At 43.1% G+C, this 72,089-nt stretch overlaps 1 protein-coding gene, 1 long non-coding RNA gene and 1 pseudogene across 3 annotated transcripts in view; 1 reads left to right on the top strand and 2 right to left on the bottom strand.

The window, feature by feature from the left end:
- Positions 1-3,501: 3,501 nt before the first annotated feature.
- LOC112235243 (interleukin-12 subunit beta-like) lies at positions 3,502-12,389 on the bottom strand. 2 transcript variants are annotated; one of them, XR_006083985.1, is made up of 9 exons: positions 12,299-12,389; positions 11,978-12,092; positions 9,921-10,241; positions 9,703-9,805; positions 7,565-7,812; positions 4,837-5,006; positions 4,453-4,562; positions 3,746-4,039; positions 3,502-3,705 (listed from the first exon to the last, which is right to left on the bottom strand). XR_006083985.1 is itself a non-coding variant. In XM_042326270.1 (8 exons), exons 1-8 carry the CDS (start codon positions 12,317-12,319, stop codon positions 3,961-3,963), a joined length of 1,167 nt encoding a protein of 388 aa, XP_042182204.1. In that variant the 5' UTR covers positions 12,320-12,389; the 3' UTR covers positions 3,502-3,960. The 2 variants fall into 2 exon arrangements, 1 of the variants encoding a protein (XP_042182204.1); XM_042326270.1 differs by having other exon boundaries at positions 3,502-4,039.
- A 20,117-nt stretch (positions 12,390-32,506) lies between these two features.
- Positions 32,507-67,575, bottom strand: LOC121847031 (annotated as a pseudogene).
- A 3,391-nt stretch (positions 67,576-70,966) lies between these two features.
- Positions 70,967-72,089, top strand: part of LOC121846937 — a 19,448-nt gene continuing 18,325 nt past the window's right edge. The window contains exon 1 of the long non-coding RNA XR_006083936.1: positions 70,967-70,977. This is a non-coding gene — a long non-coding RNA (uncharacterized LOC121846937). The remainder of the gene's footprint in view (positions 70,978-72,089) is intronic.

Raw genomic sequence — 72,089 nt, 5'->3', positions numbered from 1 at the left:
GTGTCCCAGATAAAGCTAAATATTTTTGCTCATATGATTTGAAAAACAAGTCCTCAGGAGTAGGCAGCGCCATAAGTAAGTGAGTAAACTGAGATATATAAACTTTAAATAGACAGGTATTTACCTCTGCATGGTTGCAGGATCTTGTCTATTTTTACAAGTTTCCTATTGAAATTCATTGTGGAGAGCTTATTTTTATATTTTGTGATATGAATACCGAGTATGTCTACTTCACCATCAGCCCATTTTATAGCTAAACTGCAGGGTAGGGTAAAAGTTGTATTTTTTAAGTATCCAATACGTAATATTGTACACTTATCATAATTAGGTTTTAGTCCAGAGAGTCCAGAAAAGTTATCTAGATGTTTAATGAGACATTGCAGGGATCTAGCTTGCGGACTTAATATAAAACTTCAGTCATCGGCATACATGGACACCATTGTTTTTAAGCCTTGGATTTCTATTCCTCTAATGTAATTATTGGATCTGATTTTAATAGTTAGTATTTCGATGGCCGGAACGCATAGATATGGTGACAGTGGACACCCTTTATTAACTCCTCTTTACAATTCAAAACTCTGAGAAGTAGCCATTATTTACTATTTTACATCTGGGGTTACTGTACATTATTTTTACCCTTAAGAGAATTACTGAAATTTAAAAAATCTAGGCATTTATAAATAAAATCCAGACTTACTTTATCAAATGCCCTTTCAAAATCCACTATAAATACCAGGCCTGGCCTCTTAGATGTTTCTTGATGTTCTATTATTTCTAGTAGTTGTCGTATATTATCTCCAATGTATCGTCCATGTAAAAAAAACTGTCTGATTAGGATGAACAATACCTGGTAAAACCCTTATAATTCTGAGTGTTATGGATTTCGCTAGTATTTTTGCATCACAACATGTGTAAGGGGCCTCCAGTATTTTAGATAGACTGGGTCTTTATATTTGCCATCTGGGTCTTGTTTTAATAATAGAGAAATCAGACATTCCTGCTGAGTACCTGACAGACTATCATTTCTATAGGAGTAGTTAAAACAATCTAACAATGGAGCTTTTAGGATATCAAAAAAGGCTTGATATGCCTCTACTTGTAGGCCATCAAGCCCTGGGGTTTTTCCAGAGTGAAAGGATTTAAAAGCCTCAAGACGTTTTTCCTTTGTAATTTGACCTTCACACTGATGTTTCTGTGCGTTTGTTCATTTTGTATTTTTTATACTGTAGTATTTGGAAATAATTCCTTACCGTAATCTTCATTCAGTCGGAGAGGATGAGACGGAAAAGAGAACATCTGCCTAAAATAATTACCTTCCTCTTTTAAAATGTCATTCAGAGAATCATAGATGACTCCGAGTTTCTGCAAATTGTTTTTGTTAGTATTCCCGTATTGGAGATTCAGGAAGAATTTTGTGCATTTTTCTCCATATTCCATCCAGTTTGCTTTATTTTTGTAATAGATTACATTAGATCATTCTTGAATAAGTTCCTCAAGTTATTTTTGTTTTTTCCTCTTAACTTATTTTTGTATCTCTGTAGTATCGTTTTTATTGCCATCTACCTGTACTAATAGTTCATGGATTTCCCTTGTTAATCTTGTCTCTAGCCAGAAACATTGTTTTATTATTGATGAATATTGAACTGAATGACCTCTGAAGGTACATTTTAAGGTCTCCCGGACAATAAGGGGATTTGCTGAATCTATATTATTACTGGAATAATTCAGTTATAAATTATTTTGTTTCAGTTAAAAATAAATTGTCCTCCAGTAAACTGTGATTACATTTCCAATATCCCCGTCCACATGGAAATCTATAAGTTATGTGAATGCCAATTAGATGATGATCTGATCGCATTGTCTCCTATTCAAACTTTTAAAATCTTTGATGCAAGAGAGAAAGAGACAAGAAAGTAGGCAAGACAACTAGCTTGATTAAGTCTCCTCCATGTATATCTCACTAGGTCGGGGTTTTTTAGTCTCCAAATATCCACTATTTCTAACTTGTCCATAATATTTGTGATTTCCTTAAGGGCATGGTGATGATAGTTTGTAGAGTGATTTCCTTAAGGACGCAGGGATGATAGTTTGTAGAGTGATTTCCTTAAGGACACAGGGATGATAGTTTGTAGAGTGATTTCCTTAAGGACACAGGGATGATAGCTGTAGAGTGATTTCCTTAAGGACACAGGGATGATAGTTTGTAGAGTGATTTCCTTAAGGACACAGGGATGATAGTTTGTAGATTGATTTCCTTAAGGACGCAAGGATGATAGCTGTAGAGTGATTTCCTTAAGGACACAGGGATGATAGTTTGTAGAGTGATTTCCTTAAGGACACAGGGATGATAGTTTGTAGAGTGATTTCCTTAAGGGCACGGGGATGATAGTTTGTAGAGTGATTTCCTTAAGGGCACGGTGATGATAGTTTGTAGAGTGATTTCCTTAAGGGCACGGGGATGATAGTTTATAGAGTGATTTCCTTAAGGGCACGGGGATGATAGTTTGTAGAGTGATTTCCTTAAGGGCACAGGGATGATAGTTTGTAGAGTGATTTCCTTAAGGGCACGGGGATGATAGTTTGTAGAGTGATTTCCTTAAGGGCACGGTGATGATAGTTTGTAGAGTGATTTTCTTAAGGGCACGGTGATGAAAGTTTGTAGAGTGATTTCCTTAAGGGCACGGGATGATAGTTTGTAGAGTGATTTCCTTAAGGGCACAGGGATGATAGTTTGTAGAGTGATTTCCTTAAGGGCACAGGGATGATAGTTTGTAGAGTGATTTCCTTAAGGGCACAGGGATGATAGTTTGTAGAGTGATTTCCTTAAGGGCACAGGGATGATAGTTTGTAGAGTGATTTCCTTAAGGGCACGGGGATGATAGTTTGTAGAGTGATTTCCTTAAGGGCACAGGGATGATAGTTTGTAGAGTGATTTCCTTAAGGGCACGGGGATGATAGTTTGTAGAGTGATTTCCTTAAGGGCACAGGGATGATAGTTTGTAGAGTGATTTCCTAACGGTCCATTGATGTACTTAACACTGTGTTATAGTCTCCTGCCATAATGATTTAATCATTTGTTGCCTGTAAATTCAATACATTGGTCTAAATGTTTTCAAAGAAGTATGGACCATATAGATTAATGAGTCAGTGCACCTCATGCAGTCTTGCAAAATAACTTCCATCCCTGCAACCTCACAACCCTAAGTTGGATAAATAGAGAGAAAAGCAACAGTCACCGTGATCGAGAACCCTCAAGTGTCACGCCATTGGTCTAAGCCTTCCAACCAGTTTCCTGGACATCCTGTTGTGGTTTGTCAGAGACAAAGGAAGTGTATTAGCGTAGGTATTTATATTGCATTTAACAATGAGATTAGTCCTACATTACTTCCTTTTCATTGATGCTTGATTTCACGTTGTTATTTTTTTATCCTGAAAGTCATTAAAGATTGTGAGCACAGAGTAGTGGAAAGAACTCTAACACATCTACTGTAAGTGCAGGTCTGTACGTTTATTTTGATTTATAGTATTAAAGTCACAAAAATATCATTTCAGTTTATGTTAGTGCATGTCATGTCATACTCTATGAGATAAAAAGCAACATTAATAAATAAATAATCATACATATTACTAAATACATTTCATAACAAGTATAAAAATTGTAAAAGTGAAGTTTGTGTCAGTAAATGATCTTGGCAACAAAGTCACCTTTGTCATAATGGATGTTTTAGAGTGTAAATGAAGTCACCTTTGTCATAATGGATGTTTTAGAGTGTAAATGAAGTCACCTTTGTCATAATGGATGTTTTAGAGTGTAAATGAAGTCACCTTTGTCATAATGGATGTTTTAGAGTGTCAAATAAGTCACCTTTGTCATAGTGGATGTTTTAGAGTGTAAATGCCTACAAACTAGAGTGAATTAATAGGTTAATATTTGATGGCCATCAGTATGGTAAAGATCTACTATTGAGACACATTCTTCTTCTTCTTCTTCTTCTTCTTCTGCTTTTCCTGCCTCCCCCTCTTGTTTCCCTTGTTGTGTCTGAAAAATCACATCATATTGTAAAACGTGTTGTTCTACAACGTCTTCTCAGAAATTACATTCTTGAATTGATAAACAAAGGCACATTTTCCAATTTCAATCCACTTACTGAATGTACTGAATGGAAAATCAAATTGAACCTAACCCTGGTAGTGTAGATGTAGCTCAATGTCTCCGTAATGAAACAATAGACTACAGCAGGGTTTTTAACCCTCTACTCGGGGAGCTGTTTCACTATTTTGTTGTAGCCCTGAACTAGCACATCTGATTCAGTACTATTCAAGGGCTTGATGATTGGTTGACAGATTGAATCAGGTGTGTTAACTCTTCAATAGTTCAACTACATGGAACAGCTGGGGGTCCTCGAGGAGAGGTTCTGCTGAATACAGTAGACTAGAGAGTGTGGTACTGACCTGTACTCTGTCCAGTCGCTCCAGGGGGAGTCACAGAGGGCATCCTGGGCCCTGACACACACCGTCACCTTGGCCTTGACTGACCACTGGCTGCTCTCTGTGGTGTGAACCTGGGGGAACTCAAAGGTTTAATTCATTAAGCACCAAATGGAGGAAAATGGCCTGACGCAGGGACTACATGAACTTGTCCAATAAGAAATGCTCCTTTTGGTTGCAAAACGTTTTGCTCTAATGAATTGAACTAGGGACCAGAGTGACCACCTCTATTAGTTGAAGAGTATGAGCCTATTAGTACATGGTCTGGATCTCTTGGTGTAATGGCCCTCAAAAAGCTCCGGAGACAAGGGTTAGTAGGACGTAAAGTATGTAGACAGTAGTCCTCACCTCTGTGTAGGGAGAATCACACGTGCACCCATTCTTGCACTTTCTGCCTTTGATCTCTTTGACCTGGAAGGAGAGGGGGAAGTAGGAGATAGGTCTGTTCCAGGAGACAGGATAGCTCCACTCTATAGTACTGCTGTTCACCTCCTTAATGTATACATTGTCTGGCTTCACTGGAGAGAGGGAGAGAGAGCATGTGCGTGCGAGAGAGAGAGAAAGAGAGAGAGAGATTGAGAGAGAGAGAGAGAGAGAGAGAGAGAGAGAGAGGGAGGGTGGGTGAGGGAAGGAGAGGGAGAGAGGTGGGATAGATAATATTACCCTAACTTCTACTAACACTGCACTATCAAACTAACTTTCAGTAGCACTTAAACCAACAAACTCTCAGCATATAATCTTCTGATAGGCCTACGTATATGTGCAATATATTTGTATACTGATCAAAAATATGAACGCAACATGCAACAATTTCTAAGATTTTGCTGAGTAACAATTCATATAAGGAAATCAGTCAATTGAATTAAATGTATTAGGCCCTAATCACAACCCAGGCCCATCCACGTGGTCTGCAGTTGTGAGGTAGGTTTGACGTACTGCCAAATTCTCTACTACGACAGTGGAGGCAGCTTATGCTAGACAAATGAACATTCAATTTTCTGGCAACAGCTCTTGTGGACATTCCGGCTGGCAGCATGCCAATTGCACACTTCCTCAAAACCTGAGACATCTGTGGCGTTGTGTTGTGTGAAAAAACAGCATATTTTAGAGTGGCCTTTTATTGTCCCCCAGCACAAGGTGCACCTGTGTAATGCCCATGCTGTTTAATAAGCTTCCTGATATGCCACACCTGTCAGGTGGATGGATTATTTTGGCGAAGGACAAATGCTCACCAGTAGGGATGTAAACAAATTTGTGAACAGAATTTGAGAGAAATACGTTTTTTGTGCATCTGGAAAATTTCAGGGATTTTTACACTTCACATGTTGCGTTTATATTTTTATTCAGTGTATATAGAGGCGGTGACGAAGACTTTAGTAGTGCGTCTCTGCACTAGTGCTCTACAAACTCCTGCCATTTTAGAGAGCTTTGTTTCTGCATTCTAAATGTTTGCTACGGGATAGACAGGTTTACCAGCTCCAAAGCTTTTTATTTTCAGAGACAACTTACATTGTGAAGTTTGTAAATATAATTGTTTAATTAGTTGGTAAATATAGTGAAGTGCACACCTAGACCATTATTGTCACCTTTAAGTAGCCTAAAATCACAACTTGTGCACCTGACCCTGCCAGCCTCTTGCAGCATGTCTGCCCTTATGACTGCAACAAGGTCCCCTTTTAACACTCACCTATCTCTGATAAGTAGAAGTGTTGTGTGTGTGTGTGTCTCTCTCTCTGTGTGTGTGTCCTCACCTATGTCTGATAAGTAGAAGTGTTGTGTGTGTGTGTGTCTCTCTCTCTGTGTGTGTGTGTCCTCACCTATCTCTGATAAGTAGAAGTGTTGTGTGTGTGTGTGTCTCTCTCTCTGTGTGTGTGTCCTCACCTATGTCTGATAAGTAGAAGTGTTGTGTGTGTGTGTCTCTGTGTGTGTGTGTCTCTGTGTGTGTGTGTGTCTCTGTGTGTGTGTGTCCTCACCTATGTCTGATAAGTAGAAGTGTTGTGTGTGTGTGTGTGTGTCTCTGTGTGTGTGTGTCCTCACCTATGTCTGATAAGTAGAAGTGTTGTGTGTGTGTGTGTGTGTGTGTCTCTGTGTGTGTGTGTCCTCACCTATGTCTGATACGTAGAAGTGTTGTGTGTGTGTGTGTGTGTGTCCTCACCTATGTCTGATAAGTAGAAGTGTTGTGTGTGTGTGTGTGTGTCTCTGTGTGTGTGTGTCCTCACCTATGTCTGATACGTAGAAGTGTTGTGTGTGTGTGTGTGTGTCTCTGTGTGTGTGTGTCCTCACCTATGTCTGATACGTAGAAGTGTTGTGTGTGTGTGTGTGTGTCTCTGTGTGTGTGTGTCCTCACCTATGTCTGATACGTAGAAGTGTTGTGTGTGTGTGTGTGTGTGTGTCCTCACCTATGTCTGATACGTAGAAGTGTTGTGTGTGTGTGTGTGTGTGTCTCTGTGTGTGTGTGTCCTCACCTATGTCTGATACGTAGAAGTGTTGTGTGTTGTGTGTGTGTCTCTGTGTGTGTGTGTCCTCACCTATGTCTGATACGTAGAAGTGTTGTGTGTGTGTGTCTCTGTGTGTGTGTGTCCTCACCTATGTCTGATAAGTAGAAGTGTTGTGTGTGTGTCTCTGTGTGTGTGTCTCTGTGTGTGTGTGTCCTCACCTATGTCTGATAAGTAGAAGTGTTGTGTGTGTGTCTCTGTGTGTGTGTCTCTGTGTGTGTGTGTCCTCACCTATGTCTGATAAGTAGAAGTGTTGTGTGTGTGTCTCTGTGTGTGTGTCTCTGTGTGTGTGTGTCCTCACCTATGTCTGATAAGTAGAAGTGTTGTGTGTGTGTCTCTGTGTGTGTGTGTCCTCACCTATGTCTGATAAGTAGAAGTGTTGTGTGTGTGTCTCTGTGTGTGTGTCTCTGTGTGTGTGTGTCCTCACCTATGTCTGATAAGTAGAAGTGTTGTGTGTGTGTGTGTGTGTGTGTGTGTCTCTGTGTGTGTGTGTGTGTGTGTCCTCACCTATGTCTGATACGTAGAAGTGTTGTGTGTGTGTGTGTGTGTGTGTGTCTCTGTGTGTGTGTGTGTGTCCTCACCTATCTCTGATATGTAGAAGCGTTTGGAGTATTCCTCCAGCAGGTAGTTAGTCCTCATGTAGATGGTCAGGGTGATCCGGTCAGTCTCCTCAGCATAGGGACAATACTGTCTGTCCACACAGGACACCCCCAGTCCACTACTGTTCACAGAACACATGATGTCACTCTGGCCAGACAAAGAGGAACATGTCCACTGCTGTCCACTGGCGTCCACAGAACAGCTGATGTTCTCCGCATCGGACAGGCCACTATAGAAAAGACAATAAATGGATGAATAAAAGTAGAGTAACATTGCAGTAGTCCATTCAGTAATATTTGACATTGCAGTAGTCCATTCAGTAATATTTGACATTGCAGTAGTCCATTCAGTCATATTTGACATTGCAGTAGTCCATTCAGTAATATTTGACATTGCAGTAGTCCATTCAGTAATATTTCACTTGAAGTCAAGTCAATACTGTAAGTTATTATGCACATGTTATAGGCTATACAGCACTATAGCACTATACAATAGTCACATGTTATAGGCTATACAGCACTATAGCACTATACAATAGTCACATGTTATAGGCTATACAGCACTATAGCACTATACAATAGTCACATGTTATAGGCTATACAGCACTATAGCACTATACAATAGTCACATGTTATAGGCTATACAGCACTATAGCACTATAGCACTATACAATAGTCACATGTTATAGGCTATACAGCACTATAGCACTATACAACAGTCAGACCCATAGAATGTTTACACTCTTGGAAAAAAGGGTTCCAAACGGGTTCTGTGAGGAGGGAGAGGGTTCTACCAAGAACCACTTCAATCAGAAGAACCCTTTTTGGAAGACAGGACTTCTTTGTAAGACAAAGGGTTCTACCTAGACCATTTAACATCCTAAGAACCATTTTTGTAAGAAAGGATTTCTTGATGATTCTTCAGAAGGCAGGAATGATTCTACATAGAACCATATATAATATTTCCCTGCATGCTCTCTTGCAGGGAGAGAATTATTAATATTTTTTTGTATTGACACCCTTTTCGCCTCAATTTCGATCTTGTCTCATTGCCGCAAGTCCGCAACGGGCTCGGGAGGCGACAGTCAAGTCATGCGTCCTCCGAAACATGAAGCATCAAACCAAGCTTCTTAACAGCCACCCGCTTAACCCGGAAGCTGCACCAATGTGTCGGGGGAAACACAGTTCAACTGGCGACCGAGGTCGGCTTGCAGGCGCCCGGCCCGCCACAAGGAGTCGCTACAATTTAATAATACATTTATAAAGGCCGGTGGAACCATTCATAAAGGGTTCTAGGAAGAACCCTTCATAGATAAAAGGGTTATCGGTAGAACCCATTACAGACGGTTCTTGGCAGAACCCTGTTGGGGAATAATCAGAATTGGCTGGTAACATAGGTAAGAGGTTTTATATTCATCATATGTTTGTAAGTTACTTCTCATCAGAATGTTATTTTTGTATAATACTGTGGCGGGGTTGCAGTATCTGTTCTATGTCAAGACTAAGTTGCTTGGGCCGGAGAGAGGGGAGAGGTCAAGCGTGTATCTCTTGGCTCCACAATGTCTGTGTGCCAGTCAGTGTGTCTCTGTGATCTTGTCAAGATAGGATGGATTTGATATATGCCTGTTGATATGGAGGATTTGTTTATGGTTCTGAGTTTGAGAAAAGAGCATAGTTTAGGAGACAAAGCTGAATGATAAATCATGCCTATGCTGTCTGGCTATGTGTGTCTTTGCTATAAAGGATCTCAGTAACAATGTGTGAGGGACTCTCAGAGAATTCATTGATAGACACTGAATTGATCTGAGAGTCACAGGGTTGTGATAGAGCTCATATAATTAAAGATGGACTTTGTGATAACTAACTCTGACTTGTGTGTGGTTTGCTCTCATGATTTGGTAAATAGAGGAAATTTCCACGAAAACCCTTCAGAGGGTTCTAGGTAGAACCATAGTATATTATACAGGGTGTTCTCTACATAGAGGGTTTTAGATAGAAACCTCTGCAAAGGGTTCTATCCAGAACCAAAAATGGTTCAAATTGAAGAACCCTGCATGGTTCTACTTCTACTTTCTAATAGTGTAGTAGTAATACATAGAAAAGGTTGGTGGTGATAGTACCGTGCCACTTTGACAAACATAACAGTCCCAAAACGTGTAGGGGTGAATTCCCAGGAGCAATGGAACTCTCCTTGGTAGTTCCGTGTTGAACATTTCATAAAGCCTTAGAATAGAAACAAACAAACAGAAGAGAGACAGAAGATGTCATGTTAGAATTGGATAATGAATGGAAAAACAATATTTTACTTGATTTCGGATGAGACAGACATCCTGTATACCTGTTCTGGTGGATCCTTCTAGAATGCGTTTCTCTTCGTCCAAGTGTTTGACCAGCACCGTAGTATTCTTCAGGAGGGTTTTATCCAGGCTGTGACATGTAAAGATCCCCCCTCCAGTTCTCTCTTCCAGGTTGACAAGGAAGCTGTTCCCCTTCTTCTTCTCCTCTCCACCCATCATCCATAGGATCTCCTCATCCTCCTCTCCATCTCTCCGCCACACCCAGTCATTGTCTCTCCTCCAACCCTCCTCCTCTCGGTTGAAGGAACCCAGGCAGGTTAGAGGATGCTGAACCAGTGAGCCGTCTACATTCACCACAACAACTGGTGACAACACACACTTCAATCAACACCAACATATAGAGTCAGGTCAAACATTATTGCCACGCTTGATAAAGATGAGCAAAAAATACTGTTTAAAAATATATAATAAAAATACTGTATAAAATATATCATAAAAATACTGAACTATATTGTATGCTCAAATTCTTTTGAGAATCATATTATTTTATACTAATACAATTGCTCAGAGATCTTGTGTAACAAGCATAATTTTTTTTATTTTTAAGATTGTTAAAAATGATTGGGAACCCTGTTGTCAATAGCTTTCAATACCTCCCCTTTCGAGGATAATGGCACTGAGCCTCTTTCTAAATTGACCACAAAATCAAGACTTTGCAATGGCCTTCTCGGTCATCTGACTTGAACCCCATCAGAAACCTGTGGTTTGAATTGAAGAGGCCAGCCCATAAGAGCAGACAAAGATATCAAGGATCTGGACAGGTTCTGTATGGAGGAATGGAAAGATCTAGTATCCTTTCCAATGTGTTTTCCAATCTCAAAACATTTTAGAAAAAAGCTCAGTGCCCGTTAGTTATCCTGTTAAAAACACGGGGGTCAATAATTTTGATCAATAGCTTTTTGAGAGAAAAAAATCATATTTGTTGAACAAAATCTCTTTCTCTGACTAATTGTATTGGTATAAAATAATATAATTATTTCATCTGTTTGAGCGTACAAGATACAGTAGTTCAGCATTTGTATTATGTATTTTATACATTATTTTTTGCTCATCTTTTTCAAGGGTGCCAATAATTTGGGATCTGACTGTAGCTCATCAACACAAACATATAAAGCACCTCAACTGTATATAGACTTATAATGAACTGACATACACATAGCTTTACACTCAGGACTGGCAAAACCAAAATAGAACTACAGTAAGTGATCTTTATAGACAGAGCCTTCAGAAGTATTAACACCCCTTGACTTTTTCCACATTTTGTCGTGTTACAGTCTGAATTTAAAACGGATTAAATTGAGATTTTGTGTAACTGGCCTACACACAATACCCTATAATATAAAAGTAGAATTTTGTTTTTAGAACATTTTACAACTTAATTAAAATTAAAAAGCTGAAATGTCTTGGGTCAATAAGTATTCAATCCCTTTGTTATGGCAAGCCTAAATAAAGAAACGGAAGTGAGCTAAGCACAGGCAAAATACTAGCGGAAAACCTGATTCATTCTGCTTTTCAAAAGACACTGGGTGACAAATTGACCTTTCAGCAGGAGTTTGCTTACCAAGATTATATTGAATGTTCCTGAGTGGCCTAGTTACAGTTTTGAATTAAATCAGCTTGAAAATCTATGGAAAGATTTGAAAATGGCTGTCTAACAGTGATCAACAACCAACTTGACAGAGCTTGAAGAATTCTTTACGGAATAATGTGCAAATATTGTACAATCCAGGTGTGCAAAACTCTTAGAGACTTACCTAGAAAAACTCACATCTGTAATCCTTTCCAAAGGTGATTATAACAAGTATTGACTCAAGTTGTGAATACTTATGTGTAATATGTGGTATTGTGTGTGGAATCAGTCAAGGGGTATCTATACTTTCTGAAAGCACTATACCAGAGTGGAAACACATATACGTCGCTTAATAATGAGATGACAACATACTGACAAGTGTACAGGCTGACATTATTGTGACAAACTGTACTGATCTAAGAGATGACAGTAATATACATGTACTGATCAGAGATGATGATTTCCTACCATTGGGTAGAAGATTCCAGCTGCTCTGAGTGAACTTGGGGCTTTGGCTTTTTGCCCAGTGTAGGATTAGAATGCCTAGTAAAGTAGGCAGGATGCTTAGTAAAGTAAACCTCATCTACGTGGGAGACAGAGTATGAGGCAGGGAGAGAGTGAGAGAGAGAGAGAGAATCATGTTTAGTCAAATCAATTTAAATATAAAAATCTAAGATTCTACCCATGCAAGTGTTCATAATGAATAGAATATGATGTACAAAATGAATAATCGATCTGCATAATACATTCATAGGCCAACAAGTTAATTTAAACGTAAATTGTTCATACCTTTAGACAGCAATCAAACATCTTCTGATCAACACGTCCTCTGAATAACGCTGAAGTCTCAACAGTGGCTTTTTAATATGTGTCAATGACAATGACATTTACCATCCAATAGAATTCCCCCGTTGAGAAAAGTACAGACAGACAGAACGAGGAACTCAACCACTTTCTAATCGAACATAAATAAGGCATGGTCATAGAGGACTGTTCAGGTATGGCCATAGAGGACTGTTCAGGCATGGCCATAGAGGACTGTTCAGGCATGGTCATAGAGGACTGTTCAGGCATGGCCATAGAGGACTGTTCAGGCATGGCCATAGAGGACTGTTCAGGCATGGCCATAGAGGACTGTTCAGGCATGGCCATAGAGGACTGTTCAGGCATGGTCATAGAGGACTGTTCAGGCATGGCCATAGAGGACTGTTCAGGCATGGTCATAGAGGACTGTTCAGGCATGGCCATAGAGGACTGTTCAGGCATGGCCATAGAGGACTGTTCAGGCATGGTCATAGAGGACTGTTCAGGCATGGTCATAGAGGACTGTTCAGGCATGGCCATAGAGGACTGTTCAGGCATGGTCATAGAGGACTGTTCAGGCATGGCCATAGAGGACTGTTCAGGCATGGTCATAGGGGACTGTTCAGGCATGGCCATGGACTGTTCCATAGAGGACTGTTCAGGCATGGTCATAGAGGACTGTTCAGGCATGGCCATAGAGGACTGTTCAGGCATGGTCATAGAGGACTGTTCAGGCATGGCCATAGAGGACTGTTCAGGCATGGCCATAGAGGACTGTTCAGGCATGGTCATAGAGGACTGTTCAGGCATGGCCATAGAGGACTGTTCAGGCATGGCCATAGAGGACTGTTCAGGCATGGTCATAGAGGACTGTTCAGGCATGGTCATAGAGGACTGTTCAGGCATGGCCATAGAGGACTGTTCAGGCATGGTCATAGAGGACTGTTCAGGCATGGCCATAGAGGACTGTTCAGGCATGGCCATAGAGGACTGTTCAGGCATGGTCATAGAGGACTGTTCAGGCATGGTCATAGAGGACTGTTCAGGCATGGTCATAGAGGACTGTTCAGGCATGGTCATAGAGGACTGTTCAGGCATGGTCATAGAGGACTGTTCAGGCATGGCCATAGAGGACTGTTCAGGCATGGTCATAGAGGACTGTTCAGGCATGGTCATAGAGGACTGTTCAGGCATGGTCATAGAGGACTGTTCAGGCATGGCCATAGAGGACTGTTCAGGCATGGCCATAGAGGACTGTTCAGGCATGGTCATAGAGGACTGTTCAGGCATGGTCATAGAGGACTGTTCAGGCATGGCCATAGAGGACTGTTCAGGCATGGTCATAGAGGACTGTTCAGGCATGGTCATAGAGGACTGTTCAGGCATGGCCATAGAGGACTGTTCAGGCATGGTAATAGAGGACTGTTCAGGCATGGCCATAGAGGACTGTTCAGGCATGGTCATAGAGGACTGTTCAGGCATGGTCATAGAGGACTGTTCAGGCATGGCCATAGAGGACTGTTCAGGCATGGCCATAGAGGACTGTTCAGGCATGGTCATAGAGGACTGTTCAGGCATGGTCATAGAGGACTGTTCAGGCATGGCCATAGAGGACTGTTCAGGCATGGTCATAGAGGACTGTTCAGGCATGGCCATAGAGGACTGTTCAGGCATGGCCATAGAGAACTGTTCAGGCATGGCCATAGAGGACTGTTCAGGCATGGCCATAGAGGACTGTTCAGGCATGGTCATAGAGGACTGTTCAGGCATGGTCATAGAGGACTGTTCAGGCATGGTCATAGAGGACTGTTCAGGCATGGTCATAGAGGACTGTTCAGGCATGGCCATAGAGGACTGTTCAGGCATGGCCATAGAGGACTGTTCAGGCATGGTCATAGAGGACTGTTCAGGCATGGTCATAGAGGACTGTTCAGGCATGGCCATAGAGGACTGTTCAGGCATGGTCATAGAGGACTGTTCAGGCATGGTCATAGAGGACTGTTCAGGCATGCCATAGAGGACTGTTCAGGCATGGTAATAGAGGACTGTTCAGGCATGGCCATAGAGGACTGTTCAGGCATGGTCATAGAGGACTGTTCAGGCATGGTCATAGAGGACTGTTCAGGCATGGCCATAGAGGACTGTTCAGGCATGGCCATAGAGGACTGTTCAGGCATGGTCATAGAGGACTGTTCAGGCATGGTCATAGGACTGTTCAGGCATGGCCATAGAGGACTGTTCAGGCATGGTCATAGAGGACTGTTCAGGCATGGCCATAGAGGACTGTTCAGGCATGGCCATAGAGAACTGTTCAGGCATGGCCATAGAGGACTGTTCAGGCATGGCCATAGAGGACTGTTCAGGCATGGCCATAGAGGACTGTTCAGGCATGGCCATAGAGGACTGTTCAGGCATGGCCATAGAGGACTGTTCAGGCATGGTCATAGAGGACTGTTCAGGCATGGCCATAGAGGACTGTTCAGGCATGGTCATAGAGGACTGTTCAGGCATGGCCATAGATGACTGTTCAGGCATGGTCATAGAGAACTGTTCAGGCATGGTCATAGAGAACTGTTCAGGCATGGTCATAGAGGACTGTTCAGGCATGGCCAAAGAGGACTGTTCAGGCATGGCCATAGAGGACTGTTCAGGCATGGCCATAGATGACTGTTCAGGCATGGTCATAGAGAACTGTTCAGGCATGGCCATAGAGGACTGTTCAGGCATGGCCATAGAGGACTGTTCAGGCATGGCCATAGAGGACTGTTCAGGCATGGCCATAGAGGACTGTTCAGGCATGGCCATAGAGGACGGTTCAGACATGGCCATAGAGGACTGTTCAGGCATGGCCATTGAGGACTGTTCAGGCATGGCCATAGAGGACTGTTCAGGCATGGTCATAGAGGACTGTTCAGGCATGGCCATAGAGGACTGTTCAGGCATGGCCATAGAGGACTGTTCAGGCATGGCCAATAGAGGACTGTTCAGGCATGGCCATAGAGGACTGTTCAGGCATGGTCATAGAGGACTGTTCAGGCATGGTCATAGAGGACTGTTTAGGCATGGTCATAGAGGACTGTTCAGGCATGGCCATAGAGGACTGTTCAGGCATGGTCATAGAGGACTGTTCAGGCATGGCCATAGAGGACTGTTCAGGCATGGCCATAGAGGACTGTTCAGGCATGGTCATAGAGGACTGTTCAGGCATGGTCATAGGGGACTGTTCAGGCATGGCCATAGAGGACTGTTCAGGCATCGTCATAGGGGACTGTTCAGGCATGGCCATAGAGGACTGTTCAGGCATGGTCATAGAGGACTGTTCAGGCATGGTCATAGGGGACTGTTCAGGCATGGCCATAGAGGACTGTTCAGGCATCGTCATAGGGGACTGTTCAGGCATGGTCATAGGGGACTGTTCAGGCATGGCCATAGAGGACTGTTCAGGCATCGTCATAGAGGACTGTTCAGGCATGGTCATAGGGGACTGTTCAGGCATGGCCATAGAGGACTGTTCAGGCATGGTCATAGAGGACTGTTCAGGCATGGTCATAGGGGACTGTTCAGGCATGGTCATAGGGGACTGTTCAGGCATGGCCATAGAGGACTGTTCAGGCATGGCCATAGAGGACTGTTCAGGCATGGCCATAGAGGACTGTTCAGGCATGGTCATAGAGGACTGTTCAGGCATGGCCATAGAGGACTGTTCAGGCATGGCCATAGAGGACTGTTCAGGCATGGCCATAGAGGACTGTTCAGGCATGGCCATAGAGGACTGTTCAGGCATGGCCATAGAGGACTGTTCAGGCATGGCCATAGAGGACTGTTCAGGCATGGCCATAGAGGACTGTTCAGGCATGGTCATAGAGGACTGTTCAGGCATGGTCATAGGGGACTGTTCAGGCATGGTCATAGGGGACTGTTCAGGCATGGCCATAGAGGACTGTTCAGGCATGGCCATAGAGGACTGTTCAGGCATGGCCATAGAGGACTGTTCAGGCATCGTCATAGGGGACTGTTCAGGCATGGCCATAGAGGACTGTTCAGGCATGGCCATAGAGGACTGTTCAGGCATCGTCATAGGGGACTGTTCAGGCATGGCCATAGAGGACTGTTCAGGCATCGTCATAGGGGACTGTTCAGGCATGGTCATAGAGGACTGTTCAGGCATCGTCATAGGGGACTGTTCAGGCATGGCCATAGAGGACTGTTCAGGCATGGCCATAGAGGACTGTTCAGGCATGGTCATAGAGGACTGTTCAGGCATGGTCATAGAGGACTGTTCAGGCATCGTCATAGGGGACTGTTCAGGCATCGTCATAGGGGACTGTTCAGGCATGGCCTAGCTTTATTTTTCTTACTTCCATATGCTGCGTACACATCCCAAGACTTTCATGTATTCTTTGAAAGGTTTTTTATTAGTTGCCAACAGTATTTCTTAATATAATCTGGATCTTGTAGCCTCAACCATCCCCTTTCAAAATCAATCTCTTCACTTTGATTGCAATTATTATCCTTCTTATCCATAACGTTATAAATGTAAACACGGTATGTAATTGCACAGTAAACAGCAGTGAAATGAAAATGGTTTCATACAAGCCTTTACTAGTTTTATGTTACTATTCTGCAATACTTGGGCAATGGGCTACAGATGATGTGATCGAGTAGGGACTGAGGAAACGCAGGTGAGCGAGAAACACGTCTTTTGCTTTCACTTCCTTTGAGACGTGTTTGTCTGTGATGATGGACCTTTGCAGGTATGTGAAAGGTAGTGCGGTAATGAGGTAATGTAGCTAATATTGGAATTCCCTGACAGTGTGCAGAACAGTTTTAGACCTATGAATTAGTCAAGTGAATTACTGTCTTTTCAGTGTAGTGACATAAATGCACAGGTTTTATGGAAAAGACTGGTTAGTTGTCATATACTGTCAACATAGTATGTAATGATCACTCAATTAAAACGCTACTAAATTAGTTAGAATGTAGAATCTGTAAAAGAACACGCATGGTGAACAATTGTGATGTCAGTGTCAGGTACAGCTGAGAAGGACAGCCGTTCTGCAGTGGTCAGTCAGTGTCAGGTAGAGCTGAGTAGGACAGCAGTTCTGCAGTGGTCAGTCAGTGTCAGGTAGAGCTGAGTAGGACAGCAGTTCTGCAGTGGTCAGTCAGTGTCAGGTAGAGCTGAGAAGGACAGCCGTTCTGCAGTAGTCAGTGTCAGGTACAGCTGAGTAGGACAGCAGTTCTGCAGTGGTCAGTCAGTGTCAGGTAGAGCTGAGAAGGACAGCCGTTCTGCAGTGGTCAGTCAGTGTCAGTTAGAGCTGAGTAGGACAGCAGTTCTGCAGTGGTCAGTCAGTGTCAGGTAGAGCTGAGTAGGACAGCAGTTCTGCAGTGGTCAGTCAGTGTCAGGTAGAGCTGAGTAGGACAGCAGTTCTGCAGTGGTCAGTCAGTGTCAGGTAGAGCTGAGTAGGACAGCAGTTCTGCAGTGGTCAGTCAGTGAGCCAAGATGAAGCTAAAGAAAGGAGCTGTTTTACAGTTTTTTTCAGTTGCTACAAAGCATTGGTCAACTGAAGCCACTTTTTCAAAACCCTTCACACAGTCTGCATTACCAACATGCATCTTGGCCAAACAGTTAATCTCACCTCCAAAACTCACTCAAACCACCAAAACAATTCATACATGTTTCAAAATAAGCTTGTTTGACCATAACACAATTCTCACTCAGAAAGCATACATTATCTCTCATAACACACTGACCTATAGGGAACATTACATAAATTATGAACTTTTCACAAATCAGTATTTCATTATAGAAAAATAATAACACCTTTTCACTTTATTGACTGTACTAAAGTATATGTAACAAGAATGAACCAGAACTGCAGCAATTTGCTTCAATAGGCTTTTTTTCCCTATACTTTGCATATAGTAATTTAAATAAAAAGTTGCAACAAAAAGATAATTCCTGAAATTCCAGGGCTACAATAAAAATTACAAAAAAAACATCGACAACATGTATAGTATAACACTCATACTGTACAGTACTGTGAGGGTTCTAGTTCTCATCAACATGTATAGTATAACACTCATACTGTACAGTACTGTGAGGGTTCTAGTTCTCATCAACATGTATAGTATAACACTCATACTGTACAGTACTGTGAGGGTTCTAGTTCTCATCAACATGTATAGTAGAACACTCATACTGTACAGTACTGTGAGGGTTCTAGTTCTCATCAACATGTATAGTAGAACACTCATACTGTACAGTACTGTGAGGGTTCTAGTTCTCATCAACATGTATAGTAGAACACTCATACTGTACAGTACTGTGAGGGTTCTAGTTCTCATAAACATATATAATATAACACTCATACTGTACAGTACTGTGAGGGTTCTAGTTCTCATCAACATGTATAGTAGAACACTCATACTGTACAGTACTGTGAGGGTTCTAGTTCTCATCAACATGTATAATATAACACTCATACTGTACAGTACTGTGAGGGTTCTAGTTCTCATCAACATGTATAGTATAAACACTCATACTGTACAGTACTGTGAAGGTTCTAATTCTCATCAACATGTATAGTATAAACACTCATACTGTACAGTACTGTGAAGGTTCTAGTTCTCATCAACATGTATAGTAGAACACTCATACTGTACAGTACTGTGAGGGTTCTAGTTCTCATCAACATGTATAATATAACACTCATACTGTACAGTACTGTGAGGGTTCTAGTTCTCATCAACATGTATAGTATAAACACTCATACTGTACAGTACTGTGAAGGTTCTAGTTCTCATCAACATGTATAGTAGAACACTCATACTGTACAGTACTGTGAAGGTTCTAGTTCTCATCAACATGTATAGTAGAACACTCATACTGTACAGTACTGTGAGGGTTCTAGTTCTCATCAACATGTATAATATAACACTCATACTGTACAGTACTGTGAGGGTTCTAGTTCTCATCAACATGTATAGTATAAACACTCATACTGTACAGTACTGTGAAGGTTCTAGTTCTCATCAACATGTATAGTATAAACACTCATACTGTACAGTACTGTGAGGGTTCTAGTTCTCATCAACATGTATAGTAGAACACTCATACTGTACAGTACTGTGAGGGTTCTAGTTCTCATAAACATATATAATATAACACTCATACTGTACAGTACTGTGAGGGTTCTAGTTCTCATCAACATGTATAGTAGAACACTCATACTGTACAGTACTGTGAAGGTTCTAGTTCTCATCAACATGTATAGTAGAACACTCATACTGTACAGTACTGTGAGGGTTCTAGTTCTCATCAACATGTATAATATAACACTCATACTGTACAGTACTGTGAGGGTTCTAGTTCTCATCAACATGTATAATATAACACTCATACTGTACAGTACTGTGAAGGTTCTAGTTCTCATCAACATGTATAGTAGAACACTCATACTGTACAGTACTGTGAGGGTTCTAGTTCTCATCAACATGTATAGTAGAACACTCATACTGTACAGTACTGTGAAGGTTCTAGTTCTCATCAACATGTATAGTAGAACACTCATACTGTACAGTACTGTGAAGGTTCTAGTTCTCATCAACATGTATAGTAGAACACTCATACTGTACAGTACTGTGAAGGTTCTAGTTCTCATCAACATGTATAGTAGAACACTCATACTGTACAGTACTGTGAAGGTTCTAGTTCTCATCAACATGTATAGTATAAACACTCATACTGTACAGTACTGTGAGGGTTCTAGTTCTCATCAACATGTATAGTATAACACTCATACTGTACAGTACTGTGAGGGTTCTAGTTCTCATCAACATGTATAGTATAACACTCATACTGTACAGTACTGTGAGGGTTCTAGTTCTCATCAACATGTCTAGTATAACACTCATACTGTACAGTACTGTGAAGGTTCTAGTTCTCATCAACATGTATAGTAGAACACTCATACTGTACAGTACTGTGAAGGTTCTAGTTTTCATCAACATGTATAGTAGAACACTCATACTGTACAGTACTGTGAGGGTTCTAGTTCTCATCAACATGTATAGTATAACACTCATACTGTACAGTACTGTGAGGGTTCTAGTTCTCATCAACATGTATAATATAACACTCATACTGTACAGTACTGTGAGGGTTCTAGTTCTCATCAACATGTATAGTAGAACACTCATACTGTACAGTACTGTGAGGGTTCTAGTTCTCATAAACATATATAACACTCATACTGTACAGTACTGTGAGGGTTCTAGTTCTCATCAACATGTATAGTAGAACACTCATACTGTACAGTACTGTGAGGGTTCTAGTTCTCATCAACATGTATAGTATAACACTCATACTGTACAGTACTGTGAGGGTTCTAGTTCTCATCAACATGTATAGTAGAACACTCATACTGTACAGTAATGTGAGGGTTCTAGTTCTCATCAACATGTATAGTATAACACTCATACTGTACAGTAATGTGAGGGTTCTAGTTCTCATCAACATGTATAGTAGAACACTCATACTGTACAGTAATGTGAGGGTTCTAGTTCTCATCAACATGTATAGTAGAACACTCATACTGTACAGTACTGTGAGGGTTCTAGTTCTCATCAACATGTATAGTATAACACTCATACTGTACAGTACTGTGGGGGTTCTAGTTCTCATCAACATGTATAATATAACACTCATACTGTACAGTACTGTGAGGGTTCTAGTTCTCATCAACATGTATAGTATAAACACTCATACTGTACAGTACTGTGAGGGTTCTAGTTCTCATCAACATGTATAGTATAAACACTCATACTGTACAGTACTGTGAGGGTTCTAGTTCTCATCAACATGTATAGTATAAACACTCATACTGTACAGTACTGTGAGGGTTCTAGTTCTCATCAACATGTATAGTATAATCACTCACACTGTACAGTACTGTGGGGGTTCTAGTTCTCATCAACATGTATAGTATAAACACTCGTACTGTACAGTACTGTGGGGGTTCTAGTTCTCATCAACATGTATAACACTCATACTGTACAGTACTGTGGGGGTTCTAGTTCTCATCAACATGTATAGTATAAACACTCATACTGTACAGTACTGTGAAGGTTCTAATTCTCATCAACATGTATAGTATAAACACTCATACTGTACAGTACTGTGAAGGTTCTAGTTCTCATCAACATGTATAGTAGAACACTCATACTGTACAGTACTGTGAGGGTTCTAGTTCTCATCAACATGTATAATATAACACTCATACTGTACAGTACTGTGAGGGTTCTAGTTCTCATCAACATGTATAGTATAAACACTCATACTGTACAGTACTGTGAAGGTTCTAGTTCTCATCAACATGTATAGTATAAACACTCATACTGTACAGTACTGTGAAGGTTCTAGTTCTCATCAACATGTATAGTAGAACACTCATACTGTACAGTACTGTGAGGGTTCTAGTTCTCATCAACATGTATAATATAACACTCATACTGTACAGTACTGTGAGGGTTCTAGTTCTCATCAACATGTATAGTATAAACACTCATACTGTACAGTACTGTGAAGGTTCTAGTTCTCATCAACATGTATAGTATAAACACTCATACTGTACAGTACTGTGAAGGTTCTAGTTCTCATCAACATGTATAGTAGAACACTCATACTGTACAGTACTGTGAGGGTTCTAGTTCTCATCAACATGTATAATATAACACTCATACTGTACAGTACTGTGAGGGTTCTAGTTCTCATCAACATGTATAGTAGAACACTCATACTGTACAGTACTGTGAGGGTTCTAGTTCTCATCAACATGTATAACACTCATACTGTACAGTACTGTGAGGGTTCTAGTTCTCATCAACATGTATAATATAACACTCATACTGTACAGTACTGTGAGGGTTCTAGTTCTCATAAACATATATAACACTCATACTGTACAGTACTGTGAGGGTTCTAGTTCTCATCAACATGTATAGTATAACACTCATACTGTACAGTACTGTGAGGGTTCTAGTTCTCATCAACATGTATAGTAGAACACTCATACTGTACAGTACTGTGAAGGTTCTAGTTCTCATCAACATGTATAGTATAACACTCATACTGTACAGTACTGTGAGGGTTCTAGTTCTCATCAACATGTATAGTATAACACTCATACTGTACAGTACTGTGAAGGTTCTAGTTCTCATCAACATGTATAGTAGAACACTCATACTGTACAGTACTGTGAAGGTTCTAGTTCTCATCAACATGTATAGTATAAACACTCATACTGTACAGTACTGTGAGGGTTCTAGTTCTCATCAACATGTATATTATAACACTCATACTGTACAGTACTGTGAGGGTTCTAGTTCTCATCAACATGTATAGTATAACACTCATACTGTACAGTACTGTGAGGGTTCTAGTTCTCATCAACATGTCTAGTATAACACTCATACTGTACAGTACTGTGAAGGTTCTAGTTCTCATCAACATGTATAGTAGAACACTCATACTGTACAGTACTGTGAAGGTTCTAGTTCTCATCAACATGTATAGTAGAACACTCATACTGTACAGTACTGTGACGGTTCTAGTTCTCATCAACATGTATAATATAACACTCATACTGTACAGTACTGTGAGGGTTCTAGTTCTCATCAACATGTATAATATAACACTCATACTGTACAGTACTGTGAGGGTTCTAGTTCTCATCAACATGTATAGTAGAACACTCATACTGTACAGTACTGTGAGGGTTCTAGTTCTCATCAACATGTATAGTAGAACACTCATACTGTACAGTACTGTGAGGGTTCTAGTTCTCATCAACATGTCTAGTATAACACTCATACTGTACAGTAATGTGAGGGTTCTAGTTCTCATCAACATGTATAGTATAAACACTCATACTGTACAGTACTGTGAGGGTTCTAGTTCTCATCAACATGTATAGTAGAACACTCATACTGTACAGTAATGTGAGGGTTCTAGTTCTCATCAACATGTATAGTATAACACTCATACTGTACAGTAATGTGAGGGTTCTAGTTCTCATCAACATGTATAGTAGAACACTCATACTGTACAGTAATGTGAGGGTTCTAGTTCTCATCAACATGTATAGTAGAACACTCATACTGTACAGTACTGTGAGGGTTCTAGTTCTCATCAACATGTATAGTATAACACTCATACTGTACAGTACTGTGAGGGTTCTAGTTCTCATCAACATGTATAGTATAAACACTCATACTGTACAATACTGTGAGGGTTCTAGTTCTCATCAACATGTATAGTATAACACTCATACTGTACAGTAATGTGAGGGTTCTAGTTCTCATCAACATGTATAGTAGAACACTCATACTGTACAGTACTGTGAGGGTTCTAGTCCTCATCAACATGTATAGTATAACACTCATACTGTACAGTACTGTGAGGGTTCTAGTTCTCATCAACATGTATAGTATAACACTCATACTGTACAGTACTGTGAGGGTTCTAGTTCTCATCAACATGTATAGTAGAACACTCATACTGTACAGTACTGTGAGGGTTCTAGTTCTCATCAACATGTATAGTAGAACACTCATACTGTACAGTACTGTGAGGGTTCTAGTTCTCATCAACATGTATAGTAGAACACTCATACTGTACAGTACTGTGAGGGTTCTAGTTCTCATCAACATGTATCCTTTTTTGTCTGTTTGGTAACGAGACTAAAAACAGGACACTTGGGTCGGCTTTCAGCTGTGTTTAGAATGATTCAATATTCTGCTGAGAATTATTTTTGTTTCAATCTGGTTACTGCAGAAATGCACAACATTTGCCATCATTCTGTTTTGAATGTGTTTAACAGTTTTATAAACAGTGTGTTAGCATTTGAAAACGTGCTGCAAAAATATAATTTAGCAGGTGGTGGAGTATGAATGAGAAAAGAGTTTATGGATTTTGGAGAATGTGGTCATTGAATGCATTTTGTGTGAAAGCAATGAAAAATGATTCACAGTTTGGTTCACATACACTGTTTCGCTGACTGTGTGAAGAGTTTTGACAACGTGACTTCAGTTTTGACCAACGCATGTTAGCAATTGGAAACAACTGTAAATGATCTGGACTTTGACAGTGTCTACCATCGTCTCTCCCTGCGCAACGCCTAAATACCGTCAGATTTACTTCAGACTACTGGATGTCCACAACAGGAACACTTTGAATGGTAGATTGTGGATTTATGTCTAAGTATTCCCGAGTTAATTCGTGTACTTAGAAGTGTGTGGGTAATGTGGAGGCAGTAACATGACAAAACAGCATTGGTGAAAAGGTAGATAGGTTTGTCAGTGTATTCATAGACATCCAGGCCGTTTGTGTCCTCCTGTACGTGTCTGGGTGTAGCTCATGTTGGTTTTTAAAACATTTCCCCACAAACTTCATGAAAGATCAGTGTCGGAAGCAGCAAACAGTAGTCTATTTTCCCATGTCTCTTCTTCTTGCAGACATCCAGTTCTACCACTTCATGCACCATGTGACACCATGTGACAGAAGATCATGATGACCTTTGACCTGCTAGACTGGAACGCCAGGGGAGAGATCGGCTCAGTTCTACATGCTGGTCTGCATCCTGCTCTGCAGCGAGTTAGTGTTCCTCTCTCTCTCTCTGTGTGTGTGTGTGTGTGTGTGTGTATATCAGAACCATGCGGTCAGGAGAATAGAGCTTGTATTTCAGAACCGTTCGGTCAAACTGAAGGCCATTATCTGTTAATCTTGTGTATCATGAGAAAACCACTTCTCATATCTGGCTGTTTAACAAAGAGATGAAAACCCCTTGAACACAACCCACTTCCTAATTCATTTTTCATCTCATGAAAACATTGCAGTCATGTTTACAGAGACAACAAAAGGCTTTTCACTGCCATGATTCAAAATTGACCAGAAAACAGAGGTTTCATAGAAATGTAATAAATCATAGCTGGAACAGTAATGAGACATGCACAGGGTAACGTACGTTACAGGACCTTCTGACACGATGTGTCTTATCTTCATGTGTGTGAATGCATCACGTGTGTGTGTGTGTGTGTGTGTGTGTGTATGAATGAGTGTGTGTGTGTGAGTGTGTGTTAATGAGTGTGTGTGTGTGTGTGTGTGTTTGTTTTCAACCTCTTCCAGCACCATGTGGAGAAGAACATCCTCTTCCGTCACTCCAGGCCGGTGTTTGAGTTGTTGGACATGGATGGAGGTCGCACCATCAGCCCCGCCGAGTTCCAGGCCTCTGGCTTCCTGTTCAACCTCAAGGGACACGCCCTCGATAAGATCTTCTACGAGCTCAATGTCTCCTGAGACGAGGTACAATGACTCTCTCTCCCGGGGTTTGAAATGGCACCCTATTTAATATAGTGTATAGTGCACTACCTTTGACAAGGGCCCAGGGATCTTTTTGCCAACAAGATCTTCTAGTTTGATGTCTCTTGTTAGAGACGTCTCCAGAGACAGCAATGTCTCTCCTGTCTAGCTTAAGGTTGGCATCTATGTGTACACTTTCTACATAGTGTACTCTACACCTCTGTCTACCTTAGCACCTGAGCTACAAAGAGTTGAAGATGTTCACTATAGCCTCCATTGGGGATTTTAGCATGTCAATCTTGGTGGGGCAAAAAATAAAAAGTGGGATGCATGCCAGCAAAGCCAATACACATAAAAACATAGTTGATATGGCAGACTTGCTTCAATAAATGGGGTTTCTTCTGGCAATTGATGGCATACGGGGACGACTATAGCATAAGGGGACGTCAAACTATGGCATAAGGGGATGACAAGTGGATAACAGACAATCCATAATTTCGATGAAGTCGTTAATGAACAAGCGATGACGGACGTAGTCAATATAACTATTTGTTCAGTACTTTTGAAATGTACAGCGACAGAATTCAGAACATGGGCCGTTATTACAGTGTTCTCCCTGTACACCAAGTCAGAACCATAGGATAAACAAAGGGGGCATATAAACAGACAATGAAAGCTCTTACAATATTCAATGATTACATTTTCTCTAAAAACAGGTTCTAGGCTATTTGTGCACCACCAAGTTAGAACAGTAGATGAAATTAAGAGGTGAAAATAGACCAAATTATTAGGGTGAGGCACATAGAACAACGTTTGGATCTTTGCGTAAAAAAATAAATACACGTCATATAACACTATTTGACTCATTAAATAAGCTTTTAATTTGACACGTCAAATAACACAATTATATTATAGAATGTTGTGTGTTCTGAATTTGCACGTGCAAGCCAAGCGCCACCACTCTATCAGTAGCACTGTCAAAGCTGTACAAAAAGTAGTCTAACAAGCACATACCAGACCATGAACGATGTATTTACAATACCGCGTTGGTGAAAAGAGACCAAATTATTGGGGTGAGACACATCGGCTACTAGCAGTTTACTAAACAACATACACTTAGCATTACTATATTAGCTACATATTACATCATTTCTGCAGCAGCATACAAGACATTCTTGGACTCACCTTGTGAAGGTGGCGCAGCGGTACTGAGTTGGAACATTTGGTCATCAGACCTTGTCATCAAAGTCTCGTAATCTCTGGATTTTAAAAAACACAGCCACTCCATTGCATAGCAGGCCAACATCATTGGTTTCTTTGCAATGCTTGCAGTTAGCTACTGATTCCTTCCAAACCACCCATTGTTGAATTTAAAACTAGTTGTGTAATCTCTATGTGCAATGGACCAATGAGCACCAATATGTTTTATCTATAATTTCTCTTCATTATTTCTCTTCATATGACAGGGACTGAAAAGGATTTGCCAGTAGATTGTCGACTTGATGTCAACTGATGATGACTGCTAGCTAAGACTTAGGAAGTAAGATGTTGACATGATCAGTCCAATCAAAGCTACTGTAGATATGAGGTGATTTGGTGTCATTCAATCCGTGGCCAATGACCTTGAGCCTTCTTGGATGGGCACTTCTAATATAACTCTATGGCAGAACACAAGGGTCAAACATTTTCGAGCTCTGACCTTGGAATTGGGGATGACGTACTATCCCATGAGTGATGGAAAACTGAGCCAATCCTGACAGAAAACTGAGCCAATGGCTGGCCAATGGCTAGCCCCACCACAGAAAACACTGAGCTAGGCTGAAACACCTGCATTTTGGAGCTACATTACTCAAAAAAAGCAAAAAGGAGACCATGTTTTTATGCAGCTTTTAACTCAATTACTTTCGTTTTTTAATTTTTTTTTTTTTTACATTGTTTGCAAACTGATCTGTGACACATATTAATGCCAAAATAACAAAAAAAGTATGGTGCTCAAAACAGGTGCGGCCCTACCCCACCTGCCCTGAATGACAGACTGCCACCGATCCCCTGTATGGACATGCAGGAGGAGCCCAAGAAGATGCAGAAGTAAGGATTTAGTATGATAAGTCTATCTCTCTTTAATACTTTCTGAAGTCTGAAGTCATGATCTTGCTTGTAACTTATTTATGAATACTTTTCTTAATTTAAAATGTATTTCCTTTCATTGCTTTATGCTTTATGCTTTTAGAAGAACATATTGATATGTTTTAAATAAAGTTGGATGTGTTTTGATCCCAGGTTGCAGATGAGGAGAGTCAGCATCCCCAGACAGGAGAGAGGTGTGACCAATGCAAGGGTCACACACACCACCCGACTGACACAGCTACCACACTGACTGAGAGATAGGGAGAGATGGAGAGAGGGAGAAAGAGGAGAATATAATTGGGAGTGAAGTTGTTTAGGAAGTACTGTGCTTCTTGTTGATACCTGGCAGAGGTGTGTGTGTGTGTGTGTGTGTGTGCATGCAAGTAAGTGTGTGAATGTGTGTGTGTCTGACGAAACGCAACAGCTATACCTACATGAGCCATTGAAACTGGTTGGCCACCACTGCCAAAGAAATGACCAGGTTACAGTACCATGCTATGCAGCTGAATCTACTCCTAATCCTCAAAATGTTTCCCTTTCAGTTCCAGGACTCTCGTTGAGTGATCCTATGAGGTTTATTGCTACCACGAGTCTCTTTCAGGTTCCTATAACTCCTCTGTGCCTCTGACTATGTTGTGGCCAGGTATTTCTGGATGACTCTGGGCAGACAAAAACAAAGTAGCTTCTAAGAAGCTGTAGTCTCACTAACCTTTCAGTCCGATACTCTTGTCAGACTCTCTGGCCCTTCACATACACACCCACTCAGAATGAAGTGTGCTGCCTGACACAGAGGTATGACATTTCCCCACTTTCATCAGACAGAGCAAAAATAACAACTATTATGATGTAATGCAAGTATCTATCTTTGCCCATTGGAGGATCGACAGTTTGATGCACCATAGTGAACGTCTGTCAGGAGCTTTCAAGGGGCAGTCCTGTTATATCTCTTATAAAGTGCATTCGGAAAGTATTCAGTCCCCTTAACCTTTTCCACATTTTGTTACATTACAGCCTTATTCTAAAATGTATATATATATAAAAAAATCCCCAGCAATCTACACACAATAACCCATAATGACAAAGTGAAAACAAGTTAAGAAATGTTTGCAAATGTATGAAAAATAAAAATGAGCAAACATTTATAAAAACCTGCTTTTGCTTTGTCATTATGTGGTATTGTGTGTATATTGATGAGGGGGAAAAAACAAATGAATCAATTTTAGAAAAAGTCTGTAATGTAACAAAACATGGAAAAAGTCCAGGGGTCTGAATACTTCCTGAATGCAGTGTCAACTGGCTCCAGAAACATTACATAGGTTCATAGGGTTGGTTCTGACATAGGACACGATGCCAGACACATCTAAACTTCTAGGACATATTCTGGGCGTTCTGCCAGATGGTCCTAAGGAGGGGGTCATGTTGCAACCCCTCATGTCTTCTCCAAGCACAGGCAGGAACCAAGGATTATTTATGACACTAAAACAAGATTAACATTTTCAAAGCCGTCTCTTCCCGAGATAAAATGTTTCATCACAGGTTATCCCCAGAATCTCACAGTTGTCTGTCTCAGTCTTTCACACCTCCATCTCTCCCTCCCTCCTTATTTAGTTTAAATGCCATGGCCAGTTCATGACCCTTGGGCCCTATAGATCACCCAGAGTTCATCCTGGTGACCTCCCTACCTACCTGTGTGTACCGTACCACTTAGCCAACAAAGCCTTCCTCCACGTAACCTGCTCATTAGTTGAACACTGCCTTATTCTCAGATTGTAGTCATGAGGCACTAGGAGGACAATAGAGGCCCATTGCACAGCTTTGTCACTGTGTCATTTGCATCCCTGTGTGTGTGTCTGTCCTCGGTCTGTCCTTTGCGTGCGGCAGCGTTGCGAGGCTGAGGCTCCTTCCTCTCTGTATTCAGGCGTTCCAGGTTTGACCACCTGCACAGCTGTGACACACAGTTCAGGTTCAGCTGGAAAGACACACTATATATACAAAAGTATGTGGACACCCCTTCAAATTAATAGATTTGTCTATTTCAGCCCCACCCATTGCAGACAGGTGTATAAAATAGAGCACACAGCCATGTAATCTCCATAGACAAACATTGGCAGTAGAATGGCCTTACTGAAGAGCTCAATTACTTTCAATGTGGCACCATCACATTAGCTCCACCTTCCAACAAGTCACTTCGTCAAATTTCTGCCCTGCTAGAACTGCTCAGCTCAACTGTAAGTGGTAGGCCACACAAGCTCACAGAATGGCACCACTGAGTGCTGAAGCGCGTAGCACGTAAAAATCTTCTGTCCTCAGTTGCAACACTCACTACCGAGTTCCAAACTGCCTCTGGAAGCAACGTCAGCACAAGAAATGTTCGCCGGAAGCTTCAAGAAGTGGGTTTCCATGGCCGAGCAGTTGCACACAAGCCTAAGATCACCATGCTCAATGCCAAGCACCGGCTGGAGTAGTAGACTAATCTGGGGTTGACAGAAGCCAGGAGAACGCTACCTGCCCCATTGCATAGTCTCAGCTGTACATTTTGGTGGAGGAGAAATAATGGTCTGGGGCTATTTTTTAATCGTTCGGGGTAGGCCCCTTAGTTCCAGTGAAGGGAAATCTTAACGCTACAGCATACAATTACATTCTTGATGATTCTATGTTTCCAACTTTGTGGCAACAGTTTGGTGAAGGCCCCTTCCTGTTTCAGAATGACAATGCCCCCTTGCACAAAGCGAAGTCCATACAGAAATGGTTTGTCGAGATCGGTGTAGAAGAACTTGACTGGCCTGGGCAGAGCCCTAACCTCAACCCCATCGAGCACCTTTGGGATAATTTGGAACGCCAACTGCGAGCCAGGCCTAATTGCCCAACCTTACTAATGCTCATGTGGCTAGATGGAAGCAGGTCCCCGCAGCAATGTTCCAACATCTAGTAGAAATCCTTCCCAGAAGAGTGGAGGCTGTTACAGAAGCAAGGGGGGGGGGATCAACTCCATATTAATGTCCATGATTTTGGAATGAGATGTTGGACGAGTAGATGTTCACATACACTCCATGACCAGCAGTATCTAAAGAACCCACCTGCTCATGTTTGAAATCAGAGCCCAACACAATCTGAAGATTAAAACGTGTCATAGGGTTGTTTTTGCAGACCAGAGAAAACATGCAGACTGTATCTATCTACCTAGCCTTGCCAGCCATCCTGATCTCACCAGCTTACATGAATGGTTCACTAGTAGCGGTCTGGATGGCTCGTGAGGCTAGCATCTACTTAAATAACAGCGCAGAACCACATCAACATATGAAATGTGGGATCAAAATGACTGGTGATATTGGGCTAGTTATCAGTATCACTCTCCCTCTATACATGACAATTCTGAATGACCAGACAACTCTAAGATCAGCAAAGGGAAGAGCATGTGGATTAGAGGAAAGGAGATGAAGGGCAGGTAAGTGAATGTCACAAAGCATATCTGTGTGAGTAAAAAAAGTGGAAATGAGAGTAGGAGTGAAAGTCTTGGGGATAAACATGTGCAACAGTGAAACTATTACTCCCGTCCCAGTCAGTCTAATCCCTGTCTGACAGGAAGTAACTATTGTGTTAAAAAAAGAAGAAGAGACCCACATCTTCTAATTCCACTTCCCCTTAACGGCTAATAAAACTACAGACCTGTGATTGTGTGTATTTTATGTCACCGTGGCCCCAGATCACACAAAGATGGTGGATAAATTAAGATATCCAGTAAAGGCTGTTTACCATTAAAAAAATGCATCACATTTCCTGTCCGCTTCAGGCAGGAGTGGGCAATTCCAGCCCTCGAGGGCATGATTAGTGCCACAGTTTTGCCCCAGCCCAATCTAACACACCTGACTCCAATAATCACCTAATCATGATGTTCAGTTCAGAACGCAATGTGATTAATCAGCTGTGTTTGCTAGGGATGGAGAAACAGTGTGACACCAATCAGGCCTTCGAGGACTGGAGTTGCGCACCACGGACTTAAGGGGTGGTTTTAACATAGGCACCAATGCGATAGAAACTGGGTCTGGTCTTCTTAGTTTATTGACTATATATGTTCCAGACAAAAGGAACCAATTAAATGCCTCTCTTTCGCTTCCGTCTCTGACATCGGTTCCCCAAGACTGCTCCCGGCAGTTGTGACATAGAGCACCTGCAACACTTATATTTCACCACTAGATGGTGGCAGTAGCTTAGGGATGTTTGAGCAAATATTCTTCACTTTACAGTCTCTGAGTATGTGAAGGTATCAAACAAACTTCGAGCTATTCGGGTATGAGACATTTCAGTGTCCTTATTTAGACCTGGCTTGAAATAGGATTCTTAGTAAACATGTTCAAATAAAGCTTGTGTTGTTCCACAACTCACAAGATAATGGATGTGAAGTTATGTGGAGTTGAAAAGCTTTTAGTATGTGGTCTTGTGGTCCTTCTGAGAGGCCGAAGCTCATGATTGTTGAATTAGTTCTGTACTCCAGTGGCCAGATTGTGAAGCGGGCTCTGTATTCCAGATGCAGTTGGGGGTATATTTACATTTAACATTTTTGTAATTTACTAGACACTTATCCAGAAGATACCTAGGTGGGACAATGGGTGTGAGAAGGGGTCGTCGTGAGGAGAGGTTGCGCGGGGGGGGTGTTAGCTGTGGGATTATTTAAGATACTATTGAAGAGGTAGGGTTTCTGAAGATGCTGTCCTAGCTTCAGGGGGAAGCTGGTTCCACCATTGGGGTGCCAGGCCAGAGAAGAGCTTGGACTGGGCTGAGTGGGAGCTGCTTTCCCATTGGGATGGGGAGGCAAAGAGACCAGAGGTGGCAGAATGGAGTGCTCTGGATGGGGTGTAGTGTTTCAGCATAGTCTGAAAGTAGGGAGGTACAGTTCCTCGTGCTGCTCTGTGGGCAAGCACCATGGTCTTGTAGTGAGTTTTGACTGGAAGCCAGTGGAGTGTGTGGAGGAGCAGGGTGACATGGGAGAAGCTGGGAAGGTTGAACCCAAGGCAGGTTGTAGCATTCTAGATAAATTGCAGGGGTTTGATGGCACAAGTGGGGAGCCCAGCCAACAGCGAATTGCACTTGTCCATACGGGAGATGACAAGTGCCCGGTTAGGACCTGCGCCACTTCCTGTGTGAGGTAGGGTTGTACTCTACGAATGTTGCAGAGCATGAACCTTCAGGAGAGATGCACTGCTTTAATGTTTGCAGAGAAACACAGGGTATTGTCCAGGGTTACGACAAGGTTCTTTGCACTCTGGGAGGGGGACACCATGGAGTTGTCAACTGTCATGGAGAGGTCTTGCAGCAGGCAGGCCTTCCCTGGGAGGCAGAGAGGCTCCATCTTGTCGAGTTTGAGCTTAAAGTGGTGGGCCGACATCCAAGCTGAGATATCTGCCACCTGGGAGTCAGAAGAGAAAAGTAGTTGAGTGTCATCCGCATAGCAATAATAGGGGAGACCATGTGAAGATGTCAACAGTCTTTAGAAATGGTTTAAAATCAAATCAAAATCAAATCAAATTTTATTTGTCACATACACATGGTTAGCAGATGTTAATGCGAGTGTAGCGAAATGCTTGTGCTTCTAGTTCCGACAATGCAGTAATAACCAACAAGTAATCTAACTAACAATTCCAAAACTACTGTCTTATACACAGTGTAAGGGGATACAGAATATGTACATAAGGATATATGAATGAGTGATGGTACAGAGCAGCATAGGCAAGATACAGTAGATGGTATCAAGTACAGTATATACATATGAGATGAGTATGTAAACAAAGTGGCATAGTTAAAGTGGCTAGTGATACATGTATTACATAAGGATACAGTCGATGATATAGAGTACAGTATATACGTATGCATATGAGATGAATAATGTAGGGTAAGTAACATTATATAGGGTAGCATAGTTTAAAGTGGCTAGTGATATATTTACATCATTTCCCATCAATTCCCATTATTAAAGTGGCTGGAGTTGAGTCAGTGTCAGTGTCAGTGTGTTGGCAGCAGCCACTCAATGTTAGTGGTGGCTGTTTAACAGTCTGATGGCCTTGAGATAGAAGCTGTTTTTCAGTCTCTCGGTCCCAGCTTTGATGCACCTGTACTGACCTCGCCTTCTGGATGATAGCGGGGTGAACAGGCAGTGGCTCGGGTGGTTGATGTCCTTGATGATCTTTATGGCCTTCCTGTAACATTGGGTGGTGTAGGTGTCCTGGAGGGCAGGTAGTTTGCCCCGGTGATGCGTTGTGCAGACCTCACTACCCTCTGAGAGCCTTACGGTTGAGGGCGGAGCAGTTGCCGTACCAGGCGGTGATACAGCCCGCCAGGATGCTCTCGATTGTGCATCTGTAGAAGTTTGTGAGTGCTTTTGGTGACAAGCCGAATTTCTTCAGCCTCCTGAGGTTGAAGAGGCGCTGCTGCGCCTTCTTCACGATGCTGTCTGTGTGAGTGGACCAATTCAGTTTGTCTGTGATGTGTATGCCGAGGAACTTAACTTGCTACCCTCTCCACTACTGTTCCATCGATGTGGATAGGGGGGTGTTCCCTCTGCTGTTTCCTGAAGTCCACAATCATCTCCTTATTTTGTTGACGTTGAGTGTGAGGTTATTTTCCTGACACCACACTCCGAGGGCCCTCACCTCCTCCCTGTAGGCCGTCTCGTCGTTGTTGGTAATCAAGCCTACCACTGTTGTGTCGTCCGCAAACTTGATGATTGAGTTGGAGGCGTGCGTGGCCACGCAGTCGTGGGTGAACAGGGAGTACAGGAGAGGGCTCAGAACGCACCCTTGTGGGGCCCCAGTGTTGAGGATCAGTGGGGAGGAGATGTTGCCTACCCTCACCACCTGGGGGCGGCCCGTCAGGAAGTCCAGTACCCAGTTGCACAGGGCGGGGTCGAGACCCAGGGTCTCGAGCTTGATGACGAGCTTGGAGGGTACTATGGTGTTGAATGCCTCGCTGTAGTCGATGAACAGCATTCTCACATAGGTATTCCTCTTGTCCAGATGGGTTAGGGCAGTGTGCAGTGTGGTTGAGATTGCATCGTCTGTGGACCTATTTGGGCGGTAAGCAAATTGGAGTGGGTCTAGGGTGTCAGGTAGGGTGGAGGTGATATGGTCCTTGACTAGTCTCTCAAAGCACTTCATGATGACGGATGTGAGTGCTACGGGGCGGTAGTCGTTTAGCTCAGTTACCTTAGCTTTCTTGGGAACAGGAACAATGGTGGCCCTCTTGAAGCATGTGGGAACAGCAGACTGGTATAGGGATTGATTGAATATGTCCGTAAACACACCGGTCAGCTGGTCTGCGCATGCTCTGACGGCGCGGCTGGGGATGCCGTCTGGGCCTGCAGCCTTGCGAGGGTTAACACGTTTAAATGTCTTACTCACCTCGGCTGCAGTGAAGGAGAGACCTTGCAGGCCGTGTCAGTGGCACTGTATTGTCCTCAAAGCGGGCAAAAAAGTTATTTAGTCTGCCTGGGAGCAAGACATCCTGGTCCGTGACTGGGCTGGATTTCTTCCTATAGTCCGTGATTGACTGTAGACCCTGCCACATGCCTCTTGTGTCTGAGCCGTTGAATTGAGATTCTACTTTGTCTCTGTACTGACGCTTAGCTTGTTTAATAGCCTTGGAGGGAATAGCTGCACTGTTTGTATTCAGTCATGTCACCAGACACCTTGCCCTGATTAAAAGCAGTGGTTCGCGCTTTTAGTTTCACACGAATGCTGCCATCAATCCACGGTTTCTGGTTAGGGAATGTTTTAATCGTTGCTATGGGAACGACATCTTCAACGCACGTTCTAATGAACTCGCTCACCGAATCAGCGTATTCGTCAATGTTGTTGTCTGACGCAATACGAAACATCTCCCAGTCCATGTGATGGAAGCAGTCTTGGAGTGTGGAGTCAGCTTGGTCGGACCAGCGTTGGACAGACCTCAGCGTGGGAGCTTCTTGTTTTAGTTTCTGTCTGTAGGCAGGGATCAACAAAATGGAGTCGTGGTCAGCTTTTCCGAAAGGGGGCGGGGCAGGGCCTTATATGCGTCGCGGAAGTTAGAGTAACAATGATCCAAGGTCTTTCCACCCCTGGTTGCGCAATCGATATGCTGATAAAATTTAGTGAGTCTTGTTTTCAGATTAGCCTTGTTAAAATCCAGCTACAATGAATGCAGCCTCCGGATAAATCGTTTCCAGTTTGCAGAGAGTTAAATAAAGTTCGTTCAGAGCCATCGATGTGTCTGCTTGGGGGGGGATATATACGGCTGTGATTATAATCGAAGAGAATTCTCTTGGTAGATAATGCGGTCTACATTTGATTGTGAGGAATTCTAAATCAGGTGAACAGAAGGATTTGAGTTCCTGTATGTTTCTTTCATCACACCATGTCACGTTAGTCATAAGGCATACGCCCCCGCCCCTCTTCTTACCAGAAAGATGTTTGTCTCTACCGGCGCGATGTGTGGAGAAACCCGTTGGCTGCACCACCTCGGATAGCGTCGTTCCAGTGAGCCATGTTTCCGTGAAGCAGAGAACGTTACAGTCTCTGATGTCCCTCTGGAATGCTATCCTTGCTCGGATTTCATCAACCTTGTTGTCAAGAGACTGAACATTGGCAAGAAGAATGCTAGGGAGTGGTGCACTGTGTGCCCGTCTCCGGAGTCTGACCAGAAGACCGCCTCATTTCCCTCTTTTTCTGAGTTTTTTTTTTTGGGTCGCTGCATGGAATCCACTCCGCTGTCCTGTTTGTAAGGCAGAACACAGGATCCGCGTCGCGAAAAACATATTCTTGGTCGTACTGATGGTGAGTTGACGCTTATCTTATATTCAGTAGTTCTTCTCGACTGTATGTAATGAAACCTAAGATGACCTGGGGTACTAATGTAAGAAATAACACGTAAAAAAACAAAAAACTGCATAGTTTCCTAGGAACGCAAAGCGAGGCGGCCATCTCTGTCAGCCATGTATTCTGATAAATGAGGGAGTAAAACCAGTCTGAATGAGTGGACCCTGACGTGTCACAGAGCTTATTCATGCTCCATCCCGAGAGAGTGTCTTTCTTGTTTACCATTTATATTGACGACGTTATTGTCCGGTTGAAATATTATAGATAATTTAGGCTAAAAACAACCTGAGGATTGAATATAAACATCGTTTGACATGTTTCTATGAACTTTACGGATACAATTTGCATTTTTTTGTCTGCCTGTTTTGACTGCGTTTGAGCCTGTGGATTACTGAAGAAAACACAAACTAAACGGAGGTTTTTGGATATAAAGAGACTTTATCGAACAAAAGGAAGATTTATTGAGTAAATGAATGTGTTCTGAGATCAACCATATGAAGAACATCAAAGGTTTCTTACTTGTGTAACTTTTCTACTTGGCTGGTTACTGTTTGTAATGATTTGTCTGCTGGGCTATATTCTCAAATATTTGCAAGGTATGCTTTCACCGTAAAGCATTTTTTAAATCTGACACCGTTGTTGGATTCACAAGAAGTTCATCTTTAAACCTATGTAAAATATGTTTTGTTTACTGAATTTTTATAATGACTATTTCTGTATTTCTGTATGTGGCGCTCTGCAATCTCACTGGATGTTGGCCACATACCCTAGAGAGGTTAATAAACTATCGTTTTGGCAAGTTGATTACAGACAGATTATTTCACTTATAATTCAATGTATCACAACTTCAATGGGTCAGAAATTTACATACACTAAATTAACTGTGCCTTTAAACAGCTTGGCAAATTCCAGAAAATGATGCCATAGAAGCTTCTGATAGGCTAATTGAAATAATTTGAGTCAATTGGAGGTGTACCTGTGGATGTATTTCAAGGCCTACCTTCAAACTCAATGCCTCTTTGTTTGACATAATGGTTAAATCAAAGGAAATCAGCCAGGAACTAAATGTAAAAATATGGGAAAAAAATGTAGATCTCCACAAGTCTGGTTCATCCTTGGGAGCAACTTCCAAACGACTGAAGGTACCACGTTCATTTGTACAAACAATAGTACGCAAGTATAATCACCATGGGACCAGCAGCCGCCATACCGCTCAGGAAGAAGAGGCGTTCTGTCTCCTAAAGATGAACGTACTTTGGTGCGAAAAGTGCAAATCAATCCCAGAACAGAAAAGGACCTTGTGAAGATGCTGGAGGAAACAGGTACAAACGTATCTAAATCCACAGTAAAACGAGTCCCATATGACATAACCTGAAAGGCCACTCAGAAAGGAAGAAGCCACTGCTCCAAAACCACCATAAAAAAGCAGACTACAGTTTGCAAAAGCACATGGGGACAAAGATCGTAATTTTTGGAGAAATGTCCTCTAGTCTGATGAAAGAAAATAGAACTGCTTGGTCTTAATGACCATCGTTATGTTTGGAGGAAAAAGGGGGAGTCTTGCAAGCCTGTTACGCACGCCTCTATGAAGAGGGAACGCAACACCCTGCTACAACTAAACTCTCCGTGAAGTGAAAAAGGTATGGACTGTAGGTGCGAGTAAGAATGACAACAGGCAGAATGTGGTACCGTTTACAAGGACTTTATTCCTTTACACGGTAATATGGGGAAAAGGGTCTGGATGGAACCAAAGCAAAGAAAGTAAATCTCAAAGCCCCCTCTCCTATCTTACCTGCCTACCCACTACTTACCTAATTTAGCACCACCTGGTGCCCTAACCAAAATACAGGGGTGGTCCGCCCAGGTCTTACCTAGTGTGCCTAGACAGTGAATATACTACGGGTATATGTATGCCCGCGGGCCTCTTGCCTAAGCACTCCCTAGGTGCCTTCCCCTCCCCCGTGGGAACAAATGAAACAGAATATTAAACAATTTCACAAACAAACTAAGAAACAAAGGACATCAAATAAGCTCTATCTGAGCAACAAACTCACAAAACATACCAACTCTCAGCAATGAACTCCCAGCAAAATCAACCTCTAGCAAAATCTCTCTCAGCAATCTCTACCTCCAAAAAAATCTCACAAATCTCTCTAGCAAAATCTCTGCAATGACCTCCCAGAAAATCAACCTCTAGCAAAATCTCTCAGCAATCCCTACCTCCAATATCTCTCTGCAATGACCTCCCAGCAAAATCTCTATCCTGAACAGAACACTGGCTTTTATATAGCTTCAGAATGAATGTGTAATTGGAGACAGCTGTGTCTTGCTCAAGGGGGCGGGGTCAGCTCTCCAATTAGCCCTGGAGTCGACCAATCATCTGCTTGAGGGATTTCAGGAAGCCATTTCCTGAAATAAACACATGCACAAACACACACTACAACACATAAACTGGGGAACGTAACAAAGCCGAAGAACACCATCCCAACTGTGAAGCAGGGAGGTGGCAGCATCATGTTGTCGGGGTGCTTTACTGCAGGAGGGACTGGTGCACTTCACAAAATAGATAGCATCATGAGGGAGGAAAATTATGTGGATGTATTGAAGCAACATCGCAAGACACCAGTCAGGAAGTTAAAGCTTTGTCGCAAATGGGTCTTCCAAATGAACAATGACCCCAACCTTACTTCCAAAGTTGTGGCAAAATGGCTTAAGGACAACAAAGTCAAGGTATTGGAATGGCCAGCACAAAGCCCTGACCTCAATTCTAACATTTGTGGGCAGAACTGAAAAAGCGTGTGCGAGCAAGGAGGCCGACAAAAACTGACTCAGTTACACCAGCTCTGCCAGGAGGAATGGGCCAAAATTCACCCAACTTATTGTGGGAAGCTTGTGGAAGGCTGGCGACCCGAATCGTTTGACTCAAGTTAAACAATTTAAAGGCAATTGTACCAAATATGAATTGAGTGTATGTAAACTTCTGACCCACTGGGATTGTGATGAAAGAAATTAAAGCTGAAATAAATCTCTCTCTTATTATTCTGACATTTCACATTCTTAAAATAAAGTGGTGATCCTAACTGACCTAAGGCAGGGAATTTTTACTTGGATTAAATGTCAGGAATTGTGAAAAACTGAGTTTAAATATATTTGGCTAAGGTGAACACTTCTGACTTCAATGGTGTTGTTCAAATCTCTTTTCTATGAAGAAAGGTTGAGTCATCTGAAATACATTACATTTATTAAGAAACATTCCCTTTCCTGAAGTGTGTTAGACATGCCTGCACCTGCCATATTATCTCAGAGATGTCATAGTCTGTGATATATTGCCACAGTTCATCCATACTGTCCAGTCTACTACAGTCTTGGACATCCATACTGTCCAGTCTACTACAGTCTTGGACATCCATACTGTCCAGTCTACTACAGTCTTGGACATCCATACTGTCCAGTCTAATACAGTCTTGGACATCCATACTGTCCAGTGTACTACAGTCTTGGACATCCATACTGTCCAGTCTATTACATTCTTGGACATCCATACTGTCCAGTCTATTACATTCTTGGACATCCATACTGTCCAGTCTACTACAGTCTTGGACATCCATACTGTCCAGTCTACTACAGTCTTGGACATCCATACTGTCCAGTCTACTACAGTCTTGGACATCCATACTGTCCAGTCTACTACAGTCTTGGACATCCATACTGTCCAGTCTACTACAGTCTTGGACACCCATACTGTCCAGTCTACTACAGTCTTGGACATCCATACTGTCCAGTCTACTACAGTCTTGGACATCCATACTGTCCAGTCTACTACAGTCTTGGACATCCATACTGTCCAGTCTACTACAGTCTTGGACATCCATACTGTCCAGTCTACTACAGTCTTGGACATCCATACTGTCCAGTCTACTACAGTCTTGGACATCCATACTGTCCAGTCTACTACAGTCTTGGACATCCATACTGTCCAGTCTACTACAGTCTTGGACATCCATACTGTCCAGTCTACTACAGTCTTGGACATCCATACTGTCCAAGGCCCTACATCACATCATGTACTGGAGAAGATGAATACAGCTTTCGCTTCATGGCGCACCATTCCCTTTAGCGCAGTCCTTCTCAAATAGTGGGGCGCACCCCCCCGGGGGGGCTCGGAGCGATGCCAGGGGGGGCGTGTGTGACCCCGCACTACGGTGGGAGAGACGAGGAAATATGATGAAGCATATGTAGCGCTTGGCTTCACTGTGACTACGGTGGGAGACGAGGAGATATGACGAAGCGTATGTAGCGCTTGGCTTCACTGTGACTACGGTGGGAGACGAGGAGATATGACGAAGCGCTTGGCTTCACTGTGACTACGGTGGGAGACGAGGAGATATGATGAAGCGTATGTAGCGCTTGGCTTCACTGTGACTACGGTGGGAGACGAGGAGATATGACGAAGCGTATGTAGCGCTTGGCTTCACTGTGACTACGGTGGGAGACGAGGAGATATGACGAAGCGCTTGGCTTCACTGTGACTACGGTGGGAGACGAGGAGATATGATGAAGCGTATGTAGCGCTTGGCATCACTGTGACTACGGTGGGAGACGAGGAGATATGACGAAGCGCTTGGCTTCACTGTGACTACGGTGGGAGACGAGGAGATATGATGAAGCGTATGTAGCGCTTGGCTTCACTGTGACTACGGTGGGAGACGAGGAGATATGACGAAGCGTATGTAGCGCTTGGCTTCACTGTGACTACGGTGGGAGACGAGGAGATATGACGAAGCATATGTAGCGCTTGGCATCACTGTGACTACGGTGGGAGACGAGGAGATATGACGAAGCGCTTGGCTTCACTGTGACTACGGTGGGAGACGAGGAGATATGATGAAGCGTATGTAGCGCTTGGCTTCACTGTGACTACGGTGGGAGACGAGGAGATATGACGAAGCGCTTGGCATCACTGTGACTACGGTGGGAGACGAGGAGATATGACGAAGCGCTTGGCTTCACTGTGACTACGGTGGGAGACGAGGAGATATGATGAAGCGTATGTAGCGCTTGGCTTCACTGTGACTACGGTGGGAGACGAGGAGATATGATGAAGCGTATGTAGCGCTTGGCTTCACTGTGACTACGGTGGGAGACGAGGAGATATGATGAAGCGTATGTAGCGCTTGGCTTCACTCTGACTACGGTGGGAGACGAGGAGATATGATGAAGCGTATGTAGCGCTTGGCTTCACTGTGACTACGGTGGGAGACGAGGAGATATGACGAAGCGCTTGGCTTCACTGTGACTACGGTGGGAGAAGAGGAGATATGACGAAGCGTATGTAGCGCTTGGCTTCACTCTGACTACGGTGGGAGACGAGGAGATATGATGAAGCGTATGTAGCGCTTGGCATCACTGTGACTACGGTGGGAGACGAGGAAATATGACGAATCGTATGTAGCGCTTGGCATCACTGTGACTACGGTGGGAGACGAGGAAATATGACGAATCGTATGTAGCGCTTGGCATCACTGTGACTACGGTGGGAGACGAGGAAATATGACGAATCGTATGTAGCGCTTGGCATCACTGTGACTACGGTGGGAGACGAGGAAATATGACGAATCGTATGTAGCGCTTGACATCACTGTGACTACGGTGGGAGACGAGGAAATATGACGAATCGTATGTAGCGCTTGGCATCACTGTGACTACGGTGGGAGAAGAGGAAATTTGACGAAGCGTATGTAGCGCTTGGCATCACTGTGACTACGGTGGGAGACGAGGAGATTAGACAAAGCGCACTCCAAGACTGCTTCCATCACGTGGACTGGGAGATGTTTCGTATTGCGTCAGACAACAACATTGACGAATACGCTGATACGGTGTGCGAGTTCATTAGAACGTGCGTTGAAGATGTCGTTCCCATAGCAACGATTAAAACATTCCCTAACCAGAAACCGTGGATTGTTGGCAGCATTCGTGTGAAACTGAAGGCACGAACCACTGCTTTTAATCAGGGCAAGGTGTCTGGTAACATGACTGAATACAAACAGTGCAGCTATTCCCTCCGCAAGGCTATCATACAAGCTAAGCGCCAGTACAGAGACAAAGTAGAATCTCAATTCAACGGCTCAGACACAAGAGGTATGTGGCAGGGTCTACAGTCAATCACGGACTACAGGAAGTAACCCAGCCCAGTCACGGACCAGGATGTCTTGCTCCCAGGCAGACTAAATAACTTTTTTGCCCGCTTTGAGGACAATACAGTGCCACTGACACGGCCTGCAACGGAAACATGCGGCCTCTCCTTCACTGCAGCCGAAGTGAGTAAGACATTTAAACGTGTTAACCCTCGCAAGGCTGCAGGCCCAGACGGCATCCCCAGCCGCGCCCTCAGAGCATGCGCAGACCAGCTGGCCGGTGTGTTTACGGACATATTCAATCAATCCCTATACCAGTCTGCTGTTCCCACATGCTTCAAGAGGGCCACCATTGTTCCTGTTCCCAAGAAAGCTAAGGTAACTGAGCTAAACGACTACCGCCCCTTAGCCCCGCCCCTTAGCACTCACATCCGTCATCATGAAGTGCTTTGAGAGACTAGTCAAGGACCATATCACCTCCACCCTACCTGACACCCTTGACCCACTCCAATTTGCTTACCGCCCAAATAGGTCCACAGACGATGCAATCTCAACCACACTGCACACTGCCCTAACCCATCTGGACAAGAGGAATACCTATGTGAGAATGCTGTTCATCGACTACAGCTCGGCATTCAACACCATAGTACCCTCCAAGCTCGTCATCAAGCTCGAGACCCTGGGTCTCGACCCCGCCCTGTGCAACTGGGTACTGGACTTCCTGACGGGCCGCCCCCAGGTGGTGAGGGTAGGCAACAACATCTCCTCCCCGCTGATCCTCAACACTGGGGCCCCACAAGGGTGCGTTCTGAGCCCTCTCCTGTACTCCCTGTTCACCCACGACTGCGTGGCCATGCACGCCTCCAACTCAATCATCAAGTTTGCGGACGACACAACAGTGGTAGGCTTGATTACCAACAACGACGAGACGGCCTACAGGGAGGAGGTGAGGGCCCTCGGAGTGTGGTGTCAGGAAAATAACCTCACACTCAACGTCAACAAAACTAAGGAGATGATTGTGGACTTCAGGAAACAGCAGAGGGAACACCCCCATCCACATCGATGGAACAGTAGTGGAGAGGGTAGCAAGTTTTAAGTTCCTCGGCATACACATCACAGACAAACTGAATTGGTCCACTCACACAGACAGCATCGTGAGGAAGGCGCAGCAGCGCCTCTTCAACCTCAGGAGGCTGAAGAAATTCGGCTTGTCACCAAAAGCACTCACAAACTTCTACAGATGCACAATCGAGAGCATCCTGGCGGGCTGTATCACCGCCTGGTATGGCAACTGCACCGCCCTCAACCGTAAGGCTCTCCAGAGGGTAGTGAGGTCTGCACAACGCATCACCGGGGGCAAACTACCTGCCCTCCAGGACACCTACACCACCCGATGCTACAGGAAGGCCATAAAGATCATCAAGGACATCAACCACCCGAGCCACTGCCTGTTCACCCCGCTGCCATCCAGAAGGCGAGGTCAGTACAGGTGCATCAAAGCTGGGACCGAGAGACTGAAAAACAGCTTCTATCTCAAGGCCATCAGACTGTTAAACAGCCACCACTAACATTGAGTGGCTACTGCCAACACACTGTCAATGACACTGACTCTACTCCAGCCACTTTAATCATGGGAATTGATGGGAAATGATGTAAATATATCACTAGCCACTTTAAACAATGCTACCTTATATAATGTTACTTACCCTACATTGTTCATCTCATATGCATACGTTGATACTGTACTCTATATCATCGACTGCATCCTTATGTAATACATGTATCACTAGCCACTTTAACTATGCCACTTGGTTTACATACTTATCTCATATGTATATACTGTACTCGATATCATCTACTGTATCTTGCCTATGCTGCTCTGTACCATCACTCATTCATATATCCTTATGTACATATTCTTTATCCCCTTACACTGTGTATGACAGTAGTTTTTTTTTTGGAATTGTTAGTTAGATTACTTGCTCGTTATTACTGCATTGTCGGAACTAGAAGCACAAGCATTTCGCTACACTCGCATTAACATCTGCTAACCATGTGTATGTGACAAATAAAATTTGATCTGATTTGATTTTGATTTGATTTGATCTAGGGCTTGGCATCACTGTGACTACGGTGCGAGACGAGGAGATATGAGGAAGTGTATGTAGCGCTTGGCTTCACTGTGACTATGGTGGGAGAAGAGGAGATATGACGAAGTGTATGTAGCGCTTGGCTTCACTGTGACTACGGTGGGAGAAGAGGAGATATGACGAAGCGTATGTAGCGCTTGGCTTCACTGTGACTACGGTGGGAGACGAGGAGATATGATGTAGCGCTTGGCTTCACTGTGACTACAGTGGGAGATGAGGAGACATGACGAAGCGTATGTAGCGCTTGGCTTCACTGTGACTACGGTGGGAGACGAGGAGATATGATGTAGCGCTTGGCTTCACTGTGACTACAGTGGGAGATGAGGAGATATGATGAAGCGTATGTAGCACTTGGCTTCACTGTGACTACGGTGGGAGACGAGGAGATATGAAGAAGCGTATGTAGCGCAAGTCTTCACTGTGACTACGGTGGGAGACGAGGAGATATGATGAAGCGTATGTAGAGCTTGGCTTCACTTTGACTACAGTGGGAGACGAGGAAATATGATGAAGCGTATGTAGCGCTTGGCTTCACTGTGACTACGGTGGGAGACGAGGAAATATGAGGAAGCGTATGTAGCGCTTGGCTTCACTGTGACTACGGTGGGAGACGAGGAAAGACCGGTATGTTTACTGTGTCTAAAAATGTTGGCAGCTGACAGCATGAAGCCAAATAAATTAAGGAGTCACTTAAAGACATTACACCCCAATCATGCTGATAAGCCGCTGAGTTTTTTCAGTGAAAACGTGCCGAATATTGCCAACAATTGTCCCGCTTTGTGATTGCTACTTCAGTAAACCAGCACTGTTAGCATCATTTAAGGTGGCGTACCAAATTGCTCAGTGCAAAAACCCCCATAGCAGAGGAGCTGATACTGCCTGCAGCATTAGACATGGTCTCTGTCATATTGATGACGCAAGTGCTGCAAAAATAAAAACTATCCCTCTGTCCAATGACACTGTCACCAGACGTATAAATGACATTGCTAACGATCTTAAAGAACAGCTGGTAGATAAACTCAAAGACAAACGTTTTGCCTTACAGTTCAATGACACTGTCACCAGACGTATAAATGACATTGCTAACGGTCTTAAAGAACAGCTGGTAGATAAACTCAAAGACAAACGTTTTGCCTTACTGTTCAATGACACTGTCACCAGACGTATAAATGACATTGCTAACGATCTTAAAGAACAGCTGGTAGATAAACTCAAAGACAAACGTTTTGCCTTACAGTTCAATGACACTGTCACCAGACGTATAAATGACATTGCTAACGATCTTAAAGAACAGCTGGTAGATAAACTCAAAGACAAACGTTTTGCCTTACAGTTCAATGACACTGTCACCAGACGTATAAATGACATTGCTAACGATCTTAAAGAACAGCTGGTAGATAAACTCAAAGACAAACGTTTTGCCTTATAGTTCGATGAAGCAACTGACAGCAACAAAGACTGTTTGTTTATCTCTTATGTACGTTTTGACATGACAAGCTCCCTGTGTGAGGATCTATTCTTTTGTAAATATGTCAGAGACAGAGCCACAGCTGAAGAGCTATTCAAAATGCTGGACTGCTTCCTGACTGAGAATGGGCTAAAGTGGGAGAACTGCAATGGTGTTTGCAGTGATGGTGCACAGACCATGGCAGGGATGAGAAAAGGACTATTGATTCATCCATGTCTTCTTACCTTTTATTTGAAGTGTGATTGGATGTCTCCTGAAATGACACTTTTTATTCCAGAAGGTCATACTGCATGTACAGAGGATTCATGTAGGACACATCACCATTAGTGAGACATTGACTGTAAAAATATTTTCTAAAGTGTAGGCAGGGTAAATGATGATGGATGTGACATTTACAACAATAATAATAATTATGTATTCTATAGCACTTTTCCTCACTGAAAGAATCTCAAAGTGCTTGAAAAAGCAAAACAAACAAGAATCAAATAAAACATCTTGATGATAGAGTCTGGACTACAATTTTTAGGCAGAGTTGAAAGTTTTAGTTGAAGGTTTTAAGCCAAAAGATGGAGACAAGAGGAGTGAGAAAGTCTGTGGAGCATCTCAGAGTTTCTGTAATTTCACACATTTCCAGAATCCTGCTGTGATTGACAGGTAGAGTCATTAGCTATGTCGTCTCGCTGGGTGACAGAGTCTGGTGTCACGCTGTTTATCTTCCCTTCACAAGGGTGACAGAGACTGGTGTCACACTGTTTACCGTCCCCCTACAGGGTGACAGAGGCTGGTGTCGTATTGTTAATTGTCCCTCTACAGAGGAGCTGAGGGATAGCCTGCTGGAGAGGAGGGAGTACAGAAAGCTGAGGGATAGCCTTCTGGAGAGGAGGGAGTACAGAGGAGCTGAGGGATAGCCTGCTGGAGAGGAGGGAGTACAGAGGAGCTGAGGGATAGCCTGGTGGAGAGGAGGGAGTACAGAGAGCTGAGGAATAGCCTGCTGGAGAGGAGGGAGTACAGAGAGCTGAGGGATAGCCTGGTGGAGAGGAGGGAGTACAGAGGAGCTGAGGGATAGCCTGGTGGAGAGGAGGGAGTACAGAGGAGCTGAGGGATAGCCTGCTGGAGAGGAGGGAGTACAGAGAGCTGAGGGATAGCCTGCTGGAGAGGAGGGAGTACAGAGGAGCTGAGGGATAGCCTGCTGGAGAGGAGGGAGTACAGAGGAGCTGAGGGATAGCCTGGTGGAGAGGAGGGAGTACAGAGGAGCTGAGGGATAGCCTGCTGGAGAGGAGGGACTACAGAGGAGCTGAGGGATAGCCTGGTGGAGAGGAGGGAGTACAGAGGAGCTGAGGGATAGCCTGCTGGAGAGGAGGGAGTACAGAGGAGCTGAGGGATAGCCTGCTGGAGAGGAGGGAGTACAGAGGAGCTGAGGGATATAGCCTGCCTGGAGAGGAGGGAGCCTGCTGGAGAGGAGGGAGTACAGAGAGCTGAGGAATAGCCTGCTGGAGAGGAGGGAGTACAGAGGAGCTGAGGGATAGCCTGCTGGAGAGGAGGGATAGCCTGAGGGATAGCCTGGTGGAGAGGAGGGAGTACCATTATATCACATCCTTACAGACAGAAACACACAGTACCAGAACGTTCACTTACCTGAACGGATAAAAATACACAGTATTTAGACTCATGTTGTATCAGACATTTTACCTTGTTCCCTATTTTAAAATGTGATCTTTTATATATACAGTGGGGCAAAAAAGTATTTAGTCAGCTACCAATTGTGCAAGTTCTCCCACTTAAAAAGATGAGAGAGGCCTGTAATTTTCATCATAGTTACACTTCAACTATGACAGACAAAATGAAGAAAAAAATCCAGAAAATCACATTGTAGGATTTTTAATGAATTTATTTGCAGATTATGGTGAAAAATAAGTATTTGGTCACCTACAAACAAGCAAGCTTTCTGGCTCTCACAGACCTGTAACTTCTTCTTTAAGAGGCTCCTCTGCCCTCCACTCGTTACCTGTATTAACAACACCTGTTTGAACTTGTTATCAGTATAAAAGACACCTGTCCACAACCTCAAACAGTCACACTCCAAACTCCACTATGGCCAAGACCAAAGAGCTGTCAAAGGACACCAGAAACAAAATTGTAGACCTGCACCAGGCTGGGAAGACTGAATCTGCAATAGGTAAGCAGCTTGGTTTGAAGAAATCAACTGTGGGAGCAATTATTAGGAAATGGAAGACATACAAGACCACTGATAATCTCCCTCGATCTGGGGCTCCACGCAAGATCTCACCCCGTGGCATCAAAATGATCTGAAGTTTGCTAGAGAGCATTTGGATGATCCAGAAGAAGATTGGGAGAATGTCATATGGTCAGATGAAACCAAAATATAACTTTTTGTAAAAACTCAACTCCTCGTGTTTGGAGGACAAAGAATGCTGAGTTGCATCCAAAGAACATCATACCTACTGTGAAGCATGGGCGTGGAAACGTCATGCTTTGGGACTGTTTTTCTGCAAAGGGACCAGGACGACTGATCCGTGTAAAGGAAAGAATGAATGGGGCCATGTATCGTGAGATTTTGAGTGAAAACCTCCTTCCATCAGCAAGGGCATTGAAGATGAAGCGTGGCTGGGTCTTTCAGCATGACAATGATCCCAAACACACCGACCGGGCAACGAAGGAGTGGCTTCGTAAGAAGTATTTCAAGGTCCTGGAGTTGCCTAGCCAGTCTCCAGATCTCAACCCCATAGAAAATCTTTGGAGGGAGTTGAAAGTCCGTGTTGCCCAGCAACAGCCCCAAAACATCACTGCTCCACAGGAGATCTGCATGGAGGAATGGGCCAAAATACCAGCAACAGTGTGTGAAAACCTTGTGAAGACTTTCAGAAAACATTTGACCTCTGTCATTGCCTACAAAGGGTATATAACAAAGTATTGAGATAAACTTTTGTTTTTGACCAAATACTTATTTTCCAACATAATTTGCAAATAAATTCATTATAAAACCTACAATGTGATTTTCTGTTTTTTTTTCTCATTTTGTCTGTCATAGTTGAAGTGGACCTATGATGAAATTTACAGGCCTCTCTCATCTGTTTAAGTGGGACAACTTGCATAATTGGTGGCTGACTAAATACTTTTTTTGCCCCACTGTATATATTATGATTTTTGTTGTCCCTTTTGTTCTTTTTGTTGGTTGTTGGCGCATTGATTGTTGGCGAGTTGTTTGCGCTTGAATTTTTTTTAAATTTTAAAACATGCAATCTCCCTCAATGCGCCAACAACCAACAAAAAGAACAAAAGAGAAAAAAGACAAAGACGAAGGAAAACAGAAATGCAAAAAACAAAAGATATTAAGGACAACAAAAATCCTAACAGGAAGGCCATCTGAATATGTTTTAGGGCATGTATGGCACTATTTTCTTGAGTGTATGTGTGTGTCCATGTGTGTGCACATGTGTGTGTCCATGTGTGTGTCCATGTGTGTGTCCATGTGTGTGTCCATGTGTGTGTCCATGTGTGTGCACATGTGTGTGTCCATGTGTGTGTCCATGTGTGTGTCCATGTGTGTGTCCATGTGTGTGTCCATGTGTGTGTCCATGTGTGTGTCCATGTGTGCACAAGAACGTACAAGAACCTCCGTGGCATCAGCCTTAGGCAAACAGGCAATGGATGTAACAGTGGAATACTTATCACCAGGGCCTAAAGGTCAAAAGTAGTGTACTTTGTAGGGAATAGCACACAGGGTTGCACATTATATCTTAGAAGGTTCAACTAGGACAGTGGTGGTCAACTCTGGAGGGCCACAGTGTCTTTGGACTTTTGTTCCATCTAACAAACCTGCTGTATAATATACTATGAATTTGCCACAAAGCAAACGTTTTGTGATTTTTGGCACAGAAGATTATGCTTCAACAAAACGAACAGATTGTTTTAATAGAGGGAAAGAAAGAAGTGGAAGAAGATGGTTATGTCGGTAGGGATTGATTGGAAGTATTCAGATGTGCAGTCAGGTGTGCCAGGCAATGAGTCTGACATTGATTGGCTCTATTGTGTACTCAGCTGGCATCGGAAAAATTAGTATTGAGCCTGACTGACTGAACAATGACATCACAGCAGCCTTGAGAGGGGGGGGCGATCTAGAGAGACAGACCACGCAACACAGCACTGCCCTCCAGATAACAGCAAGGTAACACCAAGTCTTGAACGAGACAGAGAGAGCGAGAGATGATCTTTTTCACTTGATTTGGCAATGTAAACATACTATGCATTCAGAAAGTATTCCGAGCCCTTGACTTTTACACATTTCCACACAGCCTTATTCTAAAATGGATTAAACAAAAATAAATCCTCATCAATGTACATACAATACCCCATAATGACAAAGCAAAAACAGGTTTTTAGAAGTTTGCAAATTTATGACAAAGAAAAAACAGAAATACCTTATTTACATATGTATTCAGACCCTTTGCTAAAAGACTCAAAATTGAGCAAAGGTGCATCCTGTTTCCATTGTTCATCCTTGAGCTGTTTCAACAACTTGATTGGAGTCCACCTGTGGTAAATTCTATTGATTGGACATGATTTGGAAAGGTACACACCTGGCTATATAAGGTCCCATGGTTGACAGTGCGTGTCAGAGCAAAAACCAAGCTATGAGGTTGAAGTAATTGTCCATAGAGCTCCGAGACAGGATTATGTCTGGGGAAGGGAACCAAAACATTTCTGCAGCATTGAAGGTCCCCAACAACACAGTGGTCTCCATTCTTTAAAAAAAAATAGGGATAGGGGGCAGAATTCAGAAGTTTGGATGACTGAGGTACCCAAAGTAAACTGCCTGTTACTCAGTCCGAGAAGCTAGGATAGGCATATGCATGGTAGTATTGGATAGGAAACACTTTAAAGTTTCTAAAACTGTTACAATAATGTCTGTGAGTATAACAGAACTGATTTGGCAGGCGAAACCCCGAGGACAATCCATCCGGGTTTTTTTTTTGGGGGGGGTCATTCAACTTTCCAAAGTTTTTCTATGGCCGAGAATTATTAGGACCCAGATTGGAGTTCCTATGGCATCCACTAGATCTCAACAGTCTTTAGAAATTGTTCAATGTTTTATTTTTGAAAAATGAAGAAGAATTCATATTCTTTCTAAGTGTCATTCAGAAGGACTTTTGGTGCGTGTGAATGATTGCGCGCCCCTCTTTGTTTTTCTTCGGTATTGGAAACAGTTTATTCCGTCTTAAATTTTATCGTTTATTTACATATTAGGGTACCTGAGGTTGGATTACAAACGTTGTTTGAAATGTTTGGACCAAGTTAACAGGTTACTTTTTACATTATTTTGGGATATAAAGAAGGACTTTATCGAACAAAACAACCATTCATTGTGTAACTGGAACATTTGGGATTACAAAAAGATGAAGACCTTCAAAGGTAAGCAATTTATTTTATCGCTATTTCTGACTTTTGTGATGCATCTGCTTGGTTGGAAAACGATTGTGATGTGCTCCGGTGAGGGTGCGCACTTGGTTATTTATCTCCGTTATTGAATATACTATTTTCTTACATTTTATAGTTTATTTACATATTAGGGTACCTGAGGATTGATTAGGAACGTTGTTTGACATATTTGGACCAAGTTTATTGGTAACATTTGGGATTCATTTTGTATGCATTTTGAATGAGGGGAAACCGTTGGATTATTGAATGAAGCGTGCCAAATAAACATACTTTTTTGGGATATAAACTTTATTTGAACAAAAGGATAATTTGTTATGAAACAGAGACCCCTGTGATTGCAACCAGATGAAGATATTCAAAGGTAAGGGATTTATTTTATCCGGATTTCTGACTTTTGTGATGCATCTGCTTGGTTGGAAAATGTTTTTAATGCTTTTGGTCACTTGATGCACGCCTAGCCCAAAGTTAAATGGAAGAAGTTTGGAACCACCAAGACTCTTCCTAGAGCTGGCTGCCTGTCCGAACTGAGCAATCAAGGGAGAAGGGCCTTGGTCAGGGAGGTGACCAAGAACCCGATGGTCACTCTGACTGAGGTCCAGAGTTCCTCTGTGGAGATGGTTGTCCTTCTGAAATGTTATCCCATCTCTGCAACATTCCACCAATCAAGCCTCTAGATGGAAGCCACTCCTCAGTAAAAGACACGTGACAGCTCGATTGGAGTTTGCCAAAAGGCACCTAAAGGACTCCCAGACCATAAGAAACAAGCTTTTCTGGTCTGATGACACCAAGATTGAACTCTTCGGCCTGAATGCCAAGCAGTACGTCTGGAGGAAACCTAGCACCATCCCTAAGGTGAAGAATGGTGCTGGCAGCATCATGCTGTAGGTATGTTATTTAGCAGTAGGGACTGGGAGTCTAGTCAGGATCGAGGGAAAGATGAATGGAGCAAGGTACAGAGATCCTTGATGAAAACCTGCTCCAGAGTGCTCAACACACAGCCAAGATGATGCAGAAGTTTCTGAATGTCCTTGAGTGGCCCAGCCAGAGCCCGGACATGAACCCAATCTAACATCTCTGAAGAGACCTGAAAATAGCTGTGCAGTGACGCTTCCCATCCAACCTGGCAGAGCTTGAGAGGATCTGCAAAGAAATATTGGAGAAACTCCCCAAATACTGTTGTGCCAAGCTTGTAGCGTCATACTGAAAAAGACTCAAGGCTGTAATCGCTGCCGAAGGTGCTTCAAGAACATACTGATTTGAGCAAGACAGATCATTGACTACAGGAAAAGGCTGGCCGAACAGGCTAGTGACGTGTTAGCAACAGATTTGCCTCTGACTGACCCAATCCCACACTGCAGTGCGATTGACTGGGTTTTGGTTGAAGAAAATAATTATCTAGCTAGCTAGGTCCCTGGAGGGAAATAAGCGTAAACACAACAGGGTGATGGATTTCTCAATTAAGAAGTTAGTAGCTTGCTGTATTATCGGGATAAGTGCCATCAACAACCGCTGAATAGCATATCGCCACATACAATAAATATTACTATAAATATTTATATTCATGAAATCACAAGTGCAATATAGGAAAACACAGCTTAGCCTTTTGTTAATCCACCTGTCGTGTCAGATTTAGAAATTATGCTTTTCCGCGAAAGCAATCCAAACGTTTGTGTAAATTTATCGATAGCCTAACATAACATTATGTACACTTAGCATCAGGAAGCTTGGTCACGAAAATCAGAAAAGCAATCAAAATAATCGTTTACCTTTGATGATCTTCGGATGTTTTCACTCACGAGACTCCCAATTACACAACAAATGTTCCGCTTGTTCCATAAAGATTATATTTATATCCAAAATACCTCTGTTTGTTTGTCGCGTTATGTTCAGAAATCCACAGGAAAGAGCAGTCACGACAACGCAGACAGAAATTCCAAATAGTTTCCATAATGTCCACATAAACATGTTTTTAAAATATATAATCGATAATATATCAACCACAAACATCTTTCCCAGTAGGAGAGGGAAAAGCAATACCTATCCAAATTCTGTTGTGCGAGCAAAACTCATGTGACCACTTGACGCAATGTTATCGTTCTGGCTAATTTTTCAAAATAAAAAGCCTGAAACTATGTCTGAAGACTGTTGACACCTTGAGGAAGCGATAGGAAAAGGAATCTGGTTCATATCCCTTTAAATCCAGCAAAGGGAGGCTATGGAACATGGAGTTTTCAAAATAGAAACCACTTCCTGTTTTCAATTTCCTCAGGGTTTCGCCTGCAATACCAGTTCTGTTATACTCACAGACAATATTTTGACAGTTTTGGAAAATTTAGTGTTTTCTATCCAATACTACTACTAATATGCATATATTAGCAACTGAGACGGAGGAGCTGGCCGTTTACACCTTTTCATTCAAGCTACTCGCTACAAATTTGTCGCCAAACCCACTGGCTCCAGGTCATCTATAAGTCTTTGCTTGGTAAAGCCCCGCCTTATCTTAGCTCACTGGTTATGATAGCAACACCCACCCGTAGCACGTGCTCCAGCAGGTGTATTTCACTGGTCATCCCCAAAGCCAACACCAACTTTGGCCGCCTCTCCTTCCAGTTCTCTGCTGTCAATGACTGGAACGAATTGCAAGAATCACTGAAGTTGGAGGCTTATATCTCCCTCACTAACTTTAAGCGTCAGCTATCTGAGCAGCTTACCGATCGCTGCAGCTGTACACAGCCCATCTGTAAATACTTATTTTACACCATAATTTGCAAATAAATTCATAAAAAATCCTACATTGTGATTTTCTGGATTATTTTCTCCTAATTTTGTCTGTCATAGTTGAAGTGTACCTATGATGAAAATTACAGGCCTCTCTCATCTTTTTAAGTGGGAGAACTTGCACAATTGGTGGTTGACTAAATACTTTTTGCCCCACTGTATATCACTCCAGTGTAAATTGCTAAACTGTAAATGCTTCGCCACTATTGGTCTATTTATTGCCTAACCTCCTTACTTCATTTGCACACACTGTATACAGATTTTTCTATTGTGTTATTGACTGTACATTTGTTTATCCCATGTGTAACTCTGTGTTGTTCTGACCTTTATTTCCTTTGTTTTGTCGTTATTTAGTATGGTCAGGGCGTGAGTTGGGGTGGGCAGTCTGTTTGTTTTTCTATGATTTTGGGATTTCTATGTTTCGGCCTAGTATGGTTCTCAATCAGAGGCAGGTGTCATTAGTTGTCTCTGATTGAGAATCATACTTAGGTAGCCTGGGTTTAACTGTTTGTTTGTGGGTAATTGTTTACGTAAGTTGCTTGTGTTCAGCACAGTTCTCATTATAGCTTCACGGTCGTTATTAGTTTATTGTTTAGTATAGTTTGTATTCATTGTTCAGTGCTTTCTTTAATTTAAAAAATCATCAAGAACACATACCACGCTGCATTTTGGTCCGCTCCTTACGACCATCGTGACAGAATCACCCTCCAACCAAGGACCAAGCGGCGTGGTGACAGGCAGCGGCAGCAGGAGCAGCGCAAGGAGGACTGGACATGGGAGGATGAGTTGGAAGGTAAAGGACCCTGGGCACAGCCAGGAGAATATCGCTGCCTCAAGGAAGAGCTGGAGGCAGCGAAGGCAGAGAGGCGCTGGTATGAGGAGGCAGCACGGCAGCGTGGATGGAAGCCCGAGAGTCAGCCCCAAAAACTTCTTGGGGGGGGGACACAGGAAGTGTGGCGAAGCCAGGTAGTAGACCTGCGCCAACTTCCTGTGCTTACCGGGGGGCTGGAGGGACCGGGCAGGCACCGTGTTATGCTGTGAAGCGCACGGTGTCCCCAGTGCGGGTGCATAGCCCGGTGCGGTACATACCAGCTCCTCTCATCGGCCGGGCTAGAGTGGGCATCGAGCCAAGTGCCATGAAGCCGGCTCTACTTATCTGGTCTCCAGTGCGTCTCCTTGGGCCGGCGTACAGGGCACCAGCCTGGTGTCCCCGGTTCACCAGCACAGCCCAGTGCGGGCTGTTCCACCTCGCCGCACTGGCAGGGCGACCGGGAGCATTCAACCAGGTAAGGTTGGGCAGGCTCGGTGCTCAAGAGCTCCAGTGTGCCTGCACGGTCCGGTCTATCTAGTACCACCTCCATGCACCAGCCCTCCGGTGGCAGCCCCCGCACCAGGCTGTCTCTCCGTCTCATCCCTACAGAGCCCCTCAGTCCAGAGGCGCCAGAGCCCCTCAGTCCTGCGCTGCCGGAGTCTCCCGCCTGTCCGGCGCTGCCGGAGTCTCCCGCCTGTCCCCCTGTGAGTTGGGGTGGGCAGTCTGTTTGTTTTTCTATGATTTTGGGATTTCTATGTTTTGGCCTAGTATGGTTCTCAATCAGAGGCAGGTGTCATTGGTTGTCTCTGATTGAGAATCATACTTAGGTAGCCTGGGTTTCACTGTTTGTTTGTGGGTGATTGTCTATGTTAGTTGCTTGTGTTCAGCACAGTTCTCATTATAGCTTCACGGTCGTTATTCGTTTATTGTTTTGTGTAGTTTGTATTCAGTGTTCAGTGCTTCTTTAATTAAAAAATCATCATGAACACATACCACGCTGCATTTTGGTCCGCTCCTTACGACCATCGTGACAGTGTTGCACTGCTTTGCAGTTGTAAATGAGATCTTGTTCTCAACTGGCCTACCTGGTTAAATAAAGGTGAATTAAAGAGTTACAAATCAACTCGCGAATTGTATTGAATATAGCTATGATCCCATCCCTCCTTATATCTTAATCTAATGACCTGAATTTTTTTTGCAGATTATTATCAATGTTTTATCAACAGCTGTAGCAAATTGTCCAGTGTAGGAAATCCTCACTGGTACCCCTAGTTTATAGAAAGACCCTGATATGACAGTCTATTCTGCGATGCTAATACTTTACAGTGTAAGTCTACACCAACAGGCCCCCTGACTATAATGAATGGATCTGAGGTAGGTACAAGATAGATCTGATGGTATATTACCACAGGCACGTTGGGGTCAAACTCAATGAATTACACCTGGAAATCTCATGAGTCTCTTCTCTCATGTAATTGGTTGCCACAGATGGAAGAAGGCAGCTGGCTGTACTACTGTGTGTGTGTGTCTGTGGTCATCTGAGCAAAAACATGTGCTCAGATTTTGCGATGCTTTGCATGATAAAGTTTGATTGTTGGTTGATTGATTTATTGATTTTTTTGATTGTTTGACTCCACATACTGTCAGGTCAATGTGACCTGAGGAAAAGGGCTAAGGAACACTGTCTCTACTTTCATATAATCTGTCTGACGAAACATCAGGCAAATCCCCAGAGGCTTGAGAAACCTGCCTCTTCAATTGTTTTATACTTGTAAAACTTTTGTGTAAATCAAGCAGTAATGTCGACTGAAGTGTAAAGGTTTCTTAAAGTCAACATTTGATCTGTAGTCTTCATCGAAGATAATCAGTCTGTCTCCATTTTAAATGGCAACTGTCTGTGATCTACTGATTTATGTGACCAATAACACCCCTATAACCCTAGGAAAGATGGAGATTACACATGTTATTCCCATTTGTATTCTCTATATGACCAGTTACACCCCTATGACCCTGGGAGAGTTGACCCATTCCAAAATCTGCCGATCTGCCCTTGAGCAAGTCAGTTAACCCCCACAACAACTGCTCCCTGGGAGCCGTGGACGTCGATTAAGGCAGCCCCCCGCACCTCTCTGATTCAGAGGGGTTGGGTTATATGTGGAAGACACGTTTCAGTTGAATGCATTCAGTTGTACAACTGACTAGGTATCCCCTTTCCCTTTTAACAACCTTATAACCCCTGGATAGATGGTTCCACATGTTATTCCCATTCATATTCTCTCTCACACACACAAGGAACACACGCACGGACATGGACGCACACACAAACACAAATCTACTTATACTTAACACCTCCAGGAGGACAGGTAGATGACAGTCCATTATCTTCTCCATCCATATTTTAATGGAGGATGCATGGCTGACCAGTATGTATTATCACCAACCAGTTAACACGTGATGTAGGGGTTTTGACTGAAGTTTTCTGCTCTGGGGACAGGCATTCTAAAATCTGGGATCTGCCTCCCATAACTCCTACTTTAACTCCTAGAATGCAGTGGCTGGTGAATGTTGGTTGTACTCTACTCTGCTTTGTGAGTTGTCTTGTACGGCTTGTCCTGTCATGTGTGAGTTTGAATGACGTTAAAAACCAACTACTCTGTTTTTCTCTGTTTCTACTCTGTTTTCCCCATGTGTTTCCCTCCTCTGTTTCCCTCCTCTGTTTTCCTCCTCTGTTTTCCCCCTCTGTCTCCTCTGTTTCCTACTGTTTTCCTCCTCTGTTTCCTACTGTTTTCCCCCTCTGTTTCCTACTGTTTTCCCCCTCTGTTTCCTCTCTGTTTCCTACTGTTTCCCCCTCTGTTTCCCCCTCTGTTTCCTACTGTTTTCCCCCTCTGTTTCCCCCTCTGTTTCCTCTTTGTTTCCTACTGTTTTCCCCCTCTGTTTCCTTCTGTTTCCTACTGTTTCCCCCTCTGTTTCCTCTCTGTTTCATCTCTGTCTCCCCCTCTGTTTTCCACCTCTGTTTTCCCCCTCTGTTTTCCCCCTCTGTTTCCTCTTTGTTTCTACTGTTTTCCCCCTCTGTTTCCTTCTGTTTCCTACTGTTTCCCCCTCTGTTTTCTACTGTTTTCCCCCTCTGTTTTCCCCCTCTGTTTCCTCTCTGTTTCCCCTCTGTTTTCCCCCTCTGTTTACTCTCTGTTTCCGCTCTGTTTTCCCCCTCTGTTTCCTTCTGTTTCCTACTGTTTTCCCCCTCTGTTTCCTTCTGTTTTCCACCTCTGTTTCCTCTCTGTTTTCCCCCTTTGTTTCCTCTGTTTCCTCCTGTTTCCTACTGTTTTCCCCACTGTTTTGTCCCTCTGTTTCCTACTGTTTTCCCCCTCTGTTTCCCCTTCTCTGTTTCCTACTGTTTTCCCCTCTGTTTCCTTCTGTTTTCCCCCTCTGTTTCCTTCTGTTTCCTACTGTTTCCCCCTCTGTTTCCTCTTTGTTTCCTACTGTTTTCCCCCCCTCTGTTTCCTACTGTTTCCCCCTCTGTTTCCTCTCTGTTTCCCCTCTGTTTTCCCCCTCTGTTTCCTCTGTATCCTCCTTTTCCTACTGTTTTCCCCTCTGTTCCCCCTCTCTGTTTCCTACTGTTTTCCCCCTCTGTTTCCTTCTGTTTCCTACTGTTTCCCCCTCTGTTTCCTCTCTGTTTCATCAATGTCTCCCCCTCTGTTTCCCCTCTGTTTCCCCTCTGTTTCCCCCTCTGTTTTCCTCTTTGTTTCCTACTGTTTTCCCCCACTGTTTCCTTCTGTTTCCTACTGTTTTCCCCACTGTTTCCTACTGTTTTCCCCCTCTGTTTCCTACTGTTTTCCCCTCTGTTTCCCCTCTGTTTTCCCTCTGTTTTCCCCCTCTGTTTCCTCTGTATCCTCCTGTTTCCTACTGTTTTCCCCTCTGTTTCCCCCTCTCTGTTTCCTACTGTTTTCCCCCTCTGTTTCCTTCTGTTTCCTACTGTTTCCCCCTCTGTTTCCTCTCTGTTTCATCAATGTCTCCCCCTCTGTTTCCCCTCTGTTTTCTGTTTCCCCCTCTGTTTCCTCTTTGTTTCCTACTGTTTTTCCCCCACTGTTTCCTTCTGTTTCCTACTGTTTTCCCCACTGTTTCCTACTGTTTTCCCCCTCTGTTTTCCCCCTCTGTTTCCTACTGTTTTCCCCCTCTGTTTTCCCCCTCTGTTTCCTCTCTGTTTTCCCCCTCTGTTTTCCCCCTCTGTTTCCTCTCTGTTTTCCCCCTCTGTTTCCTTCTGTTTCCTACTGTTTTCCCCCTCTGTTTCCTACTGTTTCCCCCTCTGTTTTCCCCCTCTGTTTCCTCTCTGTTTCCCCTCTGTTTTCCCCCTCTGTTTCCTACTGTTTTCCCCTCTGTTTCCTACTGTTTTCCCCACTGTTTTCCCCCTCTGTTTCCTACTGTTTTCCCCCTCTGTTTCCTCTCTGTTTCCTACTGTTTCCCCCTCTGTTTCCTCTCTGTTTCATCTGTTTCCCCCTCTGTTTCCTCTCTGTTTTCCCCCTCTGTTTCCCCCTCTGTTTCCTACTGTTTTCCCCCTCTGTTTCCCCCTCTGTTTCCTACTGTTTCCCCCTCTGTTTCCTCTTTGTTTCCTACTGTTTTCCCCTTCTGTTTCCTTCTGTTTCCTACTGTTTTCCCCCTCTGTTTCCTCTCTGTTTCATCTCTGTCTCCCCCTCTGTTTTCCACCTCTGTTTCCCTCTGTTTTCCCCTCTGTTTCCTCTTTGTTTCCTACTGTTTTCCCCACTGTTTCCTTCTGTTTCCTACTGTTTTCCCCACTGTTTCCTTCTGTTTCCTACTGTTTTCCCCCTCTGTTTCCTACTGTTTCCCCCTCTGTTTTCCCCCTCTGTTTACTCTCTGTTTCCCCCTCTGTTTCCCCCTCTGTTTCCCCCTCTGTTTCCCCTCTCTTTGCCTGTTTCCACTGTCACATTTTCACATCAGAATTAAACATTCATCCATGTTTCTCAAAAGTCAAGTTTTGAAATTGTTGCAGAAGTCATATTTTGAAGTGTTTAAGGTTATGTTCGCAACCATTGAAATCAGAGTGAAATGTCAGTTGTTGCAAATGTCAGATTTCTAAGTGTTCAAGGTTAAGGTTAGGCATTAACTCTGAATGGTTAAGGTAAGGATTAAGTTTTGGGATAGCCTTAAAGCAAACATCTAAAAAAAAACTTTTTATCACTGTAAATCAGAGGCAGATGCTTACGCCCATCCACCCTCCCTGTCCACAACGCCATGGCAAAACCAAAACCTACGTGAAGGTAACAGTGCTCACTGTTGCCCCTAGTGGCCGGTTTCCGCTTCATCTTCCGACATCCTCAGACATGGATGTATGTTGAATACTGACTTGTATGACGGGTGGCCTGCCTGCAATACTTGTTCGCAAACCATCCTGGATTTTGACCACGAACAAATAATTATTCTCCTTTGATCAGCCATTCAGGACATGCCATAGAAATGGAAGGATTAATTAAGGCCGGGTGCTTCCGTAATGGCAATACTTTTGACCAGAGTCTTATGGGGCCCTATTTTATGGGACACACTGTTAAACACCCCTCAGGACTCTCTTCTCTAGTAGACCAAGTGGAGGGATTGTTAAACACACCCCTCAGGACTCTCTTCTCTTTAGGGCCAAGTGGAGATGTGGTTAAACACACCCCTCAGGACTCTCTTCTCTTTAGGGCCAAGTGGAGAGGTGGTTAAACACACCCCTCAGGACTCTCTTCTCTATTAGACCAAGTGGAGAGGTGGTTAAACACACCCCTCAGGACTCTCTTCTCTAGTAGACCAAGTGGAGAGGTGGTTAAACACACCCCTCAGGACTCTCTTCTCTATTAGACCAAGTGGAGAGGTGGTTAAACACACCCCTCAGGACTCTCTTCTCTTTAGGCCAAGTGGAGAGGTGGTTAAAACACACCCCTCAGGACTCTCTTCTCTATTAGACCAAGTGGAGAGGTGGTTAAACACACCCCTCAGGACTCTCTTCTCTATTAGACCAAGTGGAGAGGTGGTTAAACACACCCCTCAGGACTCTCTTCTCTTTAGGGCCAAGTGGAGAGGTGGTTAAACACACCCCTCAGGACTCTCTTCTCTATTAGACCAAGTGGAGAGGTGGTTAAACACACCCCTCAGGACTCTCTTCTCTATTAGACCAAGTGGAGAGGTGGTTAAACACACCCCTCAGGACTCTCTTCTCTATTAGACCAAGTGGAGAGGTGGTTAAACACACCCCTCAGGACTCTCTTCTCTATTAGACCAAGTGGAGAGGTGGTTAAACACACCCCTCAGGACTCTCTTCTCTATTAGACCAAGTGGAGAGGTGGTTAAACACACCCCTCAGGACTCTCTTCTCTATTAGACCAAGTGGAGAGGTGGTTAAACACACCCCTCAGGACTCTCTTCTCTAGTAGACCAAGTGGAGAGGTGGTTAAACACACCCCTCAGGACTCTCTTCTCTAGTAGACCAAGTGGAGAGGTGGTTAAACACACCCCTCAGGACTCTCTTCTCTATTAGACCAAGTGGAGAGGTGGTTAAACACACCCCTCAGGACTCTCTTCTCTATTAGACCAAGTGGAGAGGTGGTTAAACACACCCCTCAGGACTCTCTTCTCTATTAGACCAAGTGGAGAGGTGGTTAAACACACCCCTCAGGACTCTCTTCTCTATTAGACCAAGTGGAGAGGTGGTTAAACACACCCCTCAGGACTCTCTTCTCTATTAGACCAAGTGGAGAGGTGGTTAAACACACCCCTCAGGACTCTCTTCTCTATTAGACCAAGTGGAGAGGTGGTTAAACACACCCCTCAGGACTCTCTTCTCTATTAGACCAAGTGGAGAGGTGGTTAAACACACCCCTCAGGACTCTCTTCTCTATTAGACCAAGTGGAGAGGTGGTTAAACACACCCCTCAGGACTCTCTTCTCTATTAGACCAAGTGGAGAGGTGGTTAAACACACCCCTCAGGACTCTCTTCTCTATTAGACCAAGTGGAGAGGTGGTTAAACACACCCCTCAGGACTCTCTTCTCTATTAGACCAAGTGGAGAGGTGGTTAAACACACCCTCAGGACTCTCTTCTCTATTAGACCAAGTGGAGAGGTGGTTAAACACACCCCTCAGGACTCTCTTCTCTAGTAGACCAAGTGGAGAGGTGGTTAAACACACCCCTCAGGACTCTCTTCTCTAGTAGACCAAGTGGAGAGGTGGTTAAACACACCCCTCAGGACTCTCTTCTCTAGTAGACCAAGTGGAGAGGTGGAGGTTGTTTGAACCCGTTACAGCCGTTCTATTGAGACGAGGATTCCGAAGACTGTTATATCTGTGGGTGGAAGTTGTCCGATACCAGGGTACCACTACTCCTTCCTCTGGCCTTCTGTGTGTGTGTGTGGTGTGTGGTGTGTGTGTGTGGTGTGTGTGTGTGTGTGTGTGTGTGTGGGGGGGGGGGTCAGATATCTGCTTTCCCCCCGTCTCTGGTAGCCAGGTGGAGTAATGGTCAATGGTAGTAACATCCAATAGAAACCAATAGGCATACTGAACGCTCAAATCCAATTTAAAAGCGGAGAAGAAATGTCCATTCCCGCGGACTCCACTGACGCACACACAGATCGCATTCTTAAATATCCAAGGACCTCACGACAGTTGGGACTTCTCAAGTTGAAGATGCATATAAGGTACACATAGTATTTATACTGAACCTCTTAAAACCTCTTAAGGATCGTACCCTTTTTTTTCTTCAATTTCTGCCTTAAATGCACACCCACGTCTAACTGCCTGTAGCTCAGGACCTGAAGCAAGGATATGCATATTCTTGTTACCATTTGAAAGGAAACATTTTGAAGTTTGTGGAAATGCTAAATTAATGTAGGAGAATATAACACATTAGATCTGGTAAAATATAATCCAACCAAAAACAATTTTTGGGTGTTCCATCATCTTTGAAATGCAAGAGGAAGGCCATACAGTCAGATAGGACTATAGGTGTAATTTAGATTTTGGCCACCAGATGGCAGCGGTGTGTGTGCAAAGTTTCAGACTGATCCAATTAATAATCACCACTCTATATTTTGTATCAAGTCTGCCAGGAGTTTGCTCAAATGTGCCGAATCGGTCAATTGATACATTTTCAAGTACATAACAATACAGAACATACACAAATGCTATGGTAATAAAAAATTTAAGTTTACACACTCCCTGGAATGTCTTACATGATGGATAATTAGCTTCCCTACAGAGAATACACTAACCACACTAACCTTCTAGATGGCTGGCATGGGTTTTGGGGCCAGAGACAGCAGGGGTTCAAACTTTAGAACCCAGTTCCTACATTTTAATATAAAAATGTATTTTATTAAACATAACTATGCCACATTTTATATCTGGGACACTCAGGATGACAAATTAGAGCAGGATAGCTGAATGTAAGTAAATGATTTACCTTCAGAGGTGAAAGTATCAGAACCAGTTCCGTGATACAAGTGTTTTGTTGTTGTGCACTTTCCTCAAACAACAGCCTGGTATTTTTCACTGTAAACTGGCCACTGCTGTAACGGCCGTTGGTGGAAGAAGGTGAGGACCAAAACGCAGAGTGGTAAGTGTCCATGATTATTTATTCTAACAGAACATGAAAATACCAAATAACAAAGTGAATGTAAGAAATGAAAATCGAAACAGTCCTGAAAGGTGAAAACACAAAACAGGAAACAACTACCCACAAACACCAGGTGGGAAAAGGCTACCTAAGTATGGTTCTCAATCAGAGACAACGATAGACAGCTGGCTCTGATTGGGAACCATACCAGGCCAAACACATAGAAATAGAAAACAACATAGAATGTCCACCCATATCACACCTTGACCAAACAAAAAATAGAAACATACAAAGCAATCTACGGTCAGGGGTGACAACTGCAGTTAGATTAGCAAGCATGTAAGGGTTCTGCCTACAAGAGCGTTCGACATACGACATGTCTATACCCCGGAAAGCTGGCTGTTGTTTACAATGTCATTCTAGTCACAATAGCGCACGTTAGCAACAATTGTCCCGGTTTATAGAGACCGATACCATAGAGGTACAAATATTTAATTGGGTTGATTTAAGAAAACACTCTGAAAGCGTCTGAGGTTTTCTAGCCAAGCCTCGTCACACACCTGCCCTCTATTAGTGGCATTAGTGGTTGTGTGTGTGTGGCTGTGTGTATGTGGGGCCCTCAAACAGGACTAATGTTCACTTGAGGACGATGTGTTATCTGGACGTGTCTGCTACAAGCTGTTAACTATTAACACCATTTAATGTTAATTAGACACTCTATTGTGTGTGTGTGTTTGTTTGTAACTCTATTGTGTGTGTGTGTGTGTTTGTTTGTAACTCTATTGTGTGTGTGTGTAACTCTATTGTGTGTGTGTGTGTTTGTTTGTAACTCTATTGTGTGTGTGTGTGTGTTTGTGTTTGTAACTCTATTGTGTGTGTGTGTGTGTGTTTGTTTGTAACTCTATTGTGTGTGTGTGTAACTCTATTGTGTGTGTGTGTGTTTGTTTGTAACTCTATTGTGTGTGTGTGTAACTCTATTGTGTGTGTGTGTGTTTGTGTTTGTAACTCTATTGTGTGTGTGTGTAACTCTATTGTGTGTGTGTGTGTTTGTGTTTGTAACTCTATTGTGTGTGTGTGTAACTCTATTGTGTGTGTGTGTGTGTGTGTTTGTGTTTGTAACTCTATTGTGTGTGTGTGTGTGTGTGTTTGTGTTTGTAACTCTATTGTGTGTGTGTGTAACTCTATTGTGTGTGTGTGTGTTTGTTTGTAACTCTATTGTGTGTGTGTGTAACTCTATTGTGTGTGTGTGTGTTTGTGTTTGTAACTCTATTGTGTGTGTGTGTAACTCTATTGTGTGTGTGTGTGTTTGTGTTTGTAACTCTATTGTGTGTGTGTGTAACTCTATTGTGTGTGTGTGTGTGTTTGTGTTTGTAACTCTATTGTGTGTGTGTGTAACTCTATGTGTGTGTTTGTTTGTAACTCTATTGTGTGTGTTTGTGTTTGTAACTCTATTGTGTGTGTGTGTAACTCTATTGTGTGTGTTTGTAACTCTATTGTGTGTGTGTGTGTGTTTGTAACTCGTGTGTGTGTGTGTGTTTGTGTTTGTAACTCTATTGTGTGTGTTTGTTTGTAACTCTATTGTGTGTGTTTGTTTGTAACTCTATTGTGTGTGTTTGTAACTCTATTGTGTGTGTTTGTAACTCTATTGTGTGTGTTTGTAACTCTATTGTGTGTGTTTGTAACTCTATTGTGTGTGTTTGTAACTCTATTGTGTGTGTGTGTGTGTTTGTAACTCGTGTGTGTGTGTGTGTTTGTGTTTGTAACTCTATTGTGTGTGTTTGTTTGTAACTCTATTGTGTGTGTGTGTGTGTGTTTGTTTGTAACTCTATTGTGTGTGTTTGTAACTCTATTGTGTGTGTGTGTGTGTTTGTAACTCGTGTGTGTGTGTGTGTTTGTTTGTAACTCTATTGTGTGTGTTTGTTTGTAACTCTATTGTGTTTGTTTGTAACTCTATTGTGTGTGTTTGTAACTCTATTGTGTGTGTGTGTGTGTTTGTAACTCGTGTGTGTGTGTGTGTTTGTGTTTGTAACTCTATTGTGTGTGTTTGTTTGTAACTCTATTGTGTGTGTGTGTGTGTGTTTGTTTGTAACTCTATTGTGTGTGTTTGTAACTCTATTGTGTGTGTGTGTGTGTTTGTAACTCGTGTGTGTGTGTGTGTTTGTTTGTAACTCTATTGTGTGTGTTTGTTTGTAACTCTATTGTGTTTGTTTGTAACTCTATTGTGTGTGTTTGTAACTCTATTGTGTGTGTGTGTGTGTTTGTAACTCGTGTGTGTGTGTGTGTGTTTGTTTGTAACTCTATTGTGTGTGTGTGTGTGTGTTTGTTTGTAACTCTATTGTGTGTGTGTGTAACTCTATTGTGTGTGTGTGTTTGTTTGTAACTCGTGTGTGTGTGTGTGTGTTTGTAACTCTATTGTGTGTGTGTGTGTGTGTTTGTTTGTAACTCTATTGTGTGTGTGTGTAACTCTATTGTGTGTGTGTGTTTGTTTGTAACTCGTGTGTGTGTGTGTGTTTGTTTGTAACTCTATTGTGTGTGTGTGTGTGTGTTTGTTTGTAACTCTATTGTGTGTGTGTGTAACTCTATTGTGTGTGTGTGTTTGTTTGTAACTCGTGTGTGTGTGTGTGTGTTTGTAACTGTGTGTGTGTGTGTGTGTGTTTGTAACTCTGTGTGTGTGTGTGTGTGTTTGTAACTCTGTGTGTGTGTGTGTGTGTGTTTGTAACTCTGTGTGTGTGTGTGTGTGTGTTTGTAACTCTGTGTGTGTGTGTGTGTTTGTAACTCTGTGTGTGTGTGTGTGTTTGTAACTCTTGTGTGTGTGTGTGTGTGTGTGTGTGTGTGTGTGTGTGTGTGTGTGTGTTTGTAACTCTGTGTTTGTAACTCTGTGTGTCTGTGTGTGTGTGTTGTGTGTCTGTGTGTGTGTGTTGGTTTGTAACTCTGTGTGTTTGTAACTGTGTGTGTGTGTGTGTGTGTGTGTGTGTGAACCAATATGAACCTGCACCAGGTGAGATATTAAACTGTGTGTGTGACGTGTGTGTGCCATTCAGGCATTAGCTGTAATTTGAGTCTGAAGTGTATGAAAGCATCTGTTAACTAAGGAAATAAACATCTTCTCTGTCATCTGTTTATTTTGTTCCGCATCCCAAATGACACTACCTCTTCATTGTACAATTCTTTAACCAGGACCCATAGGACTAGTCAAAAGTAGTGCACTATATTGTCAATAGGGAGTCATTTGGGATGTAACTCCAGTGTTGTGAATTAGTTCCGCTGTGTTTTTGTTCTGCAGATCAGAATACAGTAAGAGCCCCAGGAACATTATGCCTACCTGTTACATTGAGTGTAATTTGAGATTTGCACACAAATATTGTGTTCTGCCAAACGCATAACAGTCACTTGCTCGTTGCGCTTAGATGTTTTCCATGTGGGGTGGGCACGGGGGTTAGCATTAGGCTTATAGTTAGAGTTAGTGCTAGTTTCAACCTCTCTGTCATGCGCATATTTCCTTGATGCCCCCTGTTTAATGTCTCACCTGGCACAGGTTCATATTGGTTCACACACACACGCATACTGTATAATGCAGTACTTTTTGCCAGAGCCCATGGGGCTCCTACTACTTTTGACCAGGACCCATAATGCTCTCACCCATAAGGCTCTCACCCATAAGGCTCTGACCCATAGGGCTCTGACCCATAAGGCTCTGACCCATAAGGCTCTGACCCATAAGGCTCTGACCCATAAGGCTCTCACACATAAGGCTCTCCCCCATAAGGCTCTCCCCCATAGGGCTCTCCCCCATAGGGCTCTCCCCCATAATGCTCTCACCCATAAGGCTCTCACCCATAAGGCGCTGACCCATAAGGCTCTGACCCATAGGGCTCCCACCCATAAGGCTCTCACCCATAAGGCTCTGACCCATAGGGCTCTCACCCATAAGGCTCTCACCCATAAGGCTCTGACCCATAGGGCTCCCACCCATAAGGCTCTCACCCATAAGGCTCTCACCCATAAGGCTCTCACCCATAAGGCTCTCACCCATAAGGCCCTCACCCATAAAGCTCTGACCCATAAGGCTCTGACCCATAGGGTTCTGGTCAAAAGTAGTGCACTATATATTATACTGCCACTCAGACTGAGACTAGGTGCAGGCTAATGGCTTCATCTCACAGCTATCTATCTCTTGTTGATAGAAGCCAGAGAGATTTAGAAGGAGAGACTTACAGTAATGCACAGTATCTATTCTAAACTGAACATTCAACACTGTGTTTCATAAAAGTAACATCATTTAATTTGTGAAGTTTGAAAAATGTTTTTGGAGCTGTATGTTTTAGACTTAGAAGATGAAACATTTTCCTATTGGAACTCATTATCAAATCCAATCAAATGTTATTAGTCACATTCACATATTTAGCAGATGTTTGCAGGTTTAGCAAGATGCTTGTATCTGGAAATGTGTTGATTCCACTTAAATGTCCTATCCACTCAAGGTCTATTAATCCATCATACCCACAGGTAGGTAATGCATTGTCCGTAGAACCCTTTACATCAGTATTTGACCCATGACCTCCTATCTGCTGGTGTAAAGTGAAGCTATTTTCATCTCAATTCAACAGATGGACATTTTCTGTTTGAATGAAGCAGCGCTCAGTTTCTCTCTCTCTCTCCTTCACCTTCTCTCTTTCTCTCTCTCTCCCTCACCTATATTTTCCTTTTGCTTTCTTTCTCTCTCTCTCTCTCTTTCTCTCCCCTCTCCCACCCCCCTCTCTATCTCCCCTCTCTCTCTCTGGTCAGATGCCAAGTATGTCCGTTTTATGGGTCAGTATATCTGGGTCTTCTGGATTGACAGAATTAAGATGATCATGAAAATGTGATCATTTGGAACCTTCGACTGAGGCGCGGCCTCGATTTGAACAAATGTATTATTTTTACAATATCCTTCCGTCCATCCCTCCATCTGTCCTTCCCTCCATCCATCCGTCCATCCCTCCATCCGTCCTTCCCTCCATCCATCCCTCCATCCGTCCATCCCTCCATCCGTCCTTCCCTCCATCCATCCCTCCATCCCTCCATCCGTCCATCCCTCCATCCGTCCTTCCCTCCATCCATCCCTCCATCCGTCCTTCCCTCCATCCATCCCTCCATCCGTCCATCCCTCCATCCGTCCTTCCCTCCATCCATCCATCCATCCATCCCTCCATCCCTCCATCCATCCATCCCTCCATCCATCCCTCCATCCGTCCCTCCCTCTATCCATCCCTCCATCCCTCCATCCGTCCATCCCTCCATCCGTCCTTCCCTCCATCCATCCCTCCATCCGTCCTTCCCTCCATCCGTCCTTCCCTCCATCCATCCCTCCATCCATCCCTCCATCCGTCCATCCCTCCATCCGTCCATCCCTCCATCCGTCCTTCCATCCATCCATCCATCCCTCCATCCGTCCATCCCTCCATCCGTCCCTCCCTCCATCCATCCCTCCATCCGTCCCTCCCTCCATCCATCCCTCCATCCATCCGTCCTCCCTCCTTCCCTCCATCCATCCCTCCATCCGTCCATCCCTCCATCCGTCCTTCCCTCCATCCATCCCTCCATCCGTCCTTCCATCCGTCCTTCCCTCCGTCCTTCCCTCCGTCCGTCCCTCCATCCGTCCGTCCATCCCTCCATCTCTCCATTCACTTCATCCCTTCACCCTAGTCACACGCTCTTGGCCCATTTTCCCATACTGAAATAGCTGGTTGCCCCAGTTCCGTCAGACTGCTACATACATACAGTACAAGCGGTGATTTCCCTTTTCTTCAGGGGGGAATTTCTCATGCTACAGAGAGTGTCAGGGGCCTTTCTCTGTTCCTTTTGCTTTGGTGTTGGACTCTACACCCTTTATGTTAATGTGTGCATTTACCATGCCCTGTCATTAATAAAGCTTCAGCATGCCTTCCCATAGAGAGAGAGAGAAGCAGTTGGTGGAGCGAAACGGAGGCTCGGAACCTGGAATGAGACTTTTCAGAACTCTCTGTACAAACAACACTATGTTAAAGTACAGTAGGACCATGTAATAGACTGCACAGGTAACCATGGTCCCTGAATGGTTTATCATATAGAAATACCATTGTTGATTTAGAATGGGGTAGGCAACTAGATTCAGATGTTTGTCGAAGCAGATAGTCAGGTGGCCAGAACCTAATTATAATTTGTACACCGAATTGAACACAATTAAGCCCAAAATAAGATTGGATTTGAAAACAGCTGTAATTGAATATACTTGATTACAGATTTCCTAAATGAAACTCATTTTTTGCTGAATTCCTGGTGATTTTAGTCTTTTTCTTAACCTTTGCGTATCGGTTTAGACCAGCAGGTTGCCTTTGGCCGATCCCTGATTTAGAATGTTAGCGATCTGTTTTGGTATTTGTGTAAAAAATAGCCTGATACAACAGATTGTTATCGATGATTACTATGAGGCAGGGCTACTTACTTACTCCTATTTAAGATGATGATGATAAGGTAGTTTTATAAAATACTACGTGTTTTCAGTTATTGAACCAGTGGATGAATAAACAAAAACACTAGTAGATACATAACAACCAACAAATACATCATTTATTACTTCAATATTACTTCATCAGATCACACTTGTATTTCATTAATACCAAAGAACATTAGCACATGGATCGTAAGCCCAACCACAAAAGTGACAAATTCTTCTTCAAAAAGATCTTGAAAAAGAAAGGTATAGTAAACATTGAGCTGATACAACACTTCCACTCAGACCACACAACTAGTTCATTTACAGATACAGGTTTAGGCCTGTTTTATTTCTTAAGTGTGATTGTGAAATCTAAATGGCACCCTATTGCCTATGCAGTGCACTACATTTGATGAGAACCCTATGGGCCCTGTAGGGAATAGGGTGTTATTTGGGATGTAACTTAAGGGTATAGACTACGTGTTCTCTGTGGGATACATGACTCACAGTTAGGTACAGGAAAACTAAAACATTAACTGTCCCATGTCATAAAGACATTGAGCCACTGGATGCTTCCCGTTTCACACTGAGTATTTAAATACTGTTTTACCCACATAGCTCATTTGGATATTTCTACTACTGTACATTGTATTTAGTTACACTGTTTATACACAACACATATTTATTTATATACCGGATTCTGTACATAGCTCACTCTAATATATCTACTGCTGTACATAGGTCACTCTAATATATCTACTGCTGTACATATCATTCTTAGTATATCTACTGTTGTACATGTCATTCTTAGTATATCTACTGCTGTACATAGCTCACTCTAATATATCTACTGCTGTACATATCATTCTTAGTATATCTACTGTTGTACATGTCATTCTTAGTATATCTACTGCTGTACATAGCTCTAATATATCTACTGCTGTACTCTAATATATCTACTGCTGTACATAGGTCACTCTAATATATCTACTGCTGTACATAGCTCACTCTAATATATCTACTGCTGTACATAGCTCACTCTAATATATCTACTGCTGTACATAGCTCACTCTAATATATCTACTGCTGTACATAGCTCACTCTAATATATCTACTGCTGTACATAGCTCACTCTAATATATCTACTGCTGTACATAGCTCACTCTAATATATCTACTGCTGTACATAGCTCACTCTAATATATCTACTGCTGTACATAGCTCACTCTAATATATCTACTGCTGTACATAGGTCACTCTAATATATCTACTGCTGTACATATCATTATTATTATATCTACTGTTGTACATATCATTATTAGTATATCTACTGCTGTACATATCATTATTAGTATATCTACTGCTGTACATATCATTATTAGTATATCTACTGCTGTACATATCATTCTTAGTATTTCTATGGTTGTACATATCATTATTAGGATATCTACTGCTGTACATATCATTATTAGGATATCTACTGTTGTACATATCATTATTAGGATATCTATTGCTGTACATATCATTATTAGGATATCTACTGCTGTACATACCATTCTTAGTATATATACTCCTGTGTGTGTGGGCCTAATGCTTATGTCT

The sequence above is a fragment of the Oncorhynchus tshawytscha genome, linkage group LG08, assembly GCF_018296145.1.
Source record: "Oncorhynchus tshawytscha isolate Ot180627B linkage group LG08, Otsh_v2.0, whole genome shotgun sequence".
In the NCBI taxonomy this organism is placed as follows: Eukaryota; Metazoa; Chordata; class Actinopteri; order Salmoniformes; family Salmonidae; genus Oncorhynchus; species Oncorhynchus tshawytscha.
The sequence above is the reverse complement of the archived record's forward strand: the minus strand, read 5'-3'. Positions and strand labels throughout refer to the sequence as shown.

Excerpts from the sequence above, each read along its gene's own strand:
- LOC112235243 (XM_042326270.1), bottom strand. The coding sequence starts at position 12,319 with ATGTTTGATTGCTGTCTAAAG. Across the intron at positions 10,242-11,977 it reads CTGGAATCTTCTACCCAATG|TTGTTGTGGTGAATGTAGAC; the intron begins GTAGGAAATCAT and ends TGTTGTCACCAG. Across the intron at positions 4,563-4,836 it reads GTGATTCTCCCTACACAGAG|GTTCACACCACAGAGAGCAG; the intron begins GTGAGGACTACT and ends GAGTTCCCCCAG.